At 34.1% G+C, this 72,089-nt stretch overlaps 3 protein-coding genes, 1 long non-coding RNA gene and 1 pseudogene across 5 annotated transcripts in view; 4 read left to right on the top strand and 1 right to left on the bottom strand.

Moving 5' to 3' along the window:
• Positions 1-1,432, top strand: part of LOC120139530 (probable methyltransferase PMT26) — a 4,733-nt gene extending 3,301 nt beyond the window's left edge. The window contains exons 6-9 of the mRNA XM_039154713.1: positions 1-100; positions 325-591; positions 715-909; positions 1,005-1,432. The exon at positions 1-100 is cut by the window's left edge and continues 78 nt beyond it. Of these exons, the coding sequence (XP_039010644.1) occupies positions 1-100; positions 325-591; positions 715-909; positions 1,005-1,233 (791 nt within the window). The 3' untranslated portion in view covers positions 1,234-1,432. The remainder of the gene's footprint in view (positions 101-324; positions 592-714; positions 910-1,004) is intronic.
• Positions 1,433-3,339: 1,907 nt separating this feature from the next.
• LOC120139525 lies at positions 3,340-11,251 on the top strand. Of its 2 annotated transcripts, XM_039154711.1 has the most exons (10): positions 3,342-3,469; positions 4,391-6,043; positions 7,913-8,030; positions 8,106-8,191; positions 8,473-8,705; positions 9,680-9,766; positions 9,953-10,052; positions 10,142-10,343; positions 10,435-10,487; positions 10,811-11,251. In XM_039154711.1, exons 1-10 carry the CDS (start codon positions 3,431-3,433, stop codon positions 10,970-10,972), a joined length of 2,733 nt encoding a protein of 910 aa, XP_039010642.1. In that variant the 5' UTR covers positions 3,342-3,430; the 3' UTR covers positions 10,973-11,251. The 2 variants fall into 2 exon arrangements, with proteins under 2 accessions (XP_039010643.1, XP_039010642.1); XM_039154712.1 differs by lacking the exons at positions 9,953-10,052; positions 10,142-10,343; positions 10,435-10,487; positions 10,811-11,251 and adding an exon at positions 9,854-9,925 and having other exon boundaries at positions 3,340-3,469.
• Positions 11,252-21,760: 10,509 nt separating this feature from the next.
• Positions 21,761-25,622, top strand: LOC120139482 (annotated as a pseudogene).
• A 16,560-nt stretch (positions 25,623-42,182) lies between these two features.
• Positions 42,183-61,612, top strand: LOC120139480 (ultraviolet-B receptor UVR8-like). The gene is made up of 12 exons (XM_039154679.1): positions 42,183-42,452; positions 53,068-53,254; positions 54,367-54,513; positions 56,526-56,607; positions 57,088-57,243; positions 58,471-58,644; positions 59,268-59,339; positions 59,894-59,965; positions 60,088-60,206; positions 60,728-60,813; positions 60,896-60,948; positions 61,318-61,612. Exons 1-12 carry the CDS (start codon positions 42,353-42,355, stop codon positions 61,390-61,392), a joined length of 1,323 nt encoding a protein of 440 aa, XP_039010610.1. The 5' UTR covers positions 42,183-42,352; the 3' UTR covers positions 61,393-61,612.
• On the bottom strand, positions 59,902-66,483 carry LOC120139481. The gene is made up of 3 exons (XR_005517646.1): positions 66,473-66,483; positions 65,412-65,416; positions 59,902-60,036 (listed from the first exon to the last, which is right to left on the bottom strand). It is a non-coding gene; the product is annotated as an uncharacterized LOC120139481 (long non-coding RNA).
• Positions 66,484-72,089: the final 5,606 nt, after the last annotated feature.

Here is a 72,089-nt window from a genome sequence, read left to right as displayed (position 1 = left end):
TAGCAATATTTAAGAAGCCTTCTTCTAACGATTGCTATAATAGAAGGCCAAAACAAGAGCCTCCACTCTGTCCCGACTCTGATGATCCAAATGCAGCCTGGTAATATTTCGTTTGAACTTTGCTATAAAAGTAAAACTCTGGCTAAAAACAATCTAACACCTCTTGTTCAGATGACATAGAAAGATCCACTAAAAGTTCCAATTTTTTTTAAGTTCTGATTTTTTTTTTTGTTCCTTAAGGAGTAGGAATATTAATAGTATAGATATGCATCTCTTGCAATATATCTACCCAAACGGCCTGTTGAAATTGATTCTTAAATATAGGAATGTGTCACTGAAAACATGCATGCACAAAGTGCCTGTAGATGCATCGGAACGTGGGTCTAAGTGGCCTGAGCCATGGCCAGCAAGGTTGGAAAAATCACCTTATTGGTTGTTGAGTTCCCATGTTGGAGTTTACGGCAAAGCAGCACCTGAGGATTTTGCGTCTGACTCTGAACACTGGAAACGAGTGGTCCAGTCGTACAGGAAGATGGGAATAAACTGGTTATCTATTAGAAATGTCATGGACATGAAAGCTGTTTATGGAGGGTAAGAAGACAAAAAAATCCTATGAAGTAGGAACGATATAATGGTTTGGCAGGTTACATTTCCGGTTTATTTTATTGTTTTTTCGTCTTCTTTTCCTTGATTCTGACTATGACATGGTCATAGATTTGCTGCGGCACTCAAAGATTTGGATTTGTGGGTCATGAATGTTGTCCCAATTCGCTCTCCAGATACCCTTCCTATAATATACGAGAGAGGTCTATTTGGCATGTATCATAATTGGTGTGAATCGTTTAGCACTTATCCGAGGTCATATGATCTTCTCCACGCTGACCATCTATTCTGCAAGGTTAAAAAGAGGTACGAATAAAAGTTGTCCTAAAGTGACATTTGCCATAACATGCTAATCCTTGTCTTGCTTCGGCCTAACTTTGCGATGGTTTACGGGCTTTTAGGTGCAATATATTGTCCATGGTTGCTGAGGTTGATCGAATACTAAGGCCGGAAGGGATATTTATTGTCCGGGACGATGTTGAGACCATTAATGAGCTTGAGAGCATGTTAAGATCTATGCAGTGGAAAGTCCTCACAACTTTCTCCAAGGACAAGCAGGGATTGTTGTGTGTCCAGAAATCCATGTGGCGACCGAAAGAGGTGGAGACGATCACGTATGCCATTGCTTAGGCATGCTTTTCGTTCATCTGGTGACGATTGCCACGTTTATACACTGCCAGGTACTGTTTTTTGTTTCAGTAACTAGCTGAAAAATCATGGTGGTTAGTTCTCTACGTTAGCTCTTACAGCTTGTATGACGTTAAGTAGGCCTTTAGATTTGGATCGCATTTCATTTAACCTATAAGCTTTTCATTTAAGTTTTCAGCCAGTGTCGTACTATTAATTCTTCATGGAATATGATTGCATTTCCATGAATTTTTTTACAAGTATTTAATTAATTAATTTGTTTTATTTTTCCATCTTGTAAATAATTTAATAATTAAATTTTATTTCGAGTTATAAATTTTACTAAATAATTCCTATTTTTTCACATTTTATTTTTAACTGTAACTTGATTTATTGAGTTGTTAAACAGTAACTATTCACTTTTATTTTTAAGTGTAACTAGATTTTTTCTCCCATAGTAACATATATATTTATCAAATTAATTATAACAAAAATTATTTCAAGAAAGTAAATCGAAATATGACCTTGCAACAAAAAATTTTAATTAGAAATCGAGAAATTAGTGTAAATCAGAGAGTTCAATATCAATCCTACGACTGTAAAAGGATAAGACAACCACCAATATCTGTTTTGTTCCCGCTTTTCAGCAATGTTACATTGCAAAATTCTCAATATAAGAAGACTAAAATTACAGATCCCCAATTATAATGACTAATATTCATAAAAATCTCCAAGAAAGGAAGGTACTGGAGAACTATATTAGTGTACAGTGTACGACATCAATATCCTCCGATCAATTGAAAAATATAAGTTCGGGCTGCATATAAGATATCTTCACAATTCATTATGATCCACAATCTATTTTTTTTAACATATCTTCCCTAAGTTACGCTCCACAAATTTATTCTAAGTCGTAGTTGTTTGTGTCCTATTACCATCGTGACACCAAGTTGTATAATCACATCTTCGAGAGTTATCATTATTTTTTCATAAAAATATTGAACATAAGAATTTTGAGTCTCCAACATTAGAAGAACATTGAAATTACAGCATGAATCAATATATAACCACACATAAATGTGGCATTACATAAACTTGATTGTTATAAATATAAAATGATCAAGTTTGACTCCCTACTTTTCATCCCTCAATAGTGGAAAGGTCATTCACATTCCTACACTTAAAATTAATAAAATATTTTTAAATTATACAAATTAACATAATGTTATTTAAATTAAACCAAATAAAAATGTTTAAACATAAAAATTACAAACAAAATAGTACTACGGGTTCAATCGAATAAGATGAAATATAATCATCATCTAGATGGAACATTTTTTTCTTGATGTCATATTAAGTCTGTAAAATAATATTATAATATTAAATATATTTAAACATAAAAAACAAATACTAATTCTAAACGGGACTGACGCTAAAGGGGAGAACATGTTAAAGGTGTAATTCCCATAATTCTTCATGTTATACCAAAAAAATAAATTATAATTAAAAAAATAATTATATCTCATAATATTAGTCAAATGAACATAACAAATTCTAATCGGACAGACGTTAAAGAGGACATGTTAAAGGTGTAATTCCTATAATTGTACATGTTATATCAATAAAATGAATTATAATTTAAAAATAATTTAAATAAAATTCGTCAAAAAAATAACGAATTGCGTAAATAGTACAATATTAACCGTAGGTCCAAAATTAATTTTCATACAATCCTAATACCCTAAATTTTTTGGCGCCAACATTATTCGGTTAAATTTGCCGAAATAAATAAATAATAATGTACGCTTTTTTAAATATAGAAGAGTTTATTACATTCCCATTTAATTTTTGTTATTATTTAAAAAAAAGGACCGTCGTAGAAAATAGACTGAAGGCCATACAATTACCATATTTTGCGGCAAAGCTTATGGACCGTCAACTGAATATTAGGTTGGAATACACGGTCTTGATTGAACGGGCCCATCAAACGCATTTAAAAACAACTATCTTTAGTCAGATCTACTGACTCGGAAGATTAAAATATACAATTGGTAGCATCAGAATATTTCCTTTCTACCGCCCTAACTACCGGTAAAATATACTAAAAAATAAAATCCATATTTTCTTTCCATTAAAGGAAGATCCAGTTTAGCTTGTCTCTCTCCAAAAAGAAAAGAGCGAAAGAAAAAGATTTGAATTCATGAACAATCGCAAGCTTCTTCTCAATGAGAGAGTCGAGGTAGTGTTACTTCTTTTTAGTTTTTCTTTAATTTTTGTTGTTGTTATTGCTGCTGTTGTTTTCTTCTTATTATTCTGTTTGGTTTAGTGAACAAAATCGTGAGAAATTTGGTTCAAAGTTGAGATTAGTTTTATTTTATTTTATTTCTAAAATTTGTGATCCACCAATGAGTTGGCAATTTCTTTCTATTCATCCTGCATTTTCCCGTCAGCCAAACAGGAGACCTAACTGTTGTCTCTTTTAGAAAAAAATGTTTTCTTAGCGGAATATTGAAAAATTACATGTCTTTAAGCTAATCCCTTGATCGAATATCCAAAGTATCTTCTTTCATTGCTTTCATTTGATTTTTAAAGCAATTAAGGTTTCAAATTTGAAATTGGTTTTCCCGCATTTTCTAAGTAATCATGCCGGAGCGTATTTTATCTGGAAAATTAGTAATTCCAAAATTATTTGTATTTCTCTTGTTAGAAAAATATTTTAATGGCATTTATTTCCTTTTGGGTATGATACTGATTCGTAAACATGAATAATATTTCTCTCTATAAATAAAAATTATAAAATCAGTTGGTTAATGACTTGACGAAAGTATTTACTTACTTTGAATGCAAGTGATTTCCAAAACTCAAATTTAAATTGAACTTCTTGTTAGCTGGGTCATGCAAGTTCTTCACACTTTTCAAGCTGAATTCTTTTCTTACGGAACTTTTCTTTTGAAAGAGAAGGCTGTCCTGTACCCAAGCTCCCAATATAAGCAGGACATGGAGAAAGTCCTGATGTAAGCAGTCTTCCCCCTATGTTAAACAACAGACTATCTGTAAATGTTAACATATTGAAATAATTGTTACATTCTTTTTGTCACAATGTTGCATTTATTTGATTTCCTGCTGTACTGATACAAGTTTCATTGTGGACTGTTTTCAGGTCCGCCAGTTTGAGGAAGGGCTGCGGGGATCATGGCACCCTGGGGTGGTAGTTGGCGTTTCACATTTATTCCGATCTATTGAATATAATGAACTCTTATGTGAAACACGTGATTCAAACCTCATTGAGTCCATCCCTGTGACGGAAGCAATTGAAGGTCTTCATAGCCGTCGCCATGTTTCATCAACCTATCGAGGGCATATACGACCTCTTCCTCCCTCATCTCAACCTCGTTCTAATCAAAACCTGGGTTTTGGAGTTTGTGTTGATGCATTTTTTGAAGATGCATGGTGGGAAGGGGTTATTTTGGATAATGATGAGAATGCATCAGAGCGGTCTGTGTATTTTCCTGATGAGGATGATGAGTGCAAATTCAGTGTGAGTCAATTGCGTGCAGCTCATGAATGGGATGAGTTTCTAGGCATTTGGAGAGACCGAGGTATATGGATATTGGTGGAGTTAGCAAAGGAGCTTGAAGGTGATGTTCCCTTGGCTTGCTCTGTAAGGAAAGTTTGGTCCTCCTTACGTTTAAATTATGGGTTTGCAAAGATGATATCTGAGTGGACTTGTGGTGTCCGGACTGTTTGGAAGAAGTACTTCATGGAAGTTGTTCAAGAGATTGCAGTTGGGTCAAGCCGGCGAAATCTTGCTAATCGCAAAATCTTGGCATGGATGGTGCGGAAGAAAAGTAAAAAATATGAGGATCCTGGGAAGGCAAATTCCCATTTATCTGACACTTCTGCACAAGCAGAAAGTTGCATTGATTTCAAGGATGTTAGATCATGTCAAAAGGGAGAGGGAAGAGATTCTCTTGGTAAGCATAATAGAAGGAAGCAATCTGTAATGTCAAAATCGAAACACGAGGAGCTATCTATTATGAATGCATCTACTAGTAAATGTTTTCAGGCAGATAAATCATGTGGGGAAAAGCAAAGAATGGAATCTGGTAAACTAGATTGTGAAATAGACAAGCAAAAGTCTCCTATACTTGGTGAAAATGAGGGTAATAGACTATCTGTTGACAGCTCGAGAGGAAGTAAAACCATTTCATTTTCTGTCTCTGAAGTTCAAGACAATCAATCGGGCTCCGGGAATTTCGCTAAGCATGGGCAGATTGATGGTAATCTTGCTGTCAGTTTTCCTGACTCTAGCAAAATGCAGGGGAGCCAACCAGCATTCTTCTCTGTTATTCCTAAGAAGAGAAGACATTCATTAATGAGAAGAAGGGTTTCAAAAAGTCACCTGCGACTCATTTCAAAGGTTAAAAATCCATCAAAGGTGATGAAGGGGAATAACAAGGCTCCTTTCCTTGTTTATAGAAGTAATTCAGTGATGAGAAGGTTTCCAAAGACATCCCCGCAAGCTGATTCAAAAGTTGAAGCCAACACTAAGGAGGAGAAAGGCGTAGATGTCATAAACATAGAGGATGATTTAGTTGATGCTCATCATTTTTTGAGTCCTGCTGTTGATAATTGCAGAAAAAAGGCTAGTCTTAACGACATGGTGTCTGGTTCTCAGAGGAGCAAGAGGAAGCGACAACGTTGTGTTTCCCGACTGTGTGATACTATATGTAGTGTCTGTCACTACGGAGAAGATCTTATAAGTTGTGGTCACTGCCCATGCTCATATCATTTAAGTTGCATTAGCCTCAAGGTTTGTTCTCATTCATGTATCATGAATTTGTTTAATTTCATGGCTTGTGATTCTATGGTCAGCCTTATTGCTTATAAAGTTTTTTTTTACAGTTTCTAGTAGTGAATAGTACATACATTTTTTATTTTTTCTTATGGATGCTTGAATTCACTTCTTAATACACTTAAATTAATACTAATTTTTTGGTTTTTTGATGTAATATGAATCTTTTAGGTCTGAAAAGATTTATTGCAGTTATGTGGAGTTTTGTGGTCAGGTATATCATTAGGGTGGTAGAAGAAAAAAAAGCTTTCGGATAGAAACCCAATTGCATGCTAGGAAAATAAGTCCAAAAACAAACTAATAGAAGTGGTAAAAATAATCTTGGGGGTTACACGTTGACATTTGTGTTTTTATTTTTCTGGTGTGAGGCAGTAGGATATCTTACTAACTAATTAACCTTTGTTCTTAAGGATTGTTTAATGCATACAGAAGCTGTTAGAATAAGTTAGTTTTGGTTCTCTAGTAAGATTAAGATAATGACTGACGGTTTGCGCATGACAAACTTAGTTTAACCTAATGAAATTAATAATCTAATTCAATCACCTTATGATGCACTGAGGTTATCTAATGGCTGCTTAGCTTTTTATAGAACTCAAGATAATTGCTTAATGTTGCAATTATGCATGCTAAGTGTAGCAAATGTTATAAAATACAGTATCTTGCAATATAAGAAAAAGTGAAGACCTTGGAATTCAGTTGACATTTAAAAAATTTTAAAGGTAAAATTGTCATTTTTGTCATGTTTTATGGGCATTTAGGATTTTCCCTACTCGTTATCTATTTATTTATTTATTTTGGTTCTTGAATGAAAGAGAACCAAAGGGGAGAGGGGCTGGTAGAGGGCAGTGTAAAAGGGCAGGCGTTGCTCAAGGAATGGAAAGATTAGTTGCTTCTTGAATATAGTCATGAGTAAAACCTAAACTACTTTGATTACATCAATAATAATGCTTTGTATAGCATAAAACCCTGATAAGATGAACTCCTAGCTAATTAAGGATGCGTTTGATAAAGCATTGACAGTTTTTTATGCATGGATTTTTTTTCAGCATCTATATATATATTTTTAAAAATATTTTTGATAACTAAGATCAAATTTTACTTGATAGAAAATTTTCAACAAAAAGTTGTGGAATGTGACAAGTAGGTGAGAGCTACTCATCACTTGGTGTGGAATGCGTTTGATAAAGCATTGACAGTTGTTATAGAAGACGGGATATTTAAATGCCTGCTTTTTTAAATCCAGAACAATATAAAAAATATTATGTAATGACTAAAATTGTGAAATGAATAATTTTCAAAATTTGAGATTTTATAGCTTTCCAACAATATAATTATATTCAATGCTCAGTTTTTAGTGATATACTAAACAATCTTGATACAAATGCAGTGCTTATAAATTTTGTAGTTAGTTTTTCAGCATTTAAATTTTCAGTTTACAAAACAACAGTTAAGAGTCATGGCAGTCCAAAATAACTAAAAGAAAATATCCTCAAAAGACAACCTTTTTAGCAAAGAACATGCTATAGGGTTCAGTGTGATGTTGCATATATTCGATGCTCCACACTAGGCTTCCCCCTCCCCCACCCCCATTCTAGAGATTCTTGGCTCCTGAAGCAGTAAGGATGAATGACCGATAAGTTCTCTTCATGTTTGGCTTCTTAATTTGTTCATTTTTCTAGAGTTAAAGTGTATACATGATACATCATCTCATGAAGGGATTTGTGGCTGATAATGTGAATTTCTATATCCCTTACTATACTTTCTGATTTTCTTATTTAAATAGGGTTCATGGTTTATTTTAATTGACATTTGTTTCTATTGTTTCAGGATGTACCTAGTGAAAAGTGGTTTTGCCCATCTTGCTGTTGTGGAGTATGTGGCTTGAGACATTACAAGGATGACGGTGAACATTTTACAAAAGCTTGTCTCCAATGCAATCGCCAATGTGAGTTTGGTTCATGGGAATTTTGTGATTTCTATCTCCAAGTATTTGATAAAATCTTCTTTTTTTTCTTTGTAGATCATGTTGCTTGCCTAAGTGAAACTCAGCGTATGTCTCCTACAGACTATCCATCTGGGAGTTTTTGTAGTGAGGCCTGTTATAAGGTATAATTCCCTTATTGTGTCTAAGCTCATGTAAGGTTGTGATTTAATAGCTTTTAGGAGTAATTTTATCCTCCTCCTGAGTCCAATACCCGTCTCTATCTCATTTTCATGCTGTATGTGGTTTATTCAGTTGAGTTTGAAAATTTTGGCTTTCTGTATTCCAGAATTGAAGGGTCTTAACCTTGCTGAGTTTGTTTCTCTACTTTTTAAGAACATTGGATTAAGATTTTTCGACATTACAACATGTTTATGTTATATGATAACATATATACTCTTTTCAGTTGTGTGCTCAACTTCATCAACTTTTGGGAATTTCAAATCCCACTACGGTAGATGGCATAAGCTGGACGCTGATGAGATCATTGAAAGATGTGTATAAATTTCCTGATATGTCAAGAACTCACACATGGATTGAGCTATCCAATGTACTAGGGGTTATCCACGAGTGTTTTGAACCTGTTGAGGATCCCCATACCAAGAGAGATTTGGTCAGAGATGTTGTTTTCAATTCAGGGTAATTTTTTTTCTTTAATTATTTAGTTTACAGATGATTAAATAAATTTATACTTGAAAGTCCTTTCTCTTTATTTGAAAAAAATGTAAGGTCATTGGTGAATGACATGAGAGTTTATATCATTCTCTTACTCAGCCAGTGGCTCCCCTCTTCTTTTCGAAGAGGAGCATTGGGAATCTTGTGTTATTATCATACCATTTTCATGATTGGTTTTTCTGTATATCACCATGGTTTGCTGCATGTTGCCTTACTATTTGCAGGTCAAATTTTAGATTTACCAATATTTTCTACAAGATATGCATGCCCGAGTTCATTGATTGTCACAAGAAATGGGCACTATGCTCTGAAGTGGATCTCTGCCTCAACCTCTGGTTGTCAATCACCTGAGCTAGGCCTGTTTGACGTTCACATTAATGGACTGGAAATTTTAGTTATCCAATTTTTACCCCAAGAAACATGGTTTAAATCTGATATGAGCTTCCATGGGGATTTTTCCTGGACTTAATGTTTGGACTTTTGTGGGATAATGAGTAGTTGATTATGACTGTTCTGTTATTTTCTGATTTTACGTTGATGTTTCCCAGCTGGTCAATCTGCTGGTTTGAAGACCTTGGTTACCATTCATTGTTGACCTGTCCACGACGTTATTCTCTTGGCCTTGGTTCCTTTTTCAAACAAAAGAGTTTTGTTATATGGTGTTCTGTTCAGTTATAATTCTTCTCATTAAGATTGATGGTTCTAGAGTTAGGTTAATACAACTGCTTTAAGAGATAGTTCTCCTTTGAGTTGCTTTCTGTTCATTATTAGATACCTGAAACTGTGGATAGCAAAATTTGCTTCTTTTCCTCCTTTGGTTAAAATCTGTTTGAACTAGGCAGAAAGGTAATCTTATTACTTCATTTGTAAGAGCTGGATCTAGAATTAACTTCTAGTCACTGATATTTATCCTCTTTCTTTCATATTCCCCGGTGAAGGTCCAAACTTAAGCGAGTGGATTTTCGTGGATTTTATGCCATGGTTCTCCATAATGGTCATGAAATTTTGTCAATAGCCACAGTGAGGTACCTGCTCTCTTCTTATTTCCTTTTTCCGAAGGTTGTGGAAATTGGTTTCCAAAAATTTCATTTTCGTTTATATTTGGTTTTCAGGATACATGGACTAAGGGTTGCATAGATGCCTTTAGTTTTTTTTTTTTTTTGAGGTTGTTGAAATTGGTTATCATAAGCTTCATTTCTTCTATATTTCAGGATACATGGGCTAAAGGTTGCTGAGATGCCTTTAGTCGCTACACCTTTCCAATATCGTCGGCAGGGCATGTGTCGAATTCTTTTTCAGGAGTTGGAGAAGGTAGTTTCTTCAGTTGTGCTCTTGTCTCTCGATTTCATGTAAAAAGCTTTCATTTTTTTTAATAATTGGACACATATTTTCATTTGCAGCTGCTTGTTAAAATGGGCATTGAGAGGTTAGTCTTGCCTGCAATACCTCAGCTTAGAGAAACATGGGAAAAGTCCTTTGGTTTCTTGGAAATGCCATTTTCAGAAAGGCTGCAATTCTTGGGCTATCCTTTTTTGGCCTTCCAGGGGACGACAATGTTACAGAAACTCCTTAGTGACCCTACCATTAATAAGGGGATGAGAGGTACCAATGATGCTTTCCTTATTACTCAGAAAGAACCGTATCGGTGTATCCTTCAATATTTATTACTCGATTGTAATTTTCTTTCTTGTAGATTTTGCTGGAAAATCTTCTGATTTTGGAGGAAATGCGTCAAATATCTTTAAGGTCATCATTTATTTGCCCCTTCTTCATCATTGATATTTTAATATTTTTATCATGGTTCTGAGATTGTCAACCATGCTATGTGAGCACTTTCTTCTGGATCTTACTAAGCTAATGTTAGCTGTGTTACATATGTTTGTGTGCGCGCTTGCGTACACTAATCATTTGGTTCCAATTACAAAGGTTAATGGTTTGTAAATCAGTTGTACTTGTATCTATCTGCTTGTAATTTTAGTATTTTAACATTGGTTTTCTAGCTTTCTGGATTCAGCAATGCAATTTTTTTTATCCAAAAGTTTTCATTTTACTCTGGTTTAATGTTGTAGAAGCACATGCAAGGGTCTGATAGCAAGGACACATTCAATGGCTTGTGTTACGGGTGCAGGCTGAAAGAAGTTATAGGGAAAAAAAATTTGGTCAACAACTGCGGTGGACTAATGCAACTTTCCAAGAAATTGTGCAAGCGTAGACGAATACTGGCTAGCTGAGATTGAGGTACTGATGATTGAAGTAACTAAAAACTCATAGGTGATCATCTGTCTATACGGCTTTTAGGGGAATGCAGTTGAGTTGGTTTGTTGATTGCCATCATTAACTGTGGCAGTAAATAGCAAATCTAACCAGTGGATATTAGTCACCCTTTTTGTTTGAGACTAACTTACAATTCTCACACAAAACTCCTCCTGACTTGCTAAGGTGGAGCTCTCACCAAGTGTCTAAAAGAACTCAGATTAGAACATTTTTGAATGAGAGTGCTTTTAATGGTAGGAATATTGATCTGTGTCTTCATTTATCATTTTTTCCTTTTCTTAATATGAATTACATCTTGACACCTTTCTAGCTGCTGTAATAGCTTCTGTCTGCGTGTTATTTTATTTTTTTAATTTCAGGCCTCGTTAAAAACCTCATTGATTAGAGGAGCTTGAAAATAAACTCCTTAATCAGCGGAAGGAGGAAAAGAGTGCCTTAGGATTTTATTGAACAAAACAATAATATACATAAGATACATCCCTAGAAATGCACGAAGCACAGGCAAGTACACACAAAGGAACCTTGCGCCCCATATACATCGGCAATACATCAACCAATTCCTTCCTTAGCTAAGGTATCAGCCTCTAGATTGGCTGTCCTATTTACCCATCTAACCACACCTTCGAACACATTAAGCCTATGAACAATGTCTCTAACCAAAGAAGCATAAACATCAGGGCATAAATCAACCCCCTTAATCCAATCCATTGCGATTTTTCTGTCACTTTCAATAATCAACCGGTCCTGTAGTCTATCTCGAAAATCAGCAAAGAAAATTAGCCCTTTTTGAATAGCTTTTAACTCCAAATAGGCCGAAGGCCTCGGACCAACAGGCTCCTTGAAAGACCCTAAGGTATCTCCCGAGAAATCTTTTAAAACTCCTCCTAAACCGCTCATCTTCCAATCCTTAGTCGTAGCTGCGTCAAAATTTATTTTTACAAAGCCCATAGGAGGAGGATGCCAAGGAAGAGTAAACATAATCAGATTAGAATTGATGGAACAATAGTCCCTAAAGAAGGGTCAGAAATAAGAGAGTCTTTTAGAATATACACCCCTTTATTTTTTGCTAGGAACCAGGAAGCAAGCGTAAATCTTGCTAAAAAGAAGAATTCAACCTCATCCAACTTCCCTCCTTCAAATACAATTGAGTTCCTCAATTTCCAAGTACTCCAAATAACAACCCCTGGAATGAGAGACCAGATCATAGAATAGTCCTCAAAGCATCCCAAGCCAAGAGAAAACTTTTAGCATTAGAATGGAAAACAGTCTTAATATTCCAAAAGTTGAGGAATTTGTTCCATACAGACCACACCACCGAAAAAGAGAAAAAAAAATGTGAAGGAGACTTTTCCTCCATCATGCAAAGAGGGCATAACAGATTTTGAATTCCTGAAATTCCTCTTTTCACCAGTTTTGTTTTAACAGCCAACCTTCCTAGAACAACCTGCCACAAAAAAGATTATTTTTTGTGGCAGTTGACCCCTCCAAACAATCTTATTCTAAAAGTATGCCTCCTCCGAACCCAAAGGAATTGGATGAATAGAGCTTAACAACAGACTTAATAGTGAACATCCCATCACCAGACCCTTTCCTAATCATTCCATCCGAACTATCCATAGATAGAGCGAAAGATGAGATGACAGCCATCAGATTAGCCCATTAATCTATCTCCCAGTCATTTAAGTTCCTACGAAAGTGCACTTCCCGAATCCATCCAGTAGAGCTATACTCCCCAAACTCAACTAATTTGCCCGTCTTGTTAATGGAAATGGAAAACAGTCTAGGAAATATAAGCATAAGAGGATAATCCAAAGCCCAACAGTCCTGCCAAAACCGAATAAATTTGCCATCTCCAACTAAAACAGAACACATACTTCTCAACTTAGAGCCAACAAGGTCCACTTTAAAGTGATTAGAAACCACTGATCTCCATAACCAAGAAACTTTGTTTGGTGTCTTATTTTCAAACATTAACAAAGAAGGATCCAGATTATATTTAGAACAAATAAAATCCCTCCAAACAGACCCCCTTTCGTTTGCATACCTCCAAGACCATTTTTCTAAAAGTGCTCTATTCATCAAATTCAGATTCAACACACCCAAACCCCTTCCATCTTTGATTTGCATACATTCGACTAGTTAACCCAGTGGATCTTACTTTTATCTACTCCCCCTCCCCATAGAAAATTTGACATCAAGGAATTGAGGGTTTTAAGAACCGAAGCCGATATCTTAAAGAGAGATAAATAATAAATAGGGAGCGAACATAGAACCGACTTAATCAAGACCAATCTCCCTGCTAAAGAAAGAGAGGCAGCCTTCCATCCTGCTAACTTTTTGGAAAAATTACTGATCACTGGATTCCAAAAAGCAGCAGAATTTCTAGTAGCCCCAAAGGAAGCCCTAGATAGTCGGAAGGAAAGCTACCAACTGAACAACCAATAGTGTGAGCCCACTCATGTACATCCTCACCATTCAAATTCACACCAAACAGTTTACATTTCTTCATATTGAGCTGTAAACCCGGAATAACTTGAAACACTCGAAGCACCCTTTTCACGTTTAGAATTTGCGTTTTCGAAGCACCACTAAATATAATGAGATCATCCGCAAACTGTAAGTGAGAGAGCTTAAAAGACCCCTTATCCCTCCTAATAACCAGTCCCGAAAACAGCCCCTGAGAAACAACCTTTAAGATCAGTAAATTAAGGAGTTCACCAATAAAATTAAACAACAAAGGAGATAAAGGACATCCCTGTCTAAGACCCTTTGCCATAGAAATTTCCTCAGTAGGCACTCCATTAACAAGAACAGAAACTGAAGTCGTTGCAACACATTTTCTGATCCAGCCTCTCCACCTTGAACCGAAACCCATCTTTTCCATAACTAAAAATAGAATATTCCAATCCACCGAATCATAAGCTTTTTTGAAATCATCTTTGAAAACACAACCTTTAAGCCCATTTTTCCTCAGAAAGTTTATTCCTTCATTGGCAATTAAAGAGCAATCTAATATTTGTCGGCATGGTATAAAAGTGAATTGTGTAGGGCTGATTAATTCTGAAATACAACTCCTCAACCTCTTCGAAAGACACTTAGAGAGAATCTTATATAATCCACCAACTAAGCTAATAGGTCTGAAGTCATCAAGATCACCACTATTAGATACCTTAGGGATAAGACTAATAAAGGTATGATTAATACTATGTTCTCACTCTTTCCCCAAATAGAAGTTATTGAAGAACTTCATGACATCTCCCTTAAGCACATTCCAAAATCTCTTAAAGAATCCCATATTTAGACCAACTGGCCCAGGAGCTTTATTCCCATTACAAGACTCTAAAGACTCCCAAATTTCCTCCTCAGTGAATTCTTTCTCTAATCTCAAACTTTGCTCGTGAGTAATACTGGAAAAATCCAGCCTTATGTCTTCCACTTATAGAGTAAACTGATCATTGAAAGCCTTGAAAAAGTGATCTCTGATTGTTCACTTAATCACATTCGGGTCCTGAACCAGGTTACCATTGACAAGAAGAGCATTCAAGGCATTTATTTTCCTCCTAATTGAAGCACATGTATGAAAATATCTTGTGTTTCTATCACCATCTTCTACCCACTTCGATCTAGAGTTTTGGAACCAAATCTGCTCCTCTATCTTATACAACCTCCACAATTATGATCTTAACACCTTCAACTCATGTTCTATCTCAAAATTGGAACCAAGACCATGATGAACTTCCACTTCTAGCTTCTGAATCTTTAATTCAAGATCTGAAATCAAATCCCCAGGGAACTTGTCTCTCCTACCTGCCCAATTTTTTTATTGCAATTTTGGTATTCTTCAGAATGCTGAAAATTCCAGCATTCCTTTGATTTTTCTTACAATCTTGAATTGATAAGCTGACCAAATCCTCGAAACCAACTTCATCCATCATATAATTAAAAAGTTTGAAAGGTTTCTTTCCCCAATCAACCCCACAATTTTCAACAATTACTGCGTTATGGTCAGAAATAGACCTGGGCAATAGAGATTGAACTAAATCTGGAAATGCAGCCAAAAATTGATTATCAACCAAAAATCTGTCCAGTCTAACATAGGTTGGGGAATCTTGGTTATTACACCAAGTAAACCGACCACCATTCAATGGCAGATCAATTAAACCAGTGAAGAGCAGAAATTGACTAAAAATCTCTACAGAATTCCTATTTTGAGCTCTACCCATCTTTTCATCCTCATGAGATAAACATTAAGGTCCCCTTCAACACAAATAGGATCACTATGGCCTCCAATGAACAAGCCTAACTCTTCAAAGAAGCCTCCTTTCTCCTCCTCAACAGAAGGACCATAGACATTTATGAATCTACATATGAAATTATTGGCACGAAACCTCCCAGTAATAGCAATGAATCTACTGAAAATAAACTGATTTTCCAACTAAAAAATATTGTTATTCTAGCAACTAAGTAAACCCCCTGAAGCACCAACTGAAGGGGATTCGATAAACCCTTGCAAGTTGATTAAACCACATCTTCTGATAACAGATTTTTGAAAATTCTCCAGTTTGGTTTCTTGCAACCACAAAAACTGGGGGCAACGAGTAGACACAACTTTTTACACCGCCCCTTCTCTTTTCTACCCAATCCTCTAACATTCCATGACACAATAGAAAGCTTTAACTTCAACATAGCAAACCAAAATAATTCCCCTAACTTCCCCGAGAAAACAACATTCCCTGAAAAATCAACCTTCTCTAACTATCTCCGAGCCATGCTCAAGACTTAAAATTTTTTCAATGAAAGTCTCCTTCCCCTCCTTGAATGAAATGCTTAGCAACTGACAAACTTCCCAAGTTGTCATTGCTTCCTCCACCAATTTCGAAAACTGAGGAGAAAATACAGTAATCAAATTAACCAGGTCCACAACTTCCCTAGTTAAAACTCTCCTCTCCCTTCTGTAAATCCTTGAAGCAGAAAGAAGAATTGATGACCGTTCCTCAGAAAGATTATTACAAAAAATAGGAACCAAAGATATATTCTTATCATTATCAGAGCAAATGACATCAACAACCTGTTCAGTTCCCCTATTTTCTGAAACAACCAGCTTAATGTTACCTTCAGAAAAATTTTGTTTTTTATTCAGAATAACCTGAGAGCAAATATTAGAAACCTCCTTCCTCGATCCTAGCCAAGATTTTCTACCTCTTGATCTTCTGTAGACTCTTGTAAAGCGACCACTGCTCCTCTTACCAACAATATTATTAATTGATAAACCAGCTGGAATCGGAAAACACAAATTCCACCGTCTATAACTCTTCTTACAAATTCCTCCTGAAGCAACTCACCAATAACCTCTTTACCTGAACCATGACCTTCATTTTCCTGAACGCCCACAATTTCCTTTTCTGCTAATGAACGACTATCCTCCTCATTAGGCTCAAAAGAAGATTGGACCTCATTAGAGATATCTTGCCCATCCCACAAAATATTAACAGCAAGCCCAGGACTAGAATTATAAGGGGGGGAACCAGGTACCCAACTTGAAACAGATTGGGCTGAAGGAATCTGTGCCTCAAACTCTCGCAACCCAAGACCCGTATATTCCTTATTATAATTTAAATCATAATCCAACATATCTGACAACCCCTTCATGTTGTGTTTCGAGAAGGACTTTTCCCTAGAATATTCCCCACCTTCTTCATTCTGCCCACTATCTTGTGTTTGCTGAAGCCATGTGCCCACCAAAGACCCACCTTCCTTGCTACCTGACTGACACTTGTCTTCTTCCTGCACAGGGAACTTCTCACCAAATGGACTTACATCGGAACTTCCCGCCGACAACTTGCCAGGAAACACAGAGGAGTAATCAAACACCGAACCCAACTTAATCTTAACTTTAAAAGATCTTCCAAAAGAACCAATAGATATCACCTCTGGGACATCGAACGAACTGGCCACTCTAATAAGAATCTTTACCTTCGAGAGATCTGCTCTATTCTTTGTATCTTCATGGATGCCTTCCACCAATCCTTAATTCCTTGCTAAATGTTCCAAGAAGGAGATTTGCCAACATGAAAAAGGAACCCCAAATAGCTACTAGATAGAAAGCCATTGGGATACCGTCATTATTCAGTAAGGGTTCCAATCTATCAAACCAAAAGGATAGCTCATTTTTTTCATCAGCCATGCCTCCCTCATTTCTTCATTCGACTTGAAAGTCAGCACACAAGCATTCCAGACATAACCCCAACTGGCAATCTGAACATCAAAGCCTGCAAGCTCTAGAGCCTTCTGGACGGATTCTAACTCAAAGGAATGTTTAATGATCCCCGTTAATGACCTCTTTACCAAACTGGAACTCTCTAAGGGAATGTACATTTCCCAAAAAAAATTCAACCCTTTCCTCCTATTGGAACCTTCAATTGTCTGTTCCATCTGGCCCGATACAACATCCTTGTAAGATCTTTCGTCCCTGACACTCTTGTTAAGAACAACTTTCCGTTTTGACTCTGCCGAAACAGTAGAGATCAAATTTGAAGTCATCGCCAACGAACTATTCTGACCTGTTGACCTCGCCCGAGCTTCCTTAAACCTTGCAGCACCAACTTTGATTCTCCAACCATCAACTAGAAAGTCATTCATATTAGAAATAGCTCTACTAAGACTTTCCTCATTATCAAAATGAACAAAAGCAAAAGTGGAAAATTTGTATTTCGGATTCTTGGTTTCTCTAGGAATGAACACTCTAACAACCGGACCCTGCTTTGAGAACAACTCCCTTAACTCACGACGAGACACATTTTTACTAAGATTATCAACGAACGCCGACCATACTCTCTCGGAAGAAACCTTGCCTTCCAAATTTCTCTCTCTACGACCTTATCTCTCTCATTCACCATTTGTTGGTGGCTAACTGACTATCACCAATATCCTGCGTGTTATTTTATTGAAGTAAAGATAAAATTCTGTTGGCAAATTGGAATATCCACAAGTGTTCTCTTTGTCACAATGATACACCCCCTTTTTTTTTTTACTTTTTCCTGCACTTTTGTTCTATTGTATATTAAAACTATAAATTTGAAGAACTGAGATTTTCATCTTTTTATTCTTTGACCTAGACTACTATCAAAATAAATATTTAAATATAGATGTGGAAGCAAATCGTGGAATGTTTGATCCAAGTTCTAAAAGGTGTTTCAACTAAAGTGATTTTCATAAAAGTTGAGTGTTGAAAAGTAACATGTCCTTATTAGATTATTTGTAAAATTCGTAATCTGCAATTTTCAAAAAACAGTTTTTACATAAAGAAAAAGATTGAGTAGATCTTCTTAATATTTCTTTAGAAAATTACCTTATGATTATAAGCCTAATCAATTCTTAGAGTTTTAATGTTTCAAGTGAAATGTGATTTGCTTTTTCATTGATTTTATTTGTTTGAATTTCAAAAGTGAAAGTAGTTTTTAGTAGTTTTGATGGGAAACGATAAAAGTAAAAGGTGTTGTTCTGACACCTAAACTTCAGTTGCTAGGGATTACTATTAAGGCTAATCATAAAATGACAAGTGTAGAATCAAGCTGATTGATTGAAATAGGGATGAGTATTTGTATGATCTTGTAGAGGATGGGAGATTAATGGCTTTAAATGCTAGAGTGAGCAACTAAATATCAACTAGTATCATTGAAACTGAGGAAGCAAGATTCCGAGTTCATCAACTAGCACCACCAAGGCCAAAGGAGAACTAATGGAGACTCGAGCAGATTGAGTTTATGTGCCACCTTCTGGGTTAATCGTCTGGCGATTTGCTTAAGGGCACCTTTAGTTTCAAGACACGGTGACTAGGAGTGTGGGTCGACTTTATGAAAGATATGCTCCCTTAGGTATGGTTGAACATTTGCATACAAATCTGCATAGAAGTATCATATATTAATGTTGATCTGATCACTTGGTTTTCAAATTGTTTAGCTACTCTTAAGAATGAAAAGGGCTTTGTTGGTTGACACTTATTTTGAATGAAAAATAAAAACACTTAAAGTTAACTTAAAAGTATAATTTGGACATTTATTTTTACATTAAGCCTAATTTTTATGTATTAGATTTATAATGAGTTTATGTTAAACCATATTCTATAAACCATGCTACTTTTAATAAACAAACATCGAAAAATGACAAAAACATGTTCAACAAATTCTCTTTTGAGAAACAAATGGACCATAAATATGGGCAAAGAGCATGGGAATATTTCTGAAATTGAGAAAAGAAGTTCTTATGTTATGAATACATTACACGTAGAATGAAAAGAAAAATGGAAGAATAAAGACAAGTTGGGCAAAGCAAACATTAAGTCCTCTTCCTTTGATCAAATTTTCATTTCTCATAACAAGAAAGAGACTTTTGGTAGAGCAAAAAGGGTGCAACCTCCATATGAAATTTAAGCAACAAGTTTTGGGTTCTTAAAGATGAATATAATTATCTACAATCACAAACATAACTCTCTTTTTCTTTCTCAGTCTCTTTATATATATAGGGTAAATTATATATTTAATCACCCATTTGTTCTTGCTGTTCTGTTTTGTTCATCTAACTTTTCCCTTTTAAAATCATATCTAATGTTATGTTTTTGTTACGTTTGGTCACCCACCGTTAAAAAATAAACAGAATTGTTGACATTGTAATTTATTTTTATTTTTTCAATGATGACATGATATTTACCTTATGGTGACACGCTAGTTAATTTTTTTAACAGTAGATGACCAAAACAAAATTAAAACGTAATGTTAGACACAACTTTGAAAAAAAAAGTATTTTGGTGACCAAAGCGGAATCATGGGAATATGGAGGTGACTAAGTATATAATTCATCCTTATATATATTAAGAAGCAAAGAAAAGTGTATGGTGAGAAGTCGTCATTGTTGCTTGAGATCCAACCTTTTGCAATCGTGTCATACATCATTTTTGGAATTAATCATGAAAATAGTTCACCAAATTTCAATCACAATTTTTGGCCAATACCACCATTTTTACCTTCACCCGGCTTTACATTATCTCATGAGAGTTTGGTGGAGACTCGCCATTGGCATCAACAATTTGTGCCCCACCACCAATATCGTCGACTCCACTCGTCGTACCCAACGGGCTAGAAGTTTTCGCATTGGCGTTACCGCTATCGTCACCGTACAAACTACCAATCACCATCCTAAATCCGAAGAACTTTGACATTAATCGATACAATACCGTCACGATCCAAAAGATCCAAGGCATGCAAACAAGGGAAAACCCAAGAGCAGGAAGCAAGATCAAGTTATCAGAATGAGAGGTGAGCATGTAGGTTAAAAGGCAGCCACCTCCAACAACAATGCAGATAAACAGAATGAAAGGATCTGATTCAGGCATTGGAGAAATACAAGAAAAGATTCAAATGAAACGAGTTTTTTTGTCATCATGTTCCATGTTATTGATTAATGACATCGGAATATCTATTGAAGATGGGGTTTTTATTTCTTAGAAGCGCTTGGGAAGGGTTCTGGTGGTATTTTCCTAGTTTAGAATTTAGATGAGTTAAAATATTTTGTTAACGTGAAATGTGGTTAATTTGTGTCAAAATAAAGAGGAGACTATAAGCGGAAAAGAGAAGAAAAAACGACATGTTAGGTTTATATTTCTTATGCTAAAATTTATTTATATAACTATTTCATTTTGTATTCTATCAAAAAACTATTTCATTTCGTATAATATTCTACATAGGATGTCTTATATTATAGGGTAAATTGTATGTATAGTACCTAAATTATCAGCTTTATTTTGTTTTAATACCTAAACTTTCATTTGTTTCAAAATTATACTTAAAGTTTATATTTTATTTTATTTTAGTACCCGTAGTTTAAAAGCTTAACAAAAATGCATGTGACATTTTTATGGATAAATTACATTATTAATCACTTAACCATCTTCTCACTTCTATTTTGGTCATTAAAGATAAAAAAATATTCAATTTAACTACTCAGCTTTCAAATTGCTCATGTTTTAATCGCTCTAATTTATTTTATTAATAATTTTTATGACATGACATTTTTTATTATTTTATTAATATATAATTAAAATAAAAAAATAAATTTGAAAATTAGAGTGATTAAATTAGGAGTAATTTGAAAGTTAAGTAATTAAAATAAAAAATAAACTTCAAAGGCCAAAATACCAGTGAGAAGATAGTTGAGTGATGAATTATGTAATTTTTCGACAAAAAAGTATCATGTTGTAACAATTCCACTAAATTTTAACAGCGATATACCAAAACGAAACAAAAAGTAAATGTTAGATACGATTTGAAACAAATGAAAGTTTAGATACTAAAATAAAATAAAATTATTAGTTTAAGTACTAAATTTAAAATTTACCTTTTAATTTTAAATTTTTAAAAGTAAAAGATATATGACTAAATTTTAAATGACGTACTAGAAAAAAAGCGAATGTTTAATTAAATTATCATTTTGGTATTTATTTTAAGCAATTTAGTTATAATGTTTTGTTCTGAGATAAAAGTTTCTCTGTCAATAAAAATTGTTAGTCAATGAATGATAAATGATCTAAAATCGAGGTTTTTTGATTTTAAAATAAAATATTAAGTCGAAATACTGTAGAAATGGATATGTTTATCCTAAAATAAAATGTTACAAACTTGGAGCATATTTTAACCAACTAGGAATGTTCAGTTTTATCCCGGAAAATAGCCTCTTGCTTGTTGTTCACTAAAATGGCTTCCCAAATTTGCCTCCCTCTCTCAAACCGAACCCCTACTACAGCCATTACCATCGTCCTCTCCAAAGTTCCCTTCTTCCATGCCCAAAGCTCTCAAACGCCATTCTCATGAAAACAAAAAAATCCCAGCAAAGATACCTTGCTCTCCACTTACCCTCACCAAGAGAAGCCTTAATTCCTCAGCTCTCGCCCTCTTCTTCATTGGGTTTTTGCCTGGAAATGCCAAAGCTCTGTGTTAAAGATTTGGAGCTCGAAAGATACGTAGATTATGAACAGGGTTTCACTCTTCTTAGGCCTTCTTCTTGGATTAAGGTACTTGTTTATCATTTATAAGATAAAGCATGAAGCTTTCTATTTTACCTCTAACTTCTGGTGTAATTAATGAACTATTCGGGTGGTTAAGGTTGAGAAAGCTGGGGCTACTGTTTGTTTGAGGAAGCAAATATGGGAAGTAACAATGTCGGGGTTGTTGTGAACTCGGTTCGTTTAAACAGCCTTGGAGAATTTGGCACTCCTCAATTTGTGGCTGATAAACTTATACAAGCTGAAAAACGCAAGGTACTATCGACGAAATCCTTTATTTATTTATTTTCATCACTTCCATGGCAACCATTACCATATTTTTCTCTGAGGAATGTATTTGTGTTTTCATGATCTGTGTCCACCAAGATAAATAATTTCATGTAGATTTGGCGAGAATATTCGATCAAGTCGAGTCAAAAATTTTTTGAGATATTTGAGTTATTTGAATTGACGAAACCTATTTTATAACTCAAACTTTGTTTGAATTTTTTTCTAGTTGAGTTGTTCGAGTTTTTGTTTGAATTTAATTGTAAATAATTAGTAATGTTATGGTACCATTTTATTCCAATTGAAATGAATTTCTATGAATCTATGATCATATGATATACATATATATTCCTTCATATGTGATACATTTGTCATGCAAAGTTGAGAGACTACAGTCGAACTTAAAAATCAATCCACTAATTATTAAAAATTTTGAGTCATTCGGTTTATTTATAACTCAACACAAATTAAAAAAAAAACAAGTCGAATCAAGTTTATAAAATTACGAGTTGAATTGGAAAAATTCAATTTTTGGAGTTGAATCGAGTTTTGTTCACCCCTAGGTCAATAACAACAGTTTGATGGTTAGTGTTAGAAAGCACAGTTTTGTTTTAGTGTGAAGACTAAGAAGGGGAGAGATAGATAAATATAAATGAACTTGATGAAAAAGTGTAGAATTGCTGATGCCTGGTTAGAATCTCCTTACTTCTCTTCTTATATTTAGGACAATACATTGTAAAGTGTTCATCAATTGTCAAATTAGTAGTGTACATTTGTAGATAAAAAGCTGAACCAACACCATGTTGTTGTCTATATATTTCTCTTCATATTTTTTTACAAAAGTTACATGCGTGATTCATGTCCTTTCTTTCTTTTATTGAACGGATACATCGTATTGTTAGATAATAGATTAATAGTCACTGATGTTCTCCATGTTGAGAATTAAGGCCCTTTGAGAACAAATTTTGTTCATTCTATCCAATGTTAACCAGATTTTGTTCTTTCATATGGCTGCAAGTGTAGTTGGAATTTTTTTTTAAAAAAAAAGAGAAGTTGCCTTTATGAATATGATCATTCATAGAAAATTTCTAGAATTTTAGGGGTATTTGACTGACCAATTAGGACCCTCTATGCATCCCAAATGTTTTGAATGTAGATTATTTCCTTGTTAGACTTAGAACTTGGTTAAACAAATGTATATTCATCGAGATTATCTGTGCCCTCCCATAGCACTAGTTTAGGAAGTCTTTCCTTATTTGGCGCATGTGACTTGACTTCGCTAAGTGATATTATAGCTCACGCACCACCCATCTTATCCCCGTCTCTCCCCAAGTTTTTTAACTGAGAGCTCCATTTTGAAAGTTCTAGTTCTAACCTTTTTGGTGTCCTTTGGGACCTAATTTATGATCTTTGAATTTCTTTTATATTTTGTTTTCTCTATCACTCGCTATTTTTCTCCTTTTGCAAAATTCCAGAAAAATTCATGTACCTTGTGCATGTCTCTTTTTGGCCTTCATGTATCTATGTATGTTCTATCTCAACTATGCAATTGGTGCAGTGGTAAAGGATTTACATTGTCTTCAATTGACATTCAGTGCTGGTTCAAACCCCGGATAACCCGTCTCCTAATTTTTTATTTTTATTTTTGAAAAAAAAAACCTTTTGTGTGTTGTTGTGTTTAGCTCCTATTGGTTACAATTTACGAGTATAGGCACAGATAAAAACTTGTTAAAGAAAAGTTCTACTTCTGCAATTTAAAGTCTCTTCATATATTACATTTGCTTAACAACCACCTGAATCAAGTCTTCTGAAACTTTGCTTGAATCCCGACACTCAGTTTGTTTTTCCTAATAAAACAAAAGCATGATACAGTTTACCGTTGCTGGTAATTATATGAAATTAGTTGGATTATTGGGACCTTTTCTACAACCTTTAGGCGACACCAGAATTTGAGAAGAAAAAACAGTAACGAATAGAAGTCACCGGTGGTAATGAATTTGGTTTCATTGTACTATAAAACACTGACTATGGCTCTATGTGTTGAATGTCTTATTCATCTCTCTTTCTCATATCTTGGTCACAATATCTATTTGTTTGCTTCTCTTAAAATTGGATATAAAAGGATAAATAAAACCTTGCTTACAGAGGAAATGATGGCTGTGTACCTACTACACGAACTTCCATGCGTTGATTATGAGTTCATTTTGTACTTCGAAATACTTGCTTTGAGAAATGTTTTGTACGACTACATTTGTAGTAACTTCTGAAATGATGAAGCACGTGCAAATATGTGGTAAAAGAAAACGTTAGGTTTTGACCGTTCAGTGTTTTGTAGTTTTCTTCATGCTAGTTACTTGCAGTACTTACAACATGTGAGCACACAACTGACCAGTCATATAATTTAGTCACATTTATAGGTGCAGGGACTACCCATTGTTGCTTTGACACTTCGTTTTTTGTTGACGTACTCATGTCCAACACTTGTGTCCGACATATGAATACGAGTATATGACAAAATGACCTTCAATGGTTATTCAAATACATGGAAAAACTATGAAAAATCTGAGCATGCCCGTATCTGATAGTCGCAGCTAAGCCCGAGTAACATAGGGACTATCACAAATGTGGAATATCTGATGTCTTTATATAAATATTAAGATGTCTTCCTGCATTGTAATGTGCTGAACATTTTTTCTGTATTTAGAATATATGTTCAATTAAAGATGATTGGTTTTCTTATCTTTATTCAGTTCTGATGTTTAAGGAAATTCGAACAATGTTGTTTTATACAGTACTCTTTTCATTTATAGGAAAGCACAAAGGATGCTGAGGTAATTGGAGTTGCCGAGAGACAGGGTCAAGGAGGCTTACAAGTGTACGAGTTTGAGTACAAAGTGGATAGCAGCAGGGGAGGAATGAAGAGGATCTTTCGGCAGCTTTTGTGGCGTCGAAGAGCTCTACCTTCTTAATATTGCTCATTCAGACAAACCTGAAAGTCCTCTCGATACCCATACAAGAGCAGTATTGGAAGAAATCCTTCATTCTTTCGATGTGGCGCCTTCAACATAGTGTTCGGATGAAGTACTATTTCGGCACAATGACGTCATTCTTTTACGCATCTGTATTCAAATCCTGGTAATTGCTGCCGACTCTTTCTTTCCATGTCTGGTTTAAATTGTATAGGAAGATATACCACCTGCAGACTGCTGAAAGTGAGAACTGGCATACAACGAATTGATTAATTGGCATTATCAACACTAGGTGGCGTTGGTTCGCTAGAATGTTTCTGAGGGAATTGGAATCTGTTAAGAATTGGAATTAAATTACATTCTGTTTGGTTGGCAGGAATTGAATTGAAATCCAATTCCATATTCTGTTTGGTTCGCAGACATGTCAGATGAATTTGATTTTAGTAATATAAAATGACATGATTGCCCTTCTTGTTTTTTTTTGCTTAATTTTAGTTTGTTTATAAATTACATGTAGCAATATTATAAAAATTTAAAAAAAGTAAATTTTAATTTTATTGATTGATATTCATTTTAATAAATTATAAAAATCAAGCTAATAAACATCCTAAGTTAAAATCATCCCAATTAGGGATGGTCATGGGTCGGGTTAGGTCGGGTTTTAAGTCCACCCGACCCGAGAACAAGGGAACTTGCATCCGAGATCCGACCCGACCAAAATAAAGTTTTACCCGACCCGACCCGAATATGTGAATTAGAAACTCAACCGAAATAATAAAAAAATTATTTTTATTCAATAAAAACAGTGATTTAATTGAAAATATATATAGAGGGGTATTGTAATTATTCCTAAATATATAAGTAAAATTATATATTTTTTGGGTCAGGTCGGGTCGGTATTCACCCTAAACTCGAACCCGACCCAACCCGAATATCACACTTAAAAAACCGACTCAACCCGACCAAAATAAAATTTCACCCGACCCGACCCGAATATATGAATTAGAAATCCGACCCGACCCGAAATAATAAAAAAAATTATTTTTATTCAATAAAAACAGTGACTTAATTGAAAAAAAATATAAAGAGGGGTATTATTAATTATTCCTAAATATATAAGGTAAAATTATATATTTTCGAGTCGGGTATTTTTCACCCTAAACCGAACTCGACCCGACCCGAATATCACACTTAAAAAAACCGACCTGAAATAATAAAAAATATTTTATTCATATATGAATAAGTTACCGGAAGATTGATGAGGGTAGTATGATCAAATTTTAATTCCCTCCAACAAGGGAATTGAATTCCATCATAGAATGGATGGAATTCACTTTCCCTCATTTGATGGAAAGTTGAAGCCATGAGGGATTCCAATTCCCTTGGAAAACTTGAACCAAACATGTAACACCCCAATTTAGGGGATAAATTTAAGAAATTATAAAGTGGTGAATTTAATTAGTATTTTTTTGAAGAAATTAGGGATTAAATTGTAAAATCGTAAAGTTGGCAGACCGTTTTATGAAGTACAAGAAGTTCAATGACTAAACTCATGGTTTACCCATTTTTCTTATGAGTTGAATTATAAATCCCCCTCCCGTATGATTTTCCAGATTTCTTCCCAGTTTTTCCTCTCCAACAACCCCCCTTTCAACTCTGATTTACTCGTCGTCCGACCTCCGATCGACGAACCGAAACCACCATCGTGTTTGTTGTCGATGAACAAAACCCTCAAACATTTCGTCGTGAATCGTCGTCGTTTGTCGTAATTTCATCGTATCGTTTGATTTCGTCGATTCATGACAATCCGTTTTCGTCGCACCATCGTGTTCCTTGTCGTTTCGACTGGTGTTCTCTCTCATCCGGCGCGTGGGGGTGAGACCGTCAAAGTTTTCGACGTTTCAGAATCGAGCTCTCCGCCGTTCAAAATTGTGAATCGAGCTTGTAGGTGCCTCAAATCGCTTAAAATAATTTTAGGATTTTTTCGAGAATTTTCCGACAGGGTTACTGTTCACGCATCGCACGCGCCACCACCGAGAGTGGACATCGTCTGGTTGTAATTAATTTCTGTTTGGGTGTTATTTGTGTAAAATTCGGGTGTTAGTTTCATAAATATTTAGAGAATGTGACTGATTTGGTAATTAATTTCTGTTATGGTGATATTTGTGTAAAATGGTCGACTGTCGACCGTTGACAACAGTTGACCGACGTTGACCACAGTTGACCGAAACTTTGACCGGGCATTAAACGACCTTTGACTTTGACCGATTATACCTATCATGATATTTTTCGACGTTCCAAATCTGATTCCGCAGTTTGTTTTGAAATGTGGACCTGAAGGTCTCGCAATTCCAATCAAACCCGTTGACTTTGACCGAAAATTCCAATTTTTCAGAAAGTCATATTTTACGCTTCGACGTCCTGAATCCGAATCCGAAGTCGTTTCGTCAAATTCGAACCGTAAGCTATTTTTCACTGATTTATCATCCGATTCGATCTATTTTCAGAATTTAGCTCCGTTTTGATGTAATTTCTGTTGATTTGGATCCGAGGAAATATTGAAAGATGATTTCAAGATCAAAGACGTTCGAATGGAATTTATATGGTCGATCAGTATGACACGAAAATCGAGGTAATACTTTACTACCTCTTTATGCTTTATGGAACATATGAATATTGGTAAATGCATGGATAAGATAATGTTGGTCTCATTTGTATAGTTAATTAATTTCTACACTCGAGCCGAATACAGTAGAGATTTGGTAATTGATTATGGTTAGAGGACTTTTATAAGAAATTAAGGAATTGTTATAATTAAATTTCAAGTTCTGTGTTTGGTAATAAAGAAATCAATCTGGATCTGTATCTTATAATTTATTCATCAAAGGTCAAATGTTAAAGGTACTTGGATGAGAAATTATGAGAATACCGATAGGGTAAAATTACGAAAATACCCTTATGTTATAAAAAGACAAGATTGACTATGGAAGTTGGATAAGAGGTTTTAAAGACATGTTGATCTGATGAAACTACTGATGTGCATAAGAAATGCTGGTTTTGTTTAGAAATATAGATAACCGGTTTTTAACCCAAGAAAATTTGAGCAAGAATCTAAGAGTCTGTTAAGGGAATCATTTCAAGATCAGAGAATGTTCAGGAAAGCAATTAATCATAGGATCTCTAAATTATTATTGGTTAAGAGTTAATGCTGAAATTGTCTGGTTAAGAAATTACGAAAATGTCATTGAGAGGTAAAAGTCTGAGCTAACCCTAAATGAGATAGTACTTTGAGGATTGTACTTAACTCAATAAATTACAGATTTAATGGTTAAGCGTCTTTGTACAGAAAATTCCTGATAACCTGTTTGTAACATCTGAGAAGGCAGTTGACCTGAAAATCTCCGAGTTAAGAGCATATACTTGAAGAATAAATTATTGATGGTGCTCTTTATAAGAATTGTTAGAAAGGATTATAATAGATGATAAGTTTAAACTAAGTAATAAGATTGGACGAAATTTAATTACTCGGAATCTGTAAAATGATTAAAATACCCTGGAATAAGAATGACCCAAGAATATCACTAAGCCCAGAATGAATGGTTATCCTTAAGTTTTGAAATGAATGGAAAACATTGAGCACTAAAATGACCAAAATACTCTTATGGTCTAGACTAAATAAATGTCTTGGATTCATTAAGAAATTAAAAAAATATGAATGTGACATTGCCCTAAGTTATGGAAAACACATTATGTGGGTCGATCAACGATAATACTATGTCAGTACTTGAATGGAATAGATATTACTTGTGTAACACCCCAATTAGGGGCTAAATTTAGAAATTATAAAGTATTGGATTTAATTGTTATTTTGAAAGAAACGGTGGATTAAATTGTAAAATTCAAAGTTGGAAGATCATTTTAAGAAGTGCAGAAAGTTCAGTGACTAAACTTATGGTTTACCCATTTTATTATGAGTTGAATTATAAATCCCCCATTCCCGTATGTTTCTGGAAAAAAATTTCAGTTTTCCTTCTCCAACAACCCTCCTTTCAACTCCGATCTACTCGCCGTCCGACCTCCGATCGATGAACCGAAACTACCATGTTTGTTTTCGACCGAGGAACAAAACCCTCAAACCTTTCGTCGTGAATCGTCACCGTTCGTTGTTAATTTCAATCGGAAATATCATCGGTAATAACTCGATTTCAGTTAGTTTTTCGTCGATTCACGACGATCTGATCATCCATTTACAACACCTCCCACACCATCGTGTTCCTTGCATCGTTACGAGTCCACCAGTGTTCTCCGTTTCTCCGTCGTCACTGGCGCGTGGAGGGGTGAGACCATCAAAGTTTCCGACGTTTCGGAATCGAGCTCTCCGCCGTTCAAAATTGTGAACCGAGCTTTGTAAGTACCTCAAAATCGCTTAAAATAATTTTTAGGAAATTTTTCGATATTTTCCGACACCGTGTTACTGTTCACGCGCCCCGCGTCACCCCGAGAGTGGGTATCGTTTGTAATTAATTTCTGTTTGGGTGCTATTTGTGTAAATTTGGTGTTAGTTGGTAAATATTTGTAGAATGTGGCTAATTAGTAATTAATTATGTTAGGGTGATACTTGTGTAAAATGGTCGACTGTTGACTGGGGTTGACCAGTTGATCAAAACTTTGACCGGCTTTGACCGGGCATTAAACGACCTTTGACTTCGACCGAATATACCTATCCAGACATTTTTCGACGTTCCATTCTGTAGTCCGTTTTTCGAAATTCAAACCCGAAGACCTCAAAATTCTCAGTCAAACCCGTTGACTTTGATTTTGACCGAAAATTTCAAATTTTCAAAAAGTCATATTTTATGCTTTTGACATCCTGAATCCGAATCCGAAGTCCGTTTCGCCAAAGTGAACCCGGTAAGCTGTTTTTCAATGATTTATCATCCGATTCGATCGTTTTTCAGAATTAAGCTCCGTTTTTTATGTAATTTCTGTTGATATGGATCTGAGGAAATATTGGAAGATGATTTCAAGATTGAGGGTGTTCGAATGAAATTTTATGGTTAATCAGTATTGCACAGAAATCGAGGTAATACTTTACTACTCTTTATGCTTTATGGAACATGTTGATATTGGTAAATGAATGAATAAGATAATGTTGGTCACTTTTGTGGAGTTGAATAATTTATACACTCGAGATGAATGTGGTAGAAATTCTGTAACTGATACGGATCGAATGACGAATATAAGAGATTGATGAATTGTTAGAATTAAATTACAAGTTTGTGATTAGTGATAAAAATCAGCCATGAATTTGTAACTTATATTATATCATCAAAGGTTAAATGTTAAAGGTACTTGGATGGAAAATTATGAGAATACTCTGGTAGGGTAAAATACGAAAATACCTTTATGTTGTAGGATGACAAGAATTATCCCTGGAAGTTAGTTAATAACTCTAAAAAGACATATTGATCCGATATAATTATAGATGTGCATGAGAAATAATAGTTTTGTTTAGAAAATTTGGATAACTGATTTTTAATGCCAAAAAGGGTTTGCGCAAGATGCTAAAAGTTTATTAAGGAATAATTTCAAGATCAGAGAATGTTCGGGAAAACAATTGACCATAGGATCGAAATTATCTGGTTAAGAAATTACGAAAATGCCATTGAGAGGTAAAATAGTCTGAGTTGACCCTGAATGAAAAAGTACTTTGAGGATTTGTACTTAACTTGATTAAGTACGAATTGATTGTTAAGATCATGACTTAGTGTAGAAAAATTCTTGATATTCCGTTGGTAAAAATCTGAGCAGCATTTGACTAAAATATCTGATTTACGAGTAAATAAAGAATAATTTATCGGGGTGCTCTTTTATCAGAATTGTTCGAAGGGACTGAAATAGATGATAAAATGGTATAAATAATAACATGATAGAAGAAAATGATTGAATACATCGGATCTGTAGAATGACCAGAATACCTCTGTAATGGAAATGACCTAAGAATATCACCAATCTCAAGAATGATTGTATATCCTCGAGCTCTGAAATGAATGGAATAAAACTTAACACCAAAATTTCCAAAATACCCTTATGGCTTATACTAAGTAAATGTATTGGATTAATTAAGGAATCCAAATAAAAATAGGTGTTGGACTACCTTTAGAAGTTATGGAACACAGATTAAGTGAGTTGATCAATCTTAAGGATATGTCAGTACCTGAACGGCATAAATGTTACTTGAATGTGTGTTCGTCTTCTCAAGTGTAGTTCGATGATAATTTTGAAAGTACTCAGCTCAACTCAACTTTAGATCACATTCGGTAATAAGAAATGTATATTCGTTAGACAAATCAAAAACGAAGACCAAATTAAATTGAACGGAAGTACAATATGTATATGAAATTCAGAAACGTCTGGATTACCCTGAAGAAAAAAACTCTGAAGTAACCGAGATAACTTGACTGCTAAAGGAATTAAGTAATCTTTATGACTGGGGATTAAATAAGTGATTTGGATGAGTCTGGGAACACTAATGAACTTGCATAATGGTATTGTTATTATGGTAACGAACCAAATCAAATACTCAGCATTCTTGATACGGTTAAATGTGGAAATGAAATAAGACTATTGGAGGATATATTCAGCAATGATTCTGGAGATAATCTATGTATATACATTTTGGTATTAAAGAGTTAATGCCATAGAAGGATAATGAATTGAGCAGTCGACATGCATTAGTTATGGGAACTATTCATCTAAGAGTTGTTCGATAATCTGATCAATCAACATAGACTGTAAATATCCTGAACCTTCATTTTTTTATCAACTCAAATCACTCCAGGCATTCTTGAACACTTTCCTGATGCACATGAAAACATAGTGGGATTATAGTATCAACTTTAGGTGCCGATTAGATCGGTTAGTAATCAATCCTCTCCAATGGAACCTGTTCTTGTAATCCAATCAAATTGCACAGCTTCATGTTATCCATACTGTGACTATAAATTGCCTCTGGAAATACTTGGATACTCTAGTGTGTTCCACGTGTACTACATGACTGTTTTATATGTTTTGAAATGAGTTTTAACAAAATTATTGATTTACTGGTTTATGAACCATGGCAACATGGTATGTGATATTTGATTTCAGTTTTTATCAAAAACTATGAATTGTTCTGGATTTATGGAATCATGAAATTACTGGTTTATAAATTCTGGGTACCTGAAATGTGTATCAGGTTTCTTGTTTCACTGGAATAAAATGGTGGTTATTGTTTTATGGACCGTGAATAAACTGGTTACTAATAGAATTGTTTATTGAGATATTATATGGGTAGACTGGAGTATGGAGGTACAACTCTGATCAAGCTGGTAAATCCTTACGGACTAAGGTGATCCTTGGATATGCTCTTAGGCCCAAGGCACTCCCTTAGGTTAATTAGACTACTTATGGTGTGAGGCATAAATCAGTTATACGATTTATTTCATTATTACGATTATGACATATACTGGATAACGGTCTAGGTATTACGTTTTATGGCTAAATTGATTTTTACCGGATTTTTATATGGATAGGATTCGGAGTATGGAGGCACATCCTGATCCAGCTGATAAGACCTTACGGATCTAATGATACCTTGGGTAGGCCCATAGGCCCCAAGGCATATCCTTAGGTTGACTCTCTTTGTTGTGTGCTTAGGGTAAGCCTACGGATGCAATTCTGGGGAAGCATGGAGTTTTGAAGGGTTCCGCTAGATTTTAAAAGATTTATATATTTTTACTGTTTTTGATTGGAACACACTAGACAATCTTTTCGACTCATAAAATGATACTACGAATGCTTCTTATGAACTATGATCTTCATGGCTTTTACTCGATGAACTTCTAATAGAACCCCATATTATTCCACCCAATGGTATACGCTGATTCAATAAGGAAATTATGGTTTCCCATTTTTTACATGTCATGTAGCATCATCTGGTAGTTTTGTATTACTGAGCTTTCCGAAGCTCACTCTATTACTCACCATTTCATGTTAAAAGAATTGTACCAGTGCAGTTATCGACTTCAGTAAAGGGAGTTTTTTCGGTGTTGTTCACAGAGAATGGTACATGTGATTAGGGGGCATGTAATTGTATTTGGTTTTATATATGAGTCTGAAAATCTGTTTTATTTCGAATACTGGTAAATTTTATTTTGTACTCATAAATGATTTTATGAGTTTACATGTTTTAAGAAAAGTTAAATTTTTCGCTATTTTTTCGGTGGGTCGCTCTGGTGGCCCTAATGTGACACTCCAGATCAGATTTGGCTATCCACATCGGTCTGAGGGGGTTACAACTTGAATGTGTGTTCGTCTTCACAAGTTTGGATCGATAATAATTATGAAAGTACTTAGCTCAGCTCAACTCTAGATCGCATTCAGTACTAAGAATTTGTATTGTTAGACAAATCAACCTTGAATACCAAATTAATTGAACGAAAGTACAATACGTATCCGAAATTCAGAAACATCTGGATTACCTGAAAATCCCCCGAGTAACTGGAATGGACTTGAATGCTAAATGAACTAAATAACCTCAAGGACTGAAGATTAGTAAGTGATTGGGATGAGTCTGGAAACTCGAATAACTTACATGACATATCATCCCTAGGGTTATGAACCATAAATTCAGTACGTCGATATTTTGATTAGTTGAAACATGTAAATGAATTAAAAACCGTTAGAATTTCTATTCGTCTCCTTAAGATCTATCATGATGATTCTGAATATGATCTATGGACATGATCTTTGGTATTATAGAGTGATACCAGGAAGGAAATGAATTGATCTATCAACATGCATTAGTTCTAAGAGTTGTTCAGCTCAAGTTGTTCGATAATCCGATCATTGACATGGATGATAATTGCCCTGAATATTCGTTTCTTCTTTATCAACTCAAATCACTTCGGTTATTCCTGATGTACATGAAATCATAGTGGGAATTCTAAAGTATCAACCTTAAATGTCTACCTAGATCGATTATTAATTGATTCTCTTCAATAGAACCTCGTTTCTTGAAATCCAATCAAATTGTACAAGTTTCTTGTTATACATTCTGATACTACAAACCACCTCTGAAAATAATTTGATCCTATAGTGTGTTCCATATGTACAACATGATGGTTTATATGTTTTAAATAAGTTTTAACAAAAGTATTGATTTACTGGTTGACGAACCATGGCAACATGGTATGTGATTTCCAATTATGGTTTTCACCGAAAAATATGAATTTTTAATTTTGGAATCATGGAAACTATTGGTTTATGAATTATGGTACCTGAAATGTGTTATCAGGTTTCTTGTTTCACTGGAATGAAATGATGGTTATTGTTTTATGGACCATGAAAAATATTGTTTATTAATGGAATTGTTTATTGGGATATTATATGGGTAGACTGGAGTACTGCTCTGATCAGGCTGGAAATTCCTTACGGACCTAAGTGATCCTTGGGTAGGCTCAGACCCCAAGCACTCCTTGGGTTAATCATTGGACTATTTATGTACAGGTGGAAATCAATTATACGATTTATTTCATATTTACGATTTATGGCTAAAACTGATTTATATCGGATTTTTTTATGGATAGGATTCTGGAGTATGGAGGCATAGCCCTGATCCAGCTGGTAAGACCTTACGGACCTAAGGATACCCTTGGGCCCTAAGGCATATCCTTAGGTGGCTCCTTTTGCTATGTGCTTGGGGTAAGCCCTACGGACACAGTTCTGGGGAACTGCATAATGGAGTTTGGTTGGAGGGTTTCGCTATGGTTTAAAAGATTATATCTTTTCACTGGTTTTGATTGGAACACACTAGACATCCTATTGATCTCCTGAAAACATCATATTAAATGCTTCTTACGATCTAAGATCTTTATGGCTTCTTTCGATGAACTACCAGTGGAACATAGATTATTCCGAAAATTAGTATATGTCTGATTAAATAAGGAAATGATATGGCTTTCCATTTATTGGCATGTCTTGTAGCATCACCTGGTAGTTTTGTATTACTGAGCTTTCAGAAGCTCACTCGATTACTCACCGTTGCAGGTTAAAAGAATTGTACTAGTGCAGTTATCGACTTCAGTAAGGGAGTTCTTCCGGCGTTGTTTGCAGAGTATGGTACAAGTGATTAGGGGGCATGTAATTGTATTTTGTTTTAATATTTGAGTCTAAAAATCTATTTTATTCATGTATACTGATAAATCATTTTATGAGTTACATGTTTTAATAAAAATTTTAAATTTTTCGCTATTTTTACAGTGGGTCGCTCCGATGGCCCTATTGTGACACTCCAGATTGGATCGGGTTATCCGCATCGGTCTGAGGGGTTAGAAAACATGGGAAAGTGGTGGAATTGGATTCCAAATCCCCATAATTCCAAGGGATTCATGCGAACCAAACGCCACCTTATAACTCTATTGCAACTTTATTGATGAAAACTATTGTAAACTAAAGAGTGATGCTGGAAATTGAAAAAACTTGAAAATATGACAAAATCTTGGAAGATAAATTGTATTATATTTGATTTGTAAAGAATGTTAAATATTTATATATACATAGAACACCCAAACCGACTTGAAAAATTCGACCGATCTAAAAATATCACGTTAGGTCATCGAGTCGGCCCATAATTTTTTAGTAAATCCATAAAAACTTAAATCATTTCTTTCCACTTAAACCATCATAGTTTCATGAAATTTTCAAAACAAAAGTACGATTATATGAATAGGTTTAAATCAGGGTATGAAACAAAATAGAAATAATAGAGATTATATATCAAATTTTCGAAATTTTAATAAAGATCCTATGAATATAATACCTTCAAGGTTATTAAGGTATTTGCACTCTAAATAACTGTGATGAAATTCTTCGAAGATTCTACTATTTGGACTCACACTCAAATCTAACACCATATGCACAAAAAGAAATTTAAAAGTGAAAAATTAATCTTTTAATTTAATAATGATAAGTAAGTGTTAAATTCAATATAATAAAAAATTCATACTATAGTTGAGTGTTTAAGTTTTTCAATCATTAATTTAAGTGTCGTATTTTAATCTTATAATCATTGAATTTTTTTTTATTTTTTAGTGATATTATTATATAAGTTAATACAAAATATAATGAAATTAACTTAAATGACTAACTTAACTAATTAGTTGAGTGTCTGCATCTATTGCAAGAGTTATTAGTGCAATTAACGTTAAAAGCAAGAATGACTAAAAAAATATTGACAACCAAAATAAAGGTGATGTTAAATTTAAAAAAAAAATGAAAAACTGACATGTCATGTCATATTAGTATTGTTGTTAAGTTTTTAACAACGAGGTATAAAATTGAAACTTAAACTAAACGTTAGACATGTTTTGAAAAAAAATTATATGCTTAATAAGACAATTTAGTTAATAATTTTTTGGTACACATTAGTGATATGTTTCGATGTGCAACGTTCATATAGAATTTTCCATTGAATGAGTTAATTTTCAATTTCAAAAAAAAAATATATTACTTTAAATTGGGGCAAAACTAGGGAAATAGTATATGCGGGATTTTTTTTTGTTGAAAATAGGGGTGGTTTAGAATTATTTTTGAGATCTAAGTCATTTGCTATAATACACACGAAACTTGTCAAGTGAGAAAATGATTTAGATCCCAAAATAAATTTGAAGATGTCTTATTTTACTAATTAATAATTCTACATGCATTATAGTCTAATTTTTTAAAGAAGTTTATTTTTCAACCTAATTCAAAATAATTAACTTTCAAACTGCAAATCATTAGAACTATTTTTATTAATTAGAAGACATTCTCAAAACAAATGTTGAGATTTGAACATATAAAATAAGAAAATATTATATTATTGATCACTCAATCAATAGTAAATATCACAACTGATAATTTTCAATTCTAAGAAGCGATTAAACAGGTGTAATTTTTTTAATCAAAACCATTTTTGGGACTAGCTGAGATGAAAAATGTGACCCCTAAACGGGTATTGTTTGAAAATGAAGCGAAACAGTAAAAAGAAAAATGGGATTGGGTGGGGTTTTTTTCCTAATTGGTAGTTGAAAAAATTGACTGGAATCAAATAAAAGGGTTCCAATGGGTCTACTTGGTAATGAATGGCCACAGTTTCCTTATTACCTGTCCCCCTCCATTTTTATTATTTATTTTATAAAAGGAGAATAAATAAAATAATATTTTTTAAAAAAATTAATCACATAACAATAAAGGTTAAAACTCCTACGTAGATGATACTTGAACCCAAAAATTTTAAGAGATAATAGTAAATCGCTTAACTCATTTGTCTCCTATAAATACATAAAATCAACTATTTAAACTAATTTATTAGTATTTTTTATTAAATAAATGGGTATTACGTATTAAAAATAAATATTAAAATTCAAACCAACATAAAATAGAATAATAAATATTTTTACCACACGATCAATTAATATATCTCAAATTATTGTTATTATAGATTATGATTCACAAATTTCAAACTTTGAATCATTTTTATAAAAACTGTATTTATGATGACTGTAGGTGGGTTGAAAAAAGAGTGATAAAAAGGTTTTGTTTAAATTCATGTCAATTATCTATTCAATTCCGAATACTTAAATTTTATAAATAGTGATCTTTAATTATTTATTTTATATATATATATAAACTAAAAATATTTTTATAATAATATTTATAATCATTTAAATTTAATTTGCCTTTTCCAATAAAATTATGTTTAAGGATGAGTATCAATTAAGTCGAGACTGTCGAGTTAAGTGGGAAAAATTCGAGTTAGACGAGTTACAACACTATTTTATCATTCAAACTTATTTGTAATTTTTTAATTCATTTGAATAAAAAATATTTGTTTGAGTTTATGTTTAAATTTAAAAGTAATTATGTATAATATTATGGTATTGATTGATTTAATTTAAATGTCTCTCTCTAACTATATATGTATTCATATTCTTTTTAACGTGTGTAAACATTATTTGTAATGTTATTAAATAAACCGAATACAATCTAAAATTGTATATTTACAATTCTATTTTGTTAAAGAGGAGATTTTTAGGATAAAGTATTGATGGGATCATAAAATTAAGAAATTAATATGAATAAATAATTACAAAGAGTTGCAGTCATATGGTCAAATTGAATAAAATAAAGGTAAGAACTAAGTTAATAAAAGATAAATTTTTTTATCAAAAAAGAGTAATTGAAATTATATAAGTATTTTAGTGATAGAGGAGCATATTGTTTAATTTAGTTAAAATGGACTTAAAAATGAATGAGAAATTAAAAAATCATATAAAGTTAGAGGATTAAATTGTAAAAAGAGGGAATTTATTTTCGGAAAGATGAATTGAAGATACATATGTACTTTACCATGATTTAGGGAGCATGTGATTTAAATTTGGTCAAAATGAACCTAAAACAAAGGATTAATTATAAATAAATAAAATCAAGGACTAAATCAAAAACAATAAATTACTTAGTTACAGACCAAATAACTGTCGTTTTCATTTTTGATTATTCAAACTTTGTAAATTCAAGCTTGAATCAAATTAAAATTTGAACAAAAAATTAATTGACTTGAATAATTTAAAATTTAAAGAAAAAACCTCTTTTTTGTTGAATTAAGTTTTATTCACCCTTAAATTGTACTAATAATATGTGAAACCTACTACTATCTCGAAAATTTAATATTAATTAAGATAACAAAATAATTAAATAAAATTAATTTACAACCGACTATTGATCATTAACAAGTCACAAATTTACCAACCAACTATATATTAAACTATCCTTTTATTTAACTTTTGTAAAATAAATAAATTTAATGACCATTAACTTGAGTGGTCTATAAAATAGATTTATTTGAATATCAAATTATAAAGACTATTTGTCACTTGTATAACACTAAGTTTAGTTTTGAATTCTTTTTAACAATTTTTCTTGATTGTTTTTTTTTGTTTTTGAAAAATCTCTTGTCAGATAAAAATAATTAATATGAACACTTAATAGCTTCTGTGAAAATATTTTTTTATTATCTTCCTTAACTGTAGATCTTCCTCATATAATAAATATATTTATCGTAATGCATAAATTATATATAATTTATTAAAATCACATTTCAGGTCTCGAAACAGCATGATATTCATATAAAGTGTATTATTAAACCCTTTTATTAATTATTTGATGTGCTTCATCTTCTAATCAATATTCACTGTATAGATCCATTATAGTTTACCAAAAACATAAAACATTAATAAAATTACAACTCGTAATATATATATTTTCAAGTTACATTGTATCGTTTCTTAAAATTTCAACAAAAATATTAATATAATTATACAACTTTAATTCACTTTTATAATCTAACTTTTTATATTTTATATTGTTAGCACCGTCAAAAGAATAATATAATTAAATGTTAATTTCAATTATTAATCTTATAAAATAGTCCTCAAATATTATTCTCCTACCAAATATTTAAGGTTAATACATTATTTTTGAAACTTTATTAAACTGAAACTATCTAATACTTTTTTATCGATCGCTTGACTATAATTAAAATTATTTTTTGTAGAATTAAAATTACTTTTTTAACAGAGTAATGATTAATATTTTGAAGAGATAATAAAATAATAAAGGTTAAATATATAGTGGTATATAAATTATATAAGATTCTTCCATGTTATACATGTGTTTTTCTTTCATTTTATGATTTTATTCCGTTAATACATTTGTTCAATTTTATGATGAAATTCGACTAATAAATTAATCAGAAATTAACGTATGACATTTTTAAAATAAAAATATATTTGATTAAAATATAATAGTTAAATTAATCGTCAATGTTTTATTCATTTTTAATTTGTAATGAAATTTTAATGATTAATTTAATGATTATACTTTAATTTTTTTTTTGAAAAATATATAGCATATATCAATTTTCTAATTGACCTACGACATTTATATTAAATTCCGTATAAATGAGTAAGAATAGTAGAATACGGCATAAAATGTCATAAATGAAACTCATATATATATAATTTTAAGGAATAAGTATAATTAGAGATGGAAATTTATCGAGACTGATTTTGATTCGATCCAACCCGGTCGAGTCTGCTTTTTATTTTAAAAATTGGAGTTTAGGTTGGGTCAAATTTAGATTTAGAGTAAAAACTTTGATCTGATACAATATTATAAGTATCTCTTATTTAAAATCAGTGGGTTTGAGTCGAGTTTAAATTTAGGGTAAAAACCAAATCTGACATAATATTATAAACATCTATTATATTTAGAGATAATTACAATAATATTTTATTATATTTATTTATTTTTTCAATTAGATCATTATATGTAATAAAAATAAATTTTATATCTAGATCGGATCTGATTGGATAAGATACGAGTTTTAACTTAAAAGATTAGGTCAAATTTTAAATCAAATGAAATCTTCTTAAATTTTAGATCAAATCAAATACGGATGAAAACAATTTATTTTTAAAATAAAATTTAAATAAATTAAAATTTTAATTTAACTCAACTCGACCTATATGTATCTCTATTTACAATTCATCTAAAGACTTAAATATACAAAAGGTGTCCAATTTATGCTTGTTTTCCAGTTTAGTGGCTAAAGTTTATTTTATTTCAGTTTGGTGCCTAAAGTTTATTCGTTCCAGTTTGATGTCAAATGTTTCATTCCGTTACACAAAATGGGTCAACCCGTGACGGATCGTTAATTTCACCTGTTAAGTGAAACATGTCACAAACTGATAAATTTAAAAAATAAAATTATATATTAAAAAAAAACACATAAATTTCGAAATAACCTTGAAACTTTGAAAATCTTCATTTCAACCTTTAAACCATATCGACCGTCACCCTTTGCCGTCGACAAAGCTCCACCTGACCTCACCTCCCCCGACGACCAAAATCCCTATGAAATCGTGACTGATCAACGATTGATCGACGATAAATTGACGTTTTATACCCTGCGAACCCTATGATAAAAATCGCAATCCCAAGCTATTTCAACAGTCAATCGACGACAATTACGGTGACTTATAACTAGGATGATGACAATGATTATGTCGACGACGGTGCTCGTGGTCAGAAAGGGCGGCAACAACGAGTTATAATGTTAGGATTTTAGAGATTTTTAGGTTTTTTTTATTTAAAAGAAATAATATTTAAAAAAAAATTAAAAATAAATTTAAAAATTACGAGATTATAACACTTATCATTTAACGAAGAAAACTAACGGTCCGTCACAAACTTAACCCATTTTAAATAACAAATAAAACATTAAACACTAAACTAAAACAAAATAAACATTAGATAATAAACTAAAAAATAGGTATAATTAAACACTTTTTATAAACTTAAAGCTTCATCTAAATCGTAAATATTCAAATAAAAAAGAATAAAATGAATCTGGGTAAGTGCCGACAGAGATATTTCAAGTGAGGGAGAGGGAGAGAGAGAGAGAGAGAGAGAGGGTCTAGTTCCTTATTGTTTTTTCAGCACATTTGGTATAGTGTGGTCGTTTTCTAAGAGGTCTAGTCATCATTTGACTCGGCAAACAGAGGGGTGACATAATCACTTTTAATTTTTTAAAATATTTTTATTTTAAATAAAAATTTAATTTTATCATCTAAAATTTTAAAATTTGTCGTCTAGCATTCTAACATAAGATTAATGTTTTCTTTTTCACTCATAATGCACATGTCCACTGTCTGTCACACTATAAACAGCCCTTTGCCCACTCTCCCCTATTTATTACTTTCTTTACATTTCCATCTCCATCGCGATTATTATCCTCCTAATTCTTATTCAAACTTTCAAACAAACACACCCTCCTCATTTATTACCCTCTCAAAAAATCTCTCTTCTTCATGAAAACCACGGAAAGATCTCTTTACCCTTTTCTTGGATAGAGAGTTTTTTTTTTCCCCAAAAGAACCCACCAATTTTGCGGGGGGTGAAGAGAAATGGCAGAAGTCGAGGATGTGAGTATGAGCGAGGTCACTGATCCATTTCGTCAGGTTCTTTTCATATCTGCTGGTGCTAGCCACTCCGTTGCTCTTCTATGTACTACGCCTTACCTTTTTTCTCCCCTTCCTTTTTGTTTCTTTCTCTGCTATTGATTTTCTGCTTATTGAATTCACTGGAACTGGAAATCTTGCATAAACTGGCCGTGTTGATTGTAATTCAGATTCTTTGTTCAGTACACTGGGAACTGGGAACTGGGAAGATTATGTTGTTTTGCATTTTAATGCTTTTGATCTGTCAAAGTTTGTAGATTTGTAGATTTCCTTGTGTTTGCCTTTGTATCATGATCTAGTTTTAACTTTCCTTGTTACTTGATCCTTCTGCTTTTGATTATTAGCATTCATTGTTGCATTTTTGGCAGTGATCTTATATTTTTTTTCCTGGAAATGACGTCGAATTGTGTTATGTTGTTTTCCAACCGGGTGGGACTTTGTCTTAAATTATCGCTTGACTTTTAGGCCAATCTGTAACACCCCAATTTAGGGGCTAAATTTTAAAAAATTATAATGTGGTAAATTTAATTGGTATTTTGGAAGAAAATGAGGATTAAATTGCAAAATTTCAAAGTTGAAAGACCGTGTCATAAAGTGCAGAAAATTCAGTGGCTAAACTCATGGTTTACCCATTTTTCTTTTTGAGATATTATAAACCCTCATCAGACGCATATTTTTCTGGAAAATTCCAGTTTTCCTCTTCCCCTCAACCCCTTTTTCAACTCCGATCTACTCGCCGTCCGACCTCCAAATGACGAGCCGAAACAACCATCGTGTTCGTTGTCAACCGAGGAACAAAACCCCTCAAACCTTTCGTCGTGAATCATCGCCGTTCGTCGTGAATTTCAGTCGGAAGTCATCGGTAATAACTCGGTTTTAGTTGGTTTTTCATCGATTCACAAGGATCGGGTCATCCGTTTACGACACCTCCCGCACCATCGTGTTCCTTGTGCCGTTCCGAGTCCACCGGTGTTCTCCTTTTTTCTCCGACGGCGGCGGCGCGTTGGGAGGTGAACCGGTCAAACTTCCCGATTTGTTGAAATCGAGCTCTCCGCCGTTCAAAATTGTGAACCGAGCTTTGTAAGTATCTCGAAATCGCTCAAAATAATTTTTAGAAATTTTTCCGGGATTTTATCACTGTTCACGCGCCCCCACGCGCCGCCACTGCGCGTGGGGAAGGGAAAAGTGACCGGTTTGACCGGTTTTGGAACTGTTTTGACCGTTTGACCAGTCACACCCGACCCGACCCGTTGACCCGACCCGACCCGTTTACCCGACCCGTTGACCCGACCCGACCCGTTGACCCGACCCGTTGACCGTTGACCGTTGACCGTTGACCGGAGTTGACCACTGTTGACCAAAACTTTGACTGGCTTTGATCGGGCATTAAACGACCTTTGACTTCAACCGAGTATACCTATCCTGACATTTTTCGACGTTCCAAATCCGATTCCGCTGTCCGTTTTTCGAAATTCGAACCCGAAGGCCTCGAAATTGTCAGTCAAACCCGTTGACTTTGATTTTGACCAAAATTCCAAATTTCCGAAAAGTCATATTTTATGCTTTCGACGTCCTGAATCCGAATCCGAAGTCCGTTTCGCCAAATTCGAACTCGGTAAGCCGTCTTTCACTGATTTATCACCCGATTCGATCCGTTTATCGTAATTAAGCTCCGTTTCTGATATAATTTATGTTGATATGTATCTGAGGAATTATTGGAAGTTGAATTGAAGATCAAAGGCGTTCGAATGGAATTTTTATGGTCGATCAGTATTGCACGGAAATCGAGGTAATACTTTACTACCTCTTTATGCTTATAGAACATGTTGGTATTGGTAAATGCATGAATGGAAATGTTTGGTCTCATATGTGTAATTAATGAAGTTCTACACTCGATCTGAATACGGTAAAAGGTTCAGTAATTGATTATGGTTCAGATGACTTTTATAAGAAATTAAGGGATTGCTAGAATTAAATTACAAGTATGTGCTTAGTGGTAAAGAAATCAACCTGGATCTGTAACTTATAATTTATTTTATAAAAGGTTAAATGTTAAAGGCATTTGGATGTGAATTTATGAAATACTCCGGTAGGGTAAAATTACGAAAATATCCTTGTGTTATAAAAAGACAGATTGGAATATGGAAGTTAGATAAGAGGATTTTACAGACATATTGATCTGATAAAAATATTGATGTGCATAAGAAATGATAGTTATACGTAGACATTATGGATAACCGGTTTTTAACCCCAAGAGGGTTTATGCAAGATACTAGAAGTGTGTTAAGGGAATTATTTCAAGATCAGAGATTATTCAAGAAAGCAATTAATCATAGGATCTCTAAATTATATTATTTTCGTTAAGAGCTAATATCGAACTTATCTGGTTAAGAAATTACGGAAATGCCCTTAAGAGGTAGAATAGTCTGAGATGACTCTGAATGAGAAAATACTTAGAGGATTCGTACTTAACTCGATTAAGTACGGATTTAATTGTTAAGATCCCGACTTAGTGCAGGAAAATTTATGATATTCCGTTTGTAAAGTCTGAGAAGACACTTGACCTGAAAATATTCGAATAATGAGTAAATACTGGAAGAGTAATTTATCGGGGGTATTCTGCTGTCAGAATTGTTCGAAAGGACTGAAGTAAATGATAAGATTGAATTAATAATAAGATCGGATGAAAGGAAAAGATTGAAATACCGTGAATCTGTAAAATGACCAAATACCCCTGTAATAGAAATGACCCAAGAATATCACCAAGCTCAGGAATGATTGAATATCCTCGAGCTCTTAAATGAATGGAATAAACTGAACATCAAAATTACCAAAATACCCTTATGGCCTAAATTAAGTAAATGTCTTGGATTAATTAAGGAATCCAAGTAAGATAAGTATTGGACTACCTTTAAAGGTAATGGAAAACAATTTAAGTGAGTAGATCAACCCTAAATCTATGTCAATACCTGAATGATATAGATATTACTGGAATGCGTGTTCGTCTTCTTAAGTTTGGCTCGATGATAATTTTGGAAGTATTCAACTCAACTCAACTCTAGATCGCATTCAGTACTATGAATTGGACGTTTGTTAGTCAAATCAACCATGAAGACCAAATCGAATGGAATGGAAGTACAACATGTATCTAAAATTCAGTAACGTCTAAATTACTCTGAAAAACCCCGAAGTAACTGGAATGGATTTGACTGCTAAATAAGCTAAGTGACCTCAATGATCGAGGATTAAGTAAGTGAATTGGATAAGTCTGGAAATTCTGATGAGTTTATAAGATGTACTGTCCTTATGGAACATGAACTACAAATCAAGCACGTCAGTATTTCATGATATCGTGGAAGCTTGGAAATGAAATAAAGATCATTGGAAGATCTATTCAGCGATGATTCTGAAGGTGATCTATGAACAAGAATTTGTGGTATAAAAAAATAACTACCCTGGAAGGGAAATGAATTGACCAGTGGATATAATTGTTAAGGTTCTGAATCTTCGTTATCAAGTTGTTCGATTATCCGATCAATTGACATGGATACAAAGGATTCTGAATACCCTTCTGATTACGTACAACTTCTGAAAACTGTCCGAATAAGATATGATCCTGATAACATTCTGAATAACTGATGATTCTGTCAGTTAATGAACTCTTCCAATAGTGATTCTAAATTTCAACATTCTATCGGTAAACTAAAGATTTGTGTTTCTATGCCCGATAAGATTATCCTGTATCTCTAAATAATATTTGGAAACTCTAGTGTCCCTTACTTATATGAATATTTTATCTGATTTCTGATTTGAATTATGTTTTGACATCTGATCTGAAATCTGTTCTGATTCCTAACCTGGATTCTGTTATGATATCTGATCTGAATTATATTTTGATTTCTGATATCTCCGTTTACCGACGGAGAAATGTTTTATCTGGGGGTTTATTGTTGGAGGAAGATTATCTGCAGACTCCTCGGCTTTGTGCTCAGGGTCTAAATGGCATGTGCGGTTGGGTGTATAGTTCTGGGGAACCTACACATTTATGATGTGAACGGATGGGGGTATATATATATATATGTTTAAAAGATCTGTATCTTTTTACTGAATTTTTCGGGAACACACTAGAAAACCTATTCTGAACTCCTGAACTCAATCATCCGAATTATTTATCTGAACTGAAAGCTCATTGTCCGTTAGCACCTGAAATATCAGTAGGATTCCTGCTCAGTATAAAATCTGTAAATATCTGAATCAATAAGGAAAATATGTTTATCTGTATCTGCAACGTTTTCCAGCATCATATGGTAGTTCTGTATTACTGAGCTTTTCGAAGCTCATTCTATTACTCACCTTTTCAGGTTAAAAGAATTGTACCAGTGCATCTATCGACTTCAGTAAGGGAGTTTTTCCGGCGTTGTAGCAGAGTATGGTACATGTGATTAGGGGCATGTAATTGTATTTTGATTTATATTAGTGACAAATGATTTTATAAGTTTACATGTTCGGATTAAAAAATTTAAATTTTCCGCTATTTTTACAGTGGGTCGCTCCGGTGGCCCTAATGTGACTTCCTGGATCAGATCGGGCTACCTGCATCGGTCTGGGGGGTTACATTTAGTGGTATCAGAGCTATGGTTTTAGTCAAAAAAATTTCAAGTTAGACCGGCCGGTCGAATGCCAAAATATGTCTGATCAGTACATGCCCCTAGACTGCAATCGTACCTCTCTGAGCCGGAACTCCAGGGCTGAGTCCCTATCTGTATTGAGTAAACCAAAGTTTCTATCTGCTAAGGCTATACTTGTACAAAAAGGAATACCAGTAACATCTGTCTAAACGTTGTAAAGTATCTCATGAGCCGTGTGTGAGTTATTCATCTGAGAAATTCTGACTCGACTCCAGAAATAAATTGAGATATGTTGCTGCTCTACGAGCCTATTCACGTAACCAAGGCTGAATTGATTTCACAAGGATAAAGTTGTTTTGATTATTTACTTGGACTGAGGAGAATTCTGAAGAGATTGATTACTCGAGAAAATTTTAGTTCAGATTCTTTTATTGAAATGAGGAAAAGTTCTGATAAGAATGTATACTCAACTGGTTTAGGATTAGTGAAGGATTTGTGTTTCTATAAAAGCTATATGAAAGAACTGATGGAAGTTTCATTTCTGCAATTATGTGACATTATGAATTTCGAGGACGAAATTCTTTTAAGGAGGGGATAATTGTAACACCCCAATTTAGGGGCTAAATTTTAAAAAATTATAATGTGGTAAATTTAATTGGTATTTTGGAAGAAAATGAGGATTAAATTGCAAAATTTCAAAGTTGAAAGACCGTGTCATAAAGTGCAGAAAATTCAGTGGCTAAACTCATGGTTTACCCATTTTCTTTTGAGATATTATAAACCCTCATCAGACGCATATTTTTCTGGAAAATTCCAGTTTTCCTCTTCCCCTCAACCCCTTTTTCAACTCCGATCTACTCGCCGTCCGACCTCCAAATGACGAGCCGAAACAACCATCGTGTTCGTTGTCAACCGAGGAACAAAACCCCTCAAACCTTTCGTCGTGAATCATCGCCGTTCGTCGGAATTTCAGTCGGAAGTATCATCGGTAATAACTCGGTTTTAGTTGGTTTTTCATCGATTCACAAGGATCGGGTCATCCGTTTACGACACCTCCCGCACCATCGTGTTCCTTGTGCCGTTCCGAGTCCACCGGTGTTCTCCTTTTTCTCCGACGGCGGCGGCGCGTTGGGAGGTGAACCGGTCAAACTTCCCGATTTGTTGAAATCGAGCTCTCCGCCGTTCAAAATTGTGAACCGAGCTTTGTAAGTATCTCGAAATCGCTCAAAATAATTTTTAGAAATTTTTCCGGGATTTATCAATGTTCACGCGCCCCCACGCGCCGCCACTGCGCGTGGGAAGGGAAAAGTGACCGGTTTGACCGGTTTTGGAACTGTTTTGACCGGTTTGACCAGTCACAACCCGACCCGACCCGTTGACCCGACCCGACCCGTTTACCCGACCCGTTGACCCGACCCGACCCGTTGACCCGACCCGTTGACCGTTGACCCGTTGACCGTTGACCGGAGTTGACCACTGTTGACCAAAACTTTGACTGGCTTTGATCGGGCATTAAACGACCTTTGACTTCAACCGAGTATACCTATCCTGACATTTTTCGACGTTCCAAATCCGATTCCGCTGTCCGTTTTTCGAAATTCGAACCCGAAGGCCTCGAAATTGTCAGTCAAACCCGTTGACTTTGATTTTGACCAAAATTCCAAATTTCCGAAAAGTCATATTTTATGCTTTCGACGTCCTGAATCCGAATCCGAAGTCCGTTTCGCCAAATTCGAACTCGGTAAGCCGTCTTTCACTGATTTATCACCCGATTCGATCCGTTTATCGTAATTAAGCTCCGTTTCTGATATAATTTATGTTGATATGTATCTGAGGAATTATTGGAAGTTGAATTGAAGATCAAAGGCGTTCGAATGGAATTTTTATGGTCGATCAGTATTGCACGGAAATCGAGGTAATACTTTACTACCTCTTTATGCTTTATAGAACATGTTGGTATTGGTAAATGCATGAATGGAAATGTTTGGTCTCATATGTGTAATTAATGAGTTCTACACTCGATCTGAATACGGTAAAAAGGTTCAGTAATTGATTATGGTTCAGATGACTTTTATAAGAAATTAAGGGATTGCTAGAATTAAATTACAAGTTATGTGCTTAGTGGTAAAGAAATCAACCTGGATCTGTAACTTATAATTTATTTTATAAAAGGTTAAATGTTAAAGGCATTTGGATGTGAATTTATGAAAATACTCCGGTAGGGTAAAATTACGAAAATACCCTTGTGTTATAAAAGACAGATTGGAATATGGAAGTTAGATAAGAGGATTTTACAGACATATTGATCTGATAAAAATATTGATGTGCATAAGAAATGATAGTTATACGTAGACATTATGGATAACCGTTTTTAACCCCAAGAGGGTTTATGCAAGATACTAGAAGTGTGTTAAGGGAATTATTTCAAGATCAGAGATTATTCAAGAAAGCAATTAATCATAGGATCTCTAAATTATATTATTTTCGTTAAGAGCTAATATCGAACTTATCTGGTTAAGAAATTACGGAAATGCCCTTAAGAGGTAGAATAGTCTGAGATGACTCTGAATGAGAAAATACTTAGAGGATTCGTACTTAACTCGATTAAGTACGGATTTAATTGTTAAGATCCCGACTTAGTGCAGGAAAATTTATGATATTCCGTTTGTAAAGTCTGAGAAGACACTTGACCTGAAAATATTCGAATAATGAGTAAATACTGGAAGAGTAATTTATCGGGGTATTCTGCTGTCAGAATTGTTCGAAAGGACTGAAGTAAATGATAAGATTGAATTAAATAATAAGATCGGATGAAAGGAAAAGATTGAAATACCGTGAATCTGTAAAATGACCAAAATACCCCTGTAATAGAAATGACCCAAGAATATCACCAAGCTCAGGAATGATTGAATATCCTCGAGCTCTTAAATGAATGGAATAAACTGAACATCAAAATTACCAAAATACCCTTATGGCCTAAATTAAGTAAATGTCTTGGATTAATTAAGGAATCCAAGTAAGATAAGTATTGGACTACCTTTAAAGGTAATGGAAAACAATTTAAGTGAGTAGATCAACCCTAAATCTATGTCAATACCTGAATGATATAGATATTACTGGAATGCGTGTTCGTCTTCTTAAGTTTGGCTCGATGATAATTTTGGAAGTATTCAACTCAACTCAACTCTAGATCGCATCAGTACTATGAATTGGACGTTTGTTAGTCAAATCAACCATGAAGACCAAATCGAATGGAATGGAAGTACAACATGTATCTAAAATTCAGTAACGTCTAAATTACTCTGAAAACCCCGAAGTAACTGGAATGGATTTGACTGCTAAATAAGCTAAGTGACCTCAATGATCGAGGATTAAGTAGTGAATTGGATAAGTCTGGAAATTCTGATGAGTTTATAAGATGTACTGTCCTTATGGAACATGAACTACAAATCAAGCACGTCAGTATTTCATGATATCGTGGAAGCTTGGAAATGAAATAAAGATCATTGGAAGATCTATTCAGCGATGATTCTGAAGGTGATCTATGAACAAGAATTTGTGGTATAAAAAAATAACTACCCTGGAAGGGAAATGAATTGACCAGTGGATATAAATTGTTAAGGTTCTGAATCTTCGTTATCAAGTTGTTCGATTATCCGATCAATTGACATGGATACAAAGGATTCTGAATACCCTTCTGATTACGTACAACTTCTGAAAACTGTCCGAATAAGATGATCCTGATAATTCACATTCTGAATAACTGATGATTCTGTCAGTTAATGAACTCTTCCAATAGTGATTCTAAATTTCAACATTCTATCGGTAAACTAAAGATTTGTGTTTCTATGCCCGATAAGATTATCCTGTATCTCTAAATAATTTGGAAACTCTAGTGTGTCCCTTACTTATATGAATATTTTATCTGATTTCTGATTTGAATTATGTTTGACATCTGATCTGAAATCTGTTCTGATTCCTAACCTGGATTCTGTTATGATATCTGATCTGAATTATATTTTGATTTCTGATATCTCCGTTTACCGACGGAGAAATGTTTTATCTGGGGGTTTATTGTTGGAGGAAGATTATCTGCAGACTCCTCGGCTTTGTGCTCAGGGTCTAAATGGCATGTGCGGTTGGGTGTATAGTTCTGGGGAACCTACACATTATGATGTGAACGGATGGGGGTATATATATATATATGTTTTAAAAGATCTGTATTTTTACTGAATTTTTCGGGAACACACTAGAAAACCTATTCTGAACTCCTGAACTCAATCATCCGAATTATTTATCTGAACTGAAAGCTCATTGTCCGTTAGCACCTGAAATATCAGTAGGATTCCTGCTCAGTATAAAAATCTGTAAATATCTGAATCAATAAGGAAAATATGTTTATCTGTATCTGCACGTTTTCCAGCATCATATGGTAGTTCTGTATTACTGAGCTTTTCGAAGCTCATTCTATTACTCACCTTTTCAGGTTAAAAGAATTGTACCAGTGCATCTATCGACTTCAGTAAGGGAGTTTTTCCGGCGTTGTAGCAGAGTATGGTACATGTGATTAGGGGGCATGTAATTGTATTTTGATTTATATTAGTGACAAATGATTTTATAAGTTTACATGTTCGGATTAAAAAATTTAAATTTTCCGCTATTTTTACAGTGGGTCGCTCCGGTGGCCCTAATGTGACTTCCTGGATCAGATCGGGCTACCTGCATCGGTCTGGGGGGTTACACAATCTATACCGTTAAATGTTGGAAAATATCAGTAATTGATTGCATGCTTGATTTTTCCCATGTGAACAAACTATTGCATTACGTCTTTGAATAGGATACTAGAAAAGAAAAAAAAGGTGCTTATGTCATGATAAGTTAATAACTTTTATATTGTAATGAAAAATTGAAGCGAACTTATTTTAGGAGGGACGAGTGTATAAAATTTTAGGGGATCGAAACAAATTATCAATATAAAATACAAAGAAAATATCTAAGTTAGATGAAAATTTCAAGTTTGTTACCTCTTCGTAAGCAGTTCTCCTTCATAATTCCTTGACTTTGATCTATTAAGATATCAATTACTGTATACTTTATACTGTTGAATACTTCACAAATGAAACTTTTTTGTGGCCAAGTTATTTACAGCATGTTTTTAATGTGAACAACCGATCCGGTACTTTCCTTTGTATATGCCACAGAAAAAAGCTCTTCATCTGTATTAATTCTTAGTTTGTAGGAAAACAAGTTATGTACAGTTTATGATTGTTGAAGAACTTAAGGAGTATATGGTGCACCGCTGTTCCATATATTCTGGTTCTCGGCTATGTTATTTGGACCCTGGTGTGAGTGCCAAATACAGGTTGTATCTAGTATCGGTGTGTGCAATTTTTTCTAAGCTTTTCATGTATTGGGAGAGACATTGTCACATTCGCATCTAAATTAAGTTTCAAGCACAGTATTGTGTACAAATACTTCAAGCAACAACAAGAGTCTGAGCGACATAGGATCTTAGCTTCCGTGCTGGCTATGTATATTGTAGGCCACTCGACTACAAAAAAACTAGTTTAACTTTCTTGGAACCATGATCAGGGTTTCAAATCGCGGTCGCGTTTTCGGTCATTTCAGGTTTACCGTGATTGTGGCCTTCGCGGGCGCTATTGCGGGTAACTCGGACGGTGGCGAAACCGCTATATCGCGGACGAAATCGCGCTTTCGGAACGTTTTTTGAAAATTGAAACCCTGACAATGATGTTCCACCATTCCTAATCTTAATAACCCATAGAATGTCTCATACACATGTATATGGAAACAGCGTTGTTATTGTTGTACTCTACGCCTACGGTGCTGAAGATTTAGTTGAGAGCTTAAGTCGTAAATAGTATTGTCTTATTGCTTCTGTGTTTTAAGATTTATCGTAATTTCTTGAGGCTTTATTTGTGTATCTCAAGGTTGGATTTTGGAATTATTTATCTTTGTTCAACTTTTATAAATCTACTTGAACCTATATTCTTGTTCTTGATCACCAAACAGCTGGAAATATTGTTTGCTCCTGGGGACGAGGAGAGGACGGGCAGTTAGGCCATGGTGATGCCGAAGATCGACTTTTGCCGACACGATTGAGTGCATTAGATGGACTCGATATACTATCTGTTACTTGTGGAGCTGATCATACGACTGCATATTCATTGTCTCGCACGGAAGTTTATAGCTGGGGATGGTATGTTCTCTATTCTTTTGTTATTTAAGGAAACTTTCTTTTATTTAATACATGATTTATAGCATGAGAGTCCCAAGAGGTTTGGCTATGAAATTGAACAAAAACTGTTTCTGTCAATTTTCAATCTCTTAAAAGCAAAATAGCTTATCCCCATTACTAGGTTTAAATGTATATTAATGATGGAGGAAATTAGATTTGTAAAGTTCGATTCGAACTCAGACAATAAATCGATTTTTAAAGAATAAATCCATCTAAATCTGTTTCAATTTGAAAACTATTTGAAATGATTCGGACCCGGAATAACATGAATCCGAATCTGTTCAATTTGATTTTACTATGAAAAGTTAATATCCTGAAAAATATTTTAGTTTTCTAATTTCAATTATCTTTTTTTTCCATTACTAATTAACTTTATATAATTGAATTATAATAGATGCTTTATTCTTACCCTGATAACATAATTCAATAAATGGATAGCTATTATTATGAACGAAAAGTAATTAAAAATAATTCGGTAAAACTATATGTTATATTTCTTATGGAAATACAGCAATATGTTGTAATATAAATTATATTTTCGTATAAAAAATATAAATATAATATAAATATTTGTTTATCTTTAAAAGAACGCACTGGCCATTAATATGGCTTGAATATCTCATCATAAGAAGTGAGTACCCAGGATTTAAAAAAAAAATGTTGAGCGCCTTTAAATTATAATCATTGTAATACCATATATTTTTTTGGATTTAATCTGGGGTGAATAAAAATTAGTATATGTTCAAAGATTCTCAATCATTTGACATTAAATGCCCATACAACCCAAAATACATAGTGCTCGAACCTAGTACCTTAAGGAATAACAACAATTTCTTTACCACTAAGGTCGCTTGGTTCGTGCCCATTCTATTCATATAGGATTTTAAATCAGCTGTTTGTAATCTTAAAGCTAATATTGCCAAGTATCATATTCTCAGAATTTAGTAAATTTTGAATTCTCGCATCCAACGGTAACACTTTTTATACTTGAGTACAATGTTTTCCTTTTCTCAAGTTTTTTTCTATTTTCAACCCTATTAAAGATGTATATTTATGAATGTCATTGGTACCAGGGGCGACTTTGGAAGACTCGGCCATGGAGATTTTAGTGACTTATTCACTCCTCAACCAATAAAAGCATTACATGGTCTGAGGATAAAACAAATTGCTTGTGGCGACAGCCATTGTTTAGCTGTGACAATGGAAGGCGAGGTGCAGAGGTTGGTTTGGTTTTAAGATATTTCGTCTCGTTTTTTTATATCTAAAAAAATTATTGTATATATGTTTGATGTCTTATTTCAGTCAATATACTGCTTGAAATTGCGTTGCCCAGGAAGAAGAAAAAAGAATAGAAAAAATATTTGGTTTCTTCATTTTAGGGTTAAAAACGATAGTTTCTTTAATGGTTAACTATGTGGACTAGTGCCTAGAGATCGATTTTTGTAATTGTCTTGCATAGAGAAGCTACTAATAGTAGTTTGAACTTGAAGTTGCCGAGCTTGGGTATCGAGTAAATAATGCACCAATTATGGTGAGCGAAAGGATTGATAAATATTGGTTCTTGTGATCTTCATGAAATAGGCCGTCATTGTAAGCAAATATAGTTCAAGATATCATCTTGTAGTGTAGTCATTAAGAAATTATAAGAATTTTGATTATCCATGAGGGAGATGTAATGCATGAATTTACATGTAAAATTCTTTCATTTTAGAAAAACCATTACCTTGAGCAGTCATTTCCTTGCATGATACACTCTGGGAAAATGTTTTACTGTGAAAAGATTTGAGATGTGGCTAATGTAGGTTCCAATCTATATATACATATATGGAGGGGCCATGGCCCCCAAATATTTTAGGTCTAATTGCTTTTTAGTCCTTAGTTTCAAAGATAGGTATATTAAGCCTTGATCCCTCCCATTTTTTTGGGTTTAATTGCTTTTTTGGTTCTCTTAGTTTTGGAACTAGGAAAATTAAGCTTTGGCTCTCAAATATTTGGGTCAAATTGATTTTAGGTCCATTTTAGTTTTGAAACTAGGCAAATTAAGCATTGACCCACCGTTTTTTCAATTTGAAATACTTCTTAGGTCCCTATCAATTTCAAACTTAAGCAAATTAGACCCCGACCTACTAATGTTTAAATTTAAAATTGATGGTTGTTTGGCATTGCTTTTGATAAGCGGGTGGAAAATTTATTTTGGAAAGTGTTTTTGGATTGTTTGGTTTGAAATTTCAGTGTTTGGGGTTGCTTTTAAAAAGTGTTTTTAAATAGAGAAAAAATCTATTAGTTATTGTTTTTGAAATATAAAAATAATTGGTGATATAAATGAAGACAAAAGAGTCATTTTTTCAACTCAAATTGAAACACACTTTTGGTTTGAGAAACTACTTATTCTGCATTGCTTTTAATCTCAAAAATGTTTTTCTGGCTCTAAAAGCATCCGTTCTGTAATTCTTTTTAAAAGTGCTTTTGGGGCCAAAAGTACTTTTGATGCTAGAAGCTATGCAGAACAAATAGTTTTTCATGCCAAAAGTGTTTTTCAACTTAATTTGAAAAGTGCTTTTAAAAAGCTGAAGTTCTAGTTTTAAGCTTTTCCAAAAACAAGTTTGAGCAAAATTACTCATTTGTCCTCGTTATATCACAAATTCTTTTATATTTTCAAAACCATTGTCTAAAACAGACATTTTATCTACTTAAAAAATCTCTTTTTGACAGCAATCCCAAATACCCAATTTTTTAACCAAACAACCCAAAATCACTTTTAATAAGGCACTTTCCCACCACACTTTCTAAAAGCATTGACTTTGACCCTCATTTTATTATTATTTGTATTTATCCCATGAAGTTTCATTCTGCTCCCTCCCTTTGCATCGGTATGCAACCTGGCTACTTTACATATCACCTTATCATTGGATCAGAAGAAACATATTTTCTTTTTAGTAGTTTTATCTATTCCTTCCCCCTTTGACAGCTGCATGAGTATGTTTGTTTGGAGACCATCACCATATCTTGTGGAACTATGATTCAGTTGGGTTATCTTTTTCGGAATCTGTATGTTTCGGTTGAGAGACATGTACCCAGAAACCTAAAATATTTTTTAAGTTATAACTATTAGCCATCTGTGTAGAAGTTTGTCCCAAAGTTTTGCAGTTAACTTTTTATGTTTGTGATTGCTCTTATTACTGATTTTTTTTAACCTTTTCTTTAACATTTCATTTTTGGAATTTAATTGAAGTTGGGGAAGAAACCAAAATGGTCAACTTGGTCTTGGAACCACTGAAGACTCTCTTGTGCCTCAAAAGATTCAAGCCTTTCAGGTTGTCCTGTAACTTATTTTCATCTAATGCTCCATTTTTTGTTGTTTGTACTTGAGCATTAAAATAAGCTAACCTCTCTGAATCCAGGTTCCCTGTTTTGTTGACCTTAATTATAATCGTATTATGAATTGCTTTGCGCTCAAAAGTTGTATTCTATAAGATTCAAGAATGTAGGATTTATATTTGAACAAATCGGAAGCTGCATTTAGCATGTTGTGATACTATCAGGAGATGAGAGACATTTGTCAGTTTCTTTGATTTTATGATGAAAAAATATGCAATTATTTGAAGGAAGAATCCTGTTATAGCGATGTGTTATCCAAAAAAAAGAAAAGGAAAATCCTGAAATGTGTCCGACAATTTGTTAAAAACCTCTGAACTTATCTATCTAATTTCTTTCTTGCTTGCTTTAATCAAGCTAAAAGTTGCATATACACTTTGTTGAAGTGATTATCACCTTGTACTTTATGTCTGTTAAAGGGTATTTCCATCAAAATGGTTGCTGCTGGTGCTGAGCATACTACAGCTGTTTCAGAAGATGGCGCGCTCTATGGATGGGGGTGGGGACAGTACGGAAACTTGGGATTAGGTGACAGAAATGATCGCTTAGTTCCTCAGAAGGTTTCTACTCTCAGTGTAAGTCGCTAACTTGGGCTTAGATGATTGATCATCGTCAATAGATATGCAAGACAGATAACTCATAACACCTCGTTTTAAGGTTGAATGCAATATATATGAAGTTCCATGATTTTGGAAAGGTTGCATCTGTTGCTTTAATTTTTATTTTTTCCCTTTATCCTATGGTAATTAAAAGTATCAGCTCTTTCCTTTCGTTTTTATTATTCAACTATTTTGTCTATTTTCCCTATGTTTTTTTGGGGGGTACATAAGAATATAGCGCTAATGCATTGGTTTTTTTTTTTTGTTTGAAATGCAAGTTCTTTCATGCTTAGCTGAAGTTCTCCTTTCATAGACTTGGAAAATCATTTTAGAAGATTTTCATTAGTAGCTGTATCTCCAAGACACTGAATGAAACAAAATTGTTTTTTAAGCTCAAATGATATGCCAATTTCAATAAATATTCAATTAAGCTATAGGTCATATAGCATAGTACGCTTAAATTGACTATAAGGTGATTCTGAAGCTAATGGGCTAATGTTATCAGGCATGTAATATATATCAATCTTTTACAGCCTTGAATACATAAAAAGTTTAAGGGATGCATATTCATCTTCATCATTCAATTTAATGACCGAAGGAATGTCACCATAAAATAAATAATTATGTTTATACAAGTCAGTATAGGCCGTAACAACTATGATTTAAGATACTATTAAGTAATTCATTCACCAAAGTTTAAAAGTTCTAAATAACAATCTATGAACATCTGTTCGACAAAAACAACAGATGAATCAAGAATTCATTACATTTCATCAAGATGTTCATCAAGATGTTCATCAAGAGTAAACTTACAGGCATAGGCCATGGATCCAACCTTGAGTTACTATAAAGCGCAAAGATAAATCATATTTAGTCTATTTCATAGACAACACATTTTATTAGCCAAACATTTACCGAGAATAATTTTATAATATGATAACGAATTTCGAACTTTGGAAATAATAAATTAACCATTTAGGCTAAATTCTCATCTTTCCAATGAAGAATATGCTAGCAACAAGGTAACTTTTTGAAAAAGGGTTGACTTTCTCAAAAATCATTTGACTGCAAATATTCAGTCGAGAACATGTATTTTTGAGGAAAAAATGGTAGGACCAAAATATTTTCTGTTGTAGTAAGAATTTCAGACTAAAAGCCCTTGGTTTCCATGTTTTCTGTTGTAGTAAGAATTTTTGGTTGCAGGGAGAGAAGATGAATATGGTTGCTTGTGGATGGAGGCATACTATATCAGTCTCTGATGCTGGTGAATTATACACTTATGGATGGAGCAAATATGGTCAACTGGGACATGGGAACTTTGAGGATCATCTGGTTCCACATAAGGTGGATGCTTTAGCCGACAGTTTTATTAAGCAGGTGAAACAATTCCACTTTACAATCTGTGATGTTTCTTTCTTTGGAATTTAAGTTTATGTGAAGGTTTTATGGCATTTGATGGTTTGTTATTCCAGCGTTACTTCCTTTTTTCTTCTGTTCTCTCATTAGTTTTCCCTTTGATATTTATTTTTCCTTATTTTCACTCCTTGTTCTGCATCAGGTAGTTAGGAGTTTACAATCTGTGATGTTTTTTTGTTATTTATTTACAAGGGGGTGACTACTTTCATTGTTGCATGCGATGTTTTGGCTGTCAGTTCAACTCAGTTTCCATCTGACCTTTTATAACTAGTATAAAATCATACGCATATACCAGGTAGAATTATTCTGGTGATATTCTATTTCATTGTGTATGATTCCTCGCCCTCCAACCCCTGCAGAACTTTCTGTGGGAAGTATCCTACAATTTTCTCAGACCTATCTGACGTTAATGCATCATTAGTTGTTCTTTTCATGATATCTGATGCATGTTATGCTTCATTCCATTTTCCTTCCATGATATTTAATGCTTTATTAGTCATTCTGTGGGAAGTATCAGACCATTTTCTTTTCAGGATATTTTGTTTTAAATTATTTTTGTTGCATTTTGGTTTGAATCTTTTTAGATATCAGGTGGATGGAGACATACAATGGCACTCACATCTGGTGGAAAACTCTATGGCTGGGGATGGAACAAGGTTTAAAAAATCAATTTTCCTTGGTTTATATGTTTGAAATGCATCTTATCACTGTGTTGCGGAATTAGTTAATTTGCTTGCAAAAACATTAATCATGAACCTAGAACCCTTTTCATATGTATATTAGTTGAGGCATTATTCCCTCTAAGCATCTTTCAATTTTGGTAGACATGCATGCATACATGTAGGTGGAAAATATTTTCCTTGATTCTTCATTTTTTGAAGTACCGTCATCTGACATAGGAGTATGACCTCCAAAGATTCTACAAGTACATGGAAAACTTCGAAAATTTTCACCATGTTATGACACATATCTGAATCCGACACTTAGACTAGGTCCGAATAACATAGGATTGACTTCTCTGCAGGATTATAATTTACTGGTGCATGTGTCTTAAGGTTTTATGAGATGTTTAACTACATGATCATGAATGCTTGTCAAAAGGCTAATAAGTAATTAGTGCATTTTCTTCATTTAGTTTGATTTGTTCACGCTTTACCTGTAGTATCTGTTGTCCAACTTATATTGATTAGATTTTCTACCTCATTTACAGTTTGGACAGGTCGGCATTGGTGACAACACTGATCATTGCTCTCCAGTGCACGTTAAATTTCCTCATGAGCAGGCACATTCCTATTTCTGTAGCTTCTGAATATTAAGATAGCATTTGAGATTGTTTTCAGTTATTTCGGAATTCTATGATAGAGGTTAAGCGGTCTCTTCTCATATGTATGTCTTACTTGGCAGAAAGTAATTCAGGTTTCATGTGGGTGGAGGCACACACTTGCTATTACTGAAGAGCGAAATGTCTTCTCTTGGGGAAGGGGTACAAATGGACAGCTCGGGCATGGAGAATCAATGGACCGGTAATAGCATTTTTCCTGGACAAGCGATGACCAGTGGATATTTTCATCCTTGGTTAGAATGATGAGCTCTAAGAATAACATGTAGGGATAAGTCTCAAGTAAAACAATGAAACTAACAAAAATATTTAGAGGATGCTGAAAATGTGGAGGGGTCATAACTGATTATGTGTAAGAGAAAAGTGTAGTTCCTTGAGAGTATAATCCGAGCAGAGTTAATATCTGTTTTCTACTTTTCTTTACTGTTCTGGACTCGTGATCTGTATTCATGATAAAATTTTGAATTAGATAAAGGAAGTTCTTATTAGGAGACGGGTTTCATCTAGAGTGATTACAGTAAAGAGCACTGAGAGCCAACTTTTATTCTGTTTGTCCATTGGTTCAAATTCAAGCCTGCATTACTCGCTATATTTTATTCCTGGACAGTTTTCAAATGTGGTACCTTTCATATACTCTCTCAATGTGTTTTGGTGGAAATTGAGAACATTGTGCTGTTTATTGACATTTTCGGTTTTTGTTTTCAGGATCCTTCCAAAGATTATAGAGGCTTTAAGTTTTGATGGTTCGAGTGGGCAGCAGATAGAATCTTCAAAGCTTGATCCGTTGTCAGGTGCTGTGTAATCGCATTAGATGTCCTTCCTGCTTTGATTTCTGTTTTATTGATGATTCAATATTCTTTGTTCTATTGGCAGGTAAATCCTGGGTTTCTCCAACAGAGCGATACGCTATTGTCCCCGATGAAAGTGTAAGTTTAATGAAATATTGCAGAATCTGGAAACCTTTTAAACACATTTTTCAAGCTGCGTGCATATATATTTGACTGTGTAGGCAATGCTTTCAACATTTCTTTGGTATATGTATATATCTAATAAGTACCGACTGCATATTTTCGGTGTAAACTTTTTGGGGTATTGTCTGTCAGTGTGTATTACAATGTTAAATACAAATATTTCGAGAAAAAGTATCTTGGACCTCTGTTGAAAACCACCAATAGCATGTATTTCTAATTGAAAGTAGTTTGATCAAATCTAACTTTCTAGTTTCTTCCATGTTTCTTTTTGTTGTTCCTGCAATTTCATGAGGCCACTGACCGCTTACCATAATGTGCATGCAGGGGCAAACGGTTCATTCCGAAAGGGGTAATGGTGGTGATGTGAGTGTCCCTGAGACTGACTTAAAGCGAATGTGAATGTGATTCCTCGCATTCAGTCTGAAAATGGAAGTGAAAAATTTGGGAATCCTCGCATCATCTTTTAACATATCATTGAAGAATAAAGAGATGATGGTTTTTTCTTGCAGCAAAGCCTTGTAAATTGGAAGGGCATTTATGAGTAAGGTGAGTGTGATTGTGCTGTTATTATTTACTATTTTTGAGCATTCTAGTATATAGGAGTGTGTCGTAACCGTTTTCCGGGTGGAACAATCGTTTAATTGTTTTAAAAATGATTACGACTTTAATTTTGGAAAATCCGGTGATTTGGAATTAAATTGGATAAAATTGGATAGAATCGCCATCAACCTTTGGGTTAGGTAGGTCGAATACCTAAAAATGTCTTTTAAAAATAATTTTAAGAAAAATCATTTTTTAAGACAAAAGTTGGTCTGCGTTTACCAAAGATTCTATTAAAATAGGTTCGAGAGTCGGTTACGCGTGGGGAAGGATTAGCACCCCCACACCGCCCAAAATTGGTACTGTGTCGCTTACACATTGTCGTAATGGTGAAAATCCTGAATCAAATATAAACTTAAAATATGATCTTTTTATCAAATATTGATTAATTTGCTTCAATAAAATTAATTAGAGAAAATCTCTTTTCAATTTACATTAATAAACTTAAAATACCAACATAGTAAAATAGAAACTTATGGATTAAATAACAAAAATAAAAATTTAAAATACCAAAATATCGCAAACAAAAACTTAATGTACTAAAATGATAAAAACAGATAGTTAAAAGATTAAAATAGTAAAAATAATAACTTTAATGAATAAAAATAACAAAAATCAACGTTTAAGGGACTAAATGAAATTAAATTCTTAGAATTGAAAATACTAAATAATACAAGTATTAAAAATGAAAATTAGGATTAAAATGTAATAAATAAAAAAACGTGAGGGTTGAATCATGCACATGAGGTTAACATGCATAGAAATTAAAATAAAACCTGGTCCTATATGCATCAAATTACACATTTACACGCTGCCAAGCAACCAGATTTTACGAACACACAAAAATATAATAAAATCCAATTATTAGTAACCTTTACATGTTAACACATCATTGACGAAACTAGATAAGGGATAAGGATCAAAATAAACTAAACAACTAACATTCAAACTAAATCCTAAATAAGACTTTAAATAGCTACCAAGATTTTAAAGTAGTAATAAAGGTAAAGTCAAACCTCCCTGGTGAACCCAACGTGATTATTATTATTATAAACATATTTATATGATAAAAGTAAAAAATAAAGGTGAACACTATTCAAAATAAATAACATAAATCAAAGAAAGAATTATTGAACATGACAATTGTGTAAAAAAAATCCTCAAAAAGATACATTCTTGTAGTTGGGATATATCTTCATAAATTTACCTCACATTGAAATTTCTTTTATTTTTGTATATTAATTACCATAATGATTTACAAACAAAGTGGAAATAAAATTTCATAATTACATAGGTTATACAACATATAAAATTATAATTATCGATGAACAAAACATAGCAATAATAAAAAGTTAAAAGACTAAAACAGTAAAATAGAAATTCAAGAGACTAAGATGATATTAACAAAACTAATATGGCTAAACATTATTTACAAAATAAACCGAAGTCTAAATAAAATGTTGAATAATATAAGTATTATAAATGTAAATAACATTTTTTTTAAAGTAGCAACTTACCTAACGCATGAAATGGTGAAAAGCTAGTATTATAATAACAAATAATTATTTTATTAAAAGTAGCATAAACACAAAACTAATATCATATAATAATGCAACAAGACCTTTACCTAATACATCAATGATATGATGAAAAGCTGGAAAGTTATGAAATCAATTAATTAAATATAATATTCACACATTTTATAAAACAACGATAATTTATAGCAAATAGATTTAAACATATGTTTGGACCTTACATATGATACAAGTGAATACCTAACATTAAAATATGTACATAGGGGCCGAAATAAAATATTAGTAATAATAAGTCAATGACTAAAATAAAGAAAAAAATAAAGTAAATGCCGAAATCTAAAATAAATAAACATGGGATGTAACATATTAATGACTAAATTAAAAATAATGGAACTAAAATATTGAAAATAAAATAAATTAAAAAAGAGAGGATTCGTGTATCCAAATGTAAAAATACAGTAACATTACGAGGGGTTAACACAATTTTACACACGAATTTGGTGACCGTTTTGTAAAAACGTTCTAAATGTTAAAGGGTTTAAGCATGATTTTACAAGAAGGTTGATGGCCAGAATATAAACACGGCAAAGGTTAAATGGCCTTAGTGAAATTTACCCAACTATTAGCTTATATATCATATATCATATAACATATTTTGGCTAACAATTCTAACCCTAGCCGTTTTACACTTCTCTTCCTTCACTCTTTCTCTCTTTTCCTTCAACCTTCCTTCATAACCTCCTTCACTCTTTCTCTCTTTCCTTCAACCTTCCTTCATAACCCTTCGGCTGCACCTCCTCTTCACACCAGAACAACCGGACGGCCACCCTACCTTGGTGGGCGGATCTTATTCCAAGGAAACCTCAAGTCTCCTCTATTTTCCTAGTCCCTAAACCGAGATCTAGAATAAAAAAATATACCAAAAGCCTCCTAAAATAACTCTCGAACCATCCCATTGTTACTGTGAACCGAAGATCCCTTCTCCGATCGGCCACCACTCACCGAAGGTAAAACAAGTTTTTTTTTTATCCTATATTTCGAATGAAATCAAAATAAATAAATAAATAAAATTGCATGCAATGTAAAGATACCTTTGAGAAAAATGCTGCTTATGAATCTGATTTTTTTTTTTTTGCTGTGTATTGATGATTTTCGGATGATTACATGATTTTTTCAATGATTACAAGATATTACTTTTTTTCTAATCTTCACCTGAATCTTTCTCTCTGGTTTTTTTTGTTTCCCTTGATAATTCTTTTTTTTTGTTCTCACCGAATCTTTTTTCCCCTCTCCTCCTCTAATCCTCTGCCTATTTTATGGTTGATATCTCCACCTAATCTTAATGGATGCATCTGCATTTTCTTCGTTTTTGGTAGGATATTGACAGGTTAGGTATGATTTAGGTGATATGCTTTTGACTTTGCTGATATTGTTTGTTTGTTTTTGCTGTTCAGTGGCCGACATGGTGATGATGATGTTTCAACTTGCTCAGATGTGACTAGCCTTAGTGACTCGTCGGTGGAGAGGCTTGGTACTGTTATTGATCTGGGTCTGTTGGGTTGCTTATAATTGGGCCACATTTGACCTGCATAAAAATATAAACACATTTAATAATAATAATAATAATAATAATAATAATAATAATAATAATTTAATAATATTTTTTAACTCTGACAAAAAAAAATGGGTGTCTACAGCTGCCCCTCTTTGCACATTCTTGTATTAACAAGAATAGGGCAAAGACGAAAAAGACAACCATTTTTTTATTCTTCCTTCGTCGTTAGATTGAACAAGTTCTTCTCATTATGAACTTCTTTTTTCTCGTGGATGAGTTCTTCTCATTATGAACTCTTTTGGAAATGTTGATCCAAATCCTTTTGCGGTGGACTTAGAAATAACATGTTTTTCTCATTATGAACTTTCTCCTTTAGGACGAATTCTTCTCATTATGAACTTCTTCTTCCTCGTTGGATGAGTTCTTCTCATTATGAACTCTTCAAGAAATGTTGGTTCACCTCCATCTGTGGTGAATTTGAAAGGAACAAGTTCTTCTCATTATGAACTTTCTCCTTTATGATGAGTTCTTCTCATTATGAACTCTTCATTGAAAATGTTGATGCGAAATTGAACAAGTTCTTCTCATTATGAACTTCTTCTTCCTCGTTGGATGAGTTCTTCTCATTATGAACTCTCATGAAAATGTCAATCCCTCAAGCGAGGTATCACTGATTCAAAATGTCATAAATCGAGTGATAAGTCGAACAAGCTCTTCTCATTATGAACTTCTTCTCCCTCTGTCGAATGAGTTCTTCTCATTATGAACTCTCCATTGGAAATGTTGGTTCACCTCCTTCTGCGGTGAATCTTAATTGTTATTGACTCTCTCTGAATTTCTGTCAAAACATTCAAAGCATTTCAATGAATATGAATGAATGAGCATGTTCCTATTTATAGATGCTTACTGATGTATGCATGATGGCATTTTATTATTATGAACTTTGTGGTCCTGCAAATTTTCATTTTAAATGCATCATTCGTCCTTTCGTTTGCACTCCACATTTTGCTTGGGCTATTTTACGCAAATTCTCATTTCTCTTGTTCCCATGCAAATCCTTTTATGTTTCCTTTTTGAACTGCTCATCTTTGTCAGCGTATCAAAATATCAGTGTTTTCAATGTGCTTTCTTTTCTCAACTCACATGCATTTTCTTTGGTCATATCATACCCTAATCTTTTCAATCATTAGGGCTAGAATCTCTAATATGGAAGTATTAATTCAGAGTAATACCAAAATCTTTATTTTTTAATGCCATGTCAATCTACTTATAAGAAGAATGAATAAAATTGGAACTTGAAATAACAAACTTCGAATTTACTGACAAGAAATTGAATTTACAAAGTTATGGCAATCACATGAATAATGGAAATTTAAAACCATAAGTCAAATGTCCTTATGGATCATTAGCACGAATGTTCCTGAATCAATCCACTTGATATAACTATTGAGTTGAGCTTCTGTCTGGAGGACTTCGAGAATTGCCAAAATGTCTATAGATGTGAAGCTTCTCTCAAAATATCAGACCCTCAAGAAGATTTAGTTGTCTGATGCCTAATCTCAAAATGCTTTTGAGCAGCCTTTTCAGGTTTTCAACTCAAAGTCTTCCTTTGGTTTCAAGATGTCCTTTGCGGATTTTCATCTCAAACCCTCCTTTTTCTCTTTTTATTTTTTCATTTCTTTTTTCATTTTTCATTTTTTTCTTTTTCATTTTTTTCATTTTTCATCTTTTTATTTGTTCCTTTTTTTTTTCTTCAAGCATAGTACTTCTTGACAGAGTCTGAGTTTACTGGATTTCTCAATTTTTCTCCATCCATCTCTGCCAAGATCAACGCTCCCCCAGAAAAGGCCTTATTGATAACATATGGACCTTCCCAATTAGGCATCCATTTCCCTCGGAAATCTTTATGAATTGGCAGGATCTTTTTTAGCACTAGATCACCCTCTCGAAATTCTCTTGGATGAACTTTCCTATCATGAGCTCTCATCATCCGTTTCTGATACATCTGACCATGGCAAATAGCTTTTAATCTCTTTTCTTCAATGAGATTCAATTGGTCAAACCGAGCCTGAACCCATTCAGCTTCATCCAATTTCACCTCTTTCAAAATTCGAAGTGATGGGATTTCTACTTCCACTGGCAAGACTGCTTCCATCCCATATACTAAAGAGAAAGGTGTTGCCCCTGTCGAAGTTCGCACTGTAGTTCGATATGCATACAAGGCAAAAGGTAATTTATCATGCCAATCTCTGTAAGTATCAGTGGTCTTTGTGATGATCCTTTTAATATTTTTATTTGCTGCTTCCACTGCTCCATTCATCATTGGACGGTAGGTCACTGAATTAGAATGTTTTATCTTGAACTGAGTACAAAGTTCTACCATCATCTTGTTATTCAAATTAGTGGCATTATCTGTGACAATTCTTTCTGGCAATCCATACCGACAAATTATCTCTTTCTTTATGAATTTGCAAACTGTAGATCTCGTGATATTTGCATACGAGGCAGCCTCAACCCACTTAGTAAAGTAATCAATTGCCACAAATATGAAACGATGTCCATTCGAAGCCTTTGGTGTAATTGTCCCAATGACATCCATGCCCCACATAGAAAACGGCCATGGTGTGGTCATCACTTGCAAAGGTGACGGAGATGTATGAATCTTATCCCCATAGATTTGACATTTGTGACATTTTCTTGCATAATCAACACAGTCTGAATGCATAGTGGCCCAATAGTATCCATATCTCATGATCTTCCTGGCCATAGAAAGCCCATTGCATGTGTTCCACATATCCTTCATGCACTTCTTCAAGTATACCTTTGCTTCTCGGGCATCCACACATCTCATCAAAACTTGATCACTACCTTTTTTGTACAGAACTTCCCCATCTAATACATATCCGGCAGCCATTCTCCTTATTGTCTTTTTATCGATCTCAGACGCACATTGTGGGTAAGTTTGATGCTTGATGTATTGCAAAATATCATAATACCATGGACGACCATCTACCTCTTCTTCGATATCATAACAGTGTGCCGGGGTATTATACATTTGCATATTAATTGGCATCATGTCAACTCTTCTATTTGCTTGGAACATTGCAGCAAGTGTGGCCAAAGCATCAGCCATTTGATTATCTTCTCGAGGGAGATAATTGAAAGTGACATCTTCAAATTCTTTTACCAATTCAAGGATCAATCTTCGGTATTCCACTAACTTTAGATCCTTCGTCTCCCATTCTCCTCGCAATTGATACACCACTAGTGAGGAGTCTCCATATACTTGGAGCACTTTGATTTTTCTTTCTATAGCTGCTCTTAACCCCATGACACAAGCCTCATACTCTGCCATATTATTGGTGCAAAAGAACTCCAATCTGCTTGTAAAAGGATAATAGACATTTTCTGGGGAAATCAGTACTGCTCCAATTCCTTGTCCTAAAGCATTAGATGCTCCATCAAAATACAACCTCCAAGATTTATCATCTGAATTTGTTTCCTCCTTGGTTGTGATGCACATCAGATCCTCGTCTGGAAAATTAAAATTTAAGGACTCATAATCATTTGAGGCACGACTTGCAAGGAAATCTGCTATGGCACTCCCTTTGATTGCTTTTTGGTTCACATATACAATGTCAAATTCTGATAACAACATCTGCCATCTAGCCAATCTACCAGCTAAAGCTGGTGATTCCATTAAAAATTTCAAAGGGTCAAGCTTAGATATCAACCAAGTAGTATGGTATAACATGTATTGCCTGAGCCTTCGAGTAGTCCATACCAAAGCACAACATAGCTTTTGAATTGGTGGGTATCGACTCTCACAATCAGTGAACTTTTTGCTTAGATAATAGATAGCTCTCTCTTTCTTTCCAGATTCATCATGTTGCCCCAATACACATCCCATTGAATTTTCAAAGACCGTTAGATAAAGGATCAATGGTTTACCAGGGACTGGTGATACCAGAATTGGAGTTTTAGATAAATATCCCTTGATTATCTCCAAAGCCTTTTGGCACTCGTTGTTCCAAACTTCGGGGTTGTTCTTTCGAAGCAATTTGAAAACTGGGTCACATTTTTCAGTTAATTGTGAAATGAATCGAGATATATAATTTAACCTTCCTAAGAATCCTCGAACTTCTTTCTGTGTACGAGGCGGTGGAAGATCTTGAATGGCCTTTACTTTATCTGGATCAATCTCAATTCCTTTTTGACTAACCACGAAACCCAAGAGTTTCCCTGACGTTACCCGAATGTGCATTTAGTTGGATTGAGTTTCAATTGATATTTCCTCAACCTTTGGAAAAGCTTCCTCAAGTTTTGAATGTGTTCACCTTCAGTCCTGGACTTGGCAATCATGTCATCCACATACACTTCAATTTCTTTGTGCATCATGTCATGGAAAAGAGTCACCATAGCTTTGGTAAGTTGCCCCAGCATTTTTCAAACCAAATGGCATCACTTTATAGCAAAATATGCCCCACATAGTCACAATGTAGTTTTTTCCATGTCTTCAATGTTCATTTTATTTGGTTATACCCGAGAAGCCATCCATAAAAGAAAACCACGAATGACCAGCAGTGTTATCCACTAAAGTATCTATATGAGGCAATGGAAAATTATCCTTCGGGCTTGCTTTATTAAGATCTCTGTAATCCACACACATGCGAACTTTACCATTTTTCTTTGGCACAGGGACTATGTTGGCAACCCATTCTGGATACTTTGCCGCTTGAAGAAACCCTGCATCAATCTGTTTCATCACTTCCTCTTTAATTTTCAATAACATTTCTGGCTTCATTCTTCTGAGCTTTTGCTGAACTGGCTTACACTCAGGCTTTATCGGAAGCTTGTGCACCACTATGTCTGTACTCAGTCCTGGCATATCTTGATAAGACCATGCAAAGATATCCTTGAATTCTCGGAGCAGATCTATCAATTCTTGCCTTATCTCGACAGAAAGTGTGCTGCCGATTTTAACGTCTCTCTTGTCATCATCAGTTCCAAGTTTATAACCTCAGTTTCTTCCTGGTGAGGTAAGATCTGTTTGTCCTCCTTTTCTACCAGTCTTAATAGTTCGTTAGGAACATCACATTCTACCTCATCCTGACATTCATTGATTTCTTCCAAATATATGGGCTGCTCAAAGTTTATCTCAGTATTAAATTCAGAAACATTCATGCTATTGATATTGTGACACCTGCAAATGGAAAAATTGAATCGAATATATTTGAAAGGAGACCAAAATTTATGAAATGAATATAAAGAATGAAAATGAAAATGTAAATAATGATAGCCATTTAAGAAACAAAAGACTGTCTTTTATTGAAAGCAAGTAGAGTTAACATAGCTGCCCTTATGAAAATTCCTTAATACTTGCGGGCACAAGTATAAGGATTAGTATTGGGTATTACTCTGAATTAATCTTAAAAACTACAGGGAGATCCTCTGCAGTCCAATTTTTCAGTGTTTCCCCTGGGAAGCAAGGACGGATTCCAGCCAATATCTTCCCGCTTTATCATCCCCAGTTATCATGTTAATGACCAAACCCTCCATAGCTTCATTGAACAAGTCTCTGTCTTTCATCTGCTCTTCTTCATCAATTGCTCTGGCTAACTGTTGCTCCATATCAAAAACTCCCCCAAACTTGAAAGAGCTTTCTAGGGGAGGGAAAAGCATACGCTCCCATAGAATATCCTCTCCTTTCAGTCTAGCTCTTCTCACTTCACCTCTCTTTTTTATTTCTTTCTTTCTTTGCTGAAAATCAGGCTTAAATCCCAGCCCGAAGCGATCGTTCTTCATCATGACAAATTGGGATATAAACTCCCTTGCAAGCATATACCGAGACCCTTTCCTGTCTTGGCTCCTTTTCCTAGAGTCTCTCGCACAGTCATCTTAGTACAATCAGATAAACGCGGGCGAGGAATCTTGTTTCCTTCAGCAATGAAAGTAGCGTTGACAAATTCTAAAGCTCTGAAGGAACACTCTAGGGCATTCTCATTCGTCTCAATATATGGGGCGTCAGTCGTCACAGAAGCAATAATCTCTTCCTCTGCCCCAATACTAATCAACTGGCCATTTGTCACGAATTTAATTTTTGGTGCAAGGACGAAGGGACTGCCCCTGCAGAATGAATCCATGGCCTCCCAAGCAAACAATTATATGAGGGATTGATGTCCATCACCACAAAATCAATATTGTAGACAGTTGGTCCAATCAACAGTGGTATCTCTATCTTTCCAAGCACATCCCGCTGGGTTCCATCAAAAGCTCTAACAATGTTTTGGTAGGCCCTCATATGTGAGCTGTCCACCGGTAACCTCCGTAATGTGGCCATAGGCATAACATTAAGTGCAGACCCATTGTCAATCAAAACGCCTGACAAGACATGACCATGACAATGAGTTGTGATATTGAGGGCTTTTACTGATCCCATTCCACCATCAGGAATTTCATCATCAGTGAAAGTTATGTAGTTGTCAGCAGCTATGTGCCCTACAATTCGATCCAACTTGTTCACTGATATATCCTCAGGCACAAATGTTTGATTGAGCACTTTTAACAAAGCATTCCGATGTACTTCTGAATTTATTAACAAATCCAGAATCGAAATCCGTGCTTGTTGCTTGTGTAGCTGTTCAACTACATTATACTCACTATGTTTTAAAAACTTCAAGAATTCTTGAGCTTGCGTTTCTGTTACCGGCTCATTGATTGGTGGGAATTCATCATCAAATATCTTTTGCGGTACCACCACAGTTTTTCCTTTGCCTTCACTTTGTCCATTTCTTTTGACATCTCAGGAGAATAACACCTCCCACTTCTTGTGAAGTGCCCGATTCACTATTCCAGTCATCAAGTTGCCTACTGGTGCTTCACCTTCAACTACCTTTATTTTCTCTAGCGAACCAGATTCTCTTATTAATGAAACATTGGCAGTGTAATTCCAAGGCACCTTGCGGGTGTCTTTAAACGAAAATGGTGAAGGAGCTGTGATTACAACTTTTGGCGTTGACGACCCAGAATTCATTGCTGATGATTTCACAGTGATGACTACTGCTTGTTTGTTTTGTGAACGGGCTCAGAATTTTCTGTCATGAAGACGTCTTTTTCTCTTTTTTCTTTATCTTCCTCAAAGAACTCTACCTCCTTATTATCCATCAATCTTTGTAGTAACCCCCTGAATTCATGGCAAAGCTGAATTTCATGCCCTTCTTCTTGGTGATATTCACAATAGTGTTCACACTCATTGGTCTTTGGCTTAAGATCTTGTCGAATCATGCCAGCCTGATAGAGTTGTTGGAATACCCAACTGAAGGGAGATTTGATTTCATGAATGTTTGTCTTTGCCTTCCTCCTATTCTCCTCATGGATGGTATTTATCCCTTTACCTCCATGATTCG

This window comes from Hibiscus syriacus, unplaced genomic scaffold, assembly GCF_006381635.1.
Source record: "Hibiscus syriacus cultivar Baekdansim isolate YM2019G1 unplaced genomic scaffold, ASM638163v2 tig00110761_pilon, whole genome shotgun sequence".
Taxonomy (NCBI): domain Eukaryota; kingdom Viridiplantae; phylum Streptophyta; class Magnoliopsida; order Malvales; family Malvaceae; genus Hibiscus; species Hibiscus syriacus.
This window is presented reverse-complemented; position numbering and strand designations above follow the sequence as displayed.

Coding starts and splice junctions, on each gene's coding strand:
- LOC120139525 (XM_039154711.1), top strand. CDS start 3,431: ATGAACAATCGCAAGCTTCTTCTCAATGAGAGAGTCGAG. Junction 3,470..4,390: donor TTCTCAATGAGAGAGTCGAG/GTAGTGTTACTT, acceptor GACTGTTTTCAG/GTCCGCCAGTTTGAGGAAGG. Junction 6,044..7,912: donor TAAGTTGCATTAGCCTCAAG/GTTTGTTCTCAT, acceptor CTATTGTTTCAG/GATGTACCTAGTGAAAAGTG.
- LOC120139480 (XM_039154679.1), top strand. CDS start 42,353: ATGGCAGAAGTCGAGGATGTGAGTATGAGCGAGGTCACTGATCCATTT. Junction 42,453..53,067: donor CCACTCCGTTGCTCTTCTAT/GTACTACGCCTT, acceptor ATCACCAAACAG/CTGGAAATATTGTTTGCTCC. Junction 60,949..61,317: donor CTATTGTCCCCGATGAAAGT/GTAAGTTTAATG, acceptor ATGTGCATGCAG/GGGCAAACGGTTCATTCCGA.